Here is a 72,089-nt window from a genome sequence, read left to right on the forward strand (position 1 = left end):
ACGTTTGCTTTCCTGATTACTCATATGGGCAAAAGTTTCTGAAAAGGTATGGATAATAGTGTTAGGTATGATTATGACATCAATATATGTTTGGTTTCAAAACAATTGATGTAGTGCCTGCTGAGAAAAAAAACAAGTAAATGTTCATTGTAAATTTTGCTTCCCCACCCTGTAGATGGGCTAAAAGCACAGACAAAATTTCCCAACAGAGTTAGGAAATCAAGTTAACCTTAACCTTACACATTGTTACAACTCTTGGTGACAAAAGCCATGTCACATCAGGCAAACATTCTGAGAAACAGTGCTACATGACAAAGGTATATGCATTAGTTTTAGTATTTCATTGTAGGCTTACACAATACATATTCTCTGTCAAAAATAAATTATACACACTGATGAACTTGAATTTACAGCGCTTGCAAAAGTTGCTAGTCAGTCCCTTCCAGTGACATTTAGTACAGATGCAAAAGCTGCAGACATCGATTGATTAAGTCAGCATCAGCGATAATACACTTATGTCACTCAACACAATCAGGTTATCAAAAATCTGTAAGTATTTTTGCAGAGATGGCATCTTAGACCGTATTTTATATTTTGAAAACCACCTCACTAAGTCAATAATCCCAGACCAAACCTTTTTTCTCCTAATTTTTCTCTATGTTGTGATCACGTATTGCGAGACTATTCCTTTCCCTATTGGGCAACAAAAACTTTAAACTATGAACAGTCTTTGGTCTGAATAATTCAAAGGTTTACTGTGTGCAGGTACACGACAGCTGGCTAGAAAAACATCACCAGTGTGTGGGGAAAATGTGTGTCAGTGTGAGCGAACATCGTGGGGTAAACAGTGTGAGAGTGGTTTCGCAATATTCAGTTCTTTGTTGCCTGTATTGACTCTGTGGATGAAAGTATTGATTCTCATTGTACTTTTGTGATGGATTCAAGTTCAGTGTGGACAAATGTTTAAATTTAGCAAAGGACACGACTGTAGATTTCAGGAAACAGTTTATTTGATTGAAAGGAAATTATATATGGCAATTTATGCCCTGTTTGCACCAATATATGGCAAACACATCTTCCTTTCTAAAGGGAAACAACAAGACAAAGTGCCAGGTGTCAATAAAATAAAAATGTTTAGGCTCACCTTCTCCTTCAATGGTTTTTATTTCTTGTTGTTGTTAATATTGAAGACACCAAAACTATGAAGGAACATGTAGTTATGCAACAGCAGAATATGTTATATAATTCAGATTCCTTCCAGTAGTTCGATGTTACCTTTGCTGACTCTTAGCATTCTCTCAATCAGAGTCCTGAAGTCAGCATCCAGATTGGTCTTCCAACAGCTGTGATGGAGTTCCCAGAGGTGATGAGCACTTGTTGGCACCTTTGCCTTCACTTATAGTCAGGTCCAGGTCAGGTAATTGCAGAGGCCAGGTCATGATCCATCCCTCTTCTTCTCAAGGTGTGCTTGGGGTCATTGCCTTTTGGAGAACAAATGGTGATTCCAATAAGCACAAACCACATGGCATACTGCTGCGGAATGCTCTGACTGTCATTTTGCTTAAGTGTGCCTTGAATGTTACACAAATTATCAACATTGTTATCAGCAAAGTATAGTACACCACCACCAGAGTTGTATAAAAGTACTGGAAAGTCACACTTGAGTAGAAGTACAGGTACCCTTGTTGAGCCGCATTATGTAATAAATTCCCATTATATATTATAAAAGTAAAATAAATATAAAAAAATATAATATATAAAGGTTCAAAATGTAATAAGAATGTCGCGTCATCTTGTAATAAAGCCGCATTATGTAATAAACTGACGCATTTTGTAATAAACTACCTCAGTGCATTATGTAGTAAATTTCTTCGCATTATGTAGTAAGTTATTACAATTTGAGAAGTTTATTACCTCCGCCAAGGAGGTTATGTTTTTGCCAGGGTTTGTTTGTTTGTTTGTTTGTCTGTTTGTTTGTTTGTTTGTCTGTCCGTTAGTGTGCAACATAACTCAAAAAGTTGTGGACAGATTTGGATGAAATTTTCAGGGTTTGTTGGAAATGGGATAAGGAGGAAATGATTAAATTTTGGTAGTGATCGGGGGTGGGGGGGGCCCACGGGAGGGGGCCACGTTTGTCTGTCCGTTAGTGTGCAACATAACTCAAAAAGTTATGGACAGATTTGGATGAAATTTTCAGGGTTTGTTGGAAATGGGATAAGGAAGAAATGATTAAATTTTGGTGGTGATCGGGGGTGGGGGGGCCCACGGGAGGGGGCCACTGATCAGCCTTGGCGGAGGTCTGCGCTCTCCGAGTGCTTCTAGTTACAAAATGCACTTGACGCATTTTTATTTTCAGGAAAATGTAATGTGCTAAATTAATCTTTAAACTGTGTGGTTAAAGTTCTGATTACATTACCTGTAGCTCCTATGACTAATTTCTTCTCAATTGCTCTGAAATTATATTAATCACCTCCGCCAAGGAGGTTATGTTTTTGCCAGGGTTTGTTTGTTTGTTTGTTTGTTTGTTTGTTTGTCTGTCCGTTAGTGTGCAACATAACTCAAAAAGTTATGGACAGATTTGGATGAAATTTTCAGGGTTTGTTGGAAATGGGATAAGGAAGAAATGATAAAATTTTGATGGTGATCGGGGGTGGGGGGGCCCACGGGGGGGGGGGGGGCGCAGACCAGAAAATTTCATCAAAATCTGTCCATAACTTTTTGAGTTATGTTGCACACTAACGGACAGACAAACAAACAAACAGACAGACAAACAAACCCTGGCAAAAACATAACCTCCTTGGCGTGGGGGGGCCCACGGGGGGGGGGCCACTGATCAGCCTTGGCGGAGGTCTGCGCTCTCCGAGTGCTTCTAGTTACATAATGCGGCTCAACAACTCTACCAAAAAATTACTTTAATTTCAAGTCACCAACTGAAATACTACTCAAGTTAAAGTCTTTAAGTATCTATTTACTTAAGTATATCAAGTAATCAACAATTAAATGTACTCAAGTAATGACAGCAAAAGTACAAGTAAATGTTAATAACAACCAACCAACCAATGCTGCTCATATCAACAGATTGCCGACAGGTTGAGTATGGACTGTTGTTGTCACTTGTGCATTATGCGATTAGGCTCAATAACAAATCAGCTTCCTGACTTTATTGCAGTCACCGGCAATCTCAGCAGTGAAAACATCAAATTTCCATTATATTAATTTTTTGTAACGAGTAATGATACTGTGCATTAAAAATATAAGGCAAGGTAAGGCAAGGCAAGTTTATTTGTATAGCACATTTCAGCAACAAGGCAATTCAAGGTGCTTCACACAGGACATTGAAATACAACGACAGGGAAAAAGAAACACAATTAACACATTATAAAAGAAACATGTAAAAGGCGATTAAAAAGAGCAAGTAAGAAAACAACACATAAAATCCAAAAATATAAAATCATACACATATTAAAGTAAGAGTTGCAGTGCAGAGTTTCGAAAGAGAATATAAAATTTAAAAAGTCAAAAGCCTTTTAGTCAAAGGTAGCAGTGAACAGGTGAGTCTTTAACCTTAACTTAAAAGAACTCAGACTCTCAGCAGACCTGAGATTTTCTGGTAGTTTGTTCCAGATATACGGAGCATAGAAACTGAATGCTGATTCTCCATGTTTAGGTCTGACTTTTGGAACCCAGAGCAGACCTGCACCAGATGACCTGAGTGGTCTGGATGGTTCATTCTGGACTAGAAGGTCTGTGATGTGTTTTGGGCCTAAACCATTCAGTGCTTTATATGCTAGCAAGAGAATTTTAAAGTCTATTCTCTGAGAGACAGGAAGCCAGTGTAGAGACAATGTATCAGAGTTGAAGCATACAATAGAATTAGGAAAAGTAGTGAAGTAAAAGTGAAAGTAAACAAAAGATACTTGAGTACAGTAGTGAAGTATTATTACTACATGTTACTATACAACACTGACCATCACACCTTCTCCAGCATACTTCAGAGATGTAAACGTGGTCATCATTTCACAGAGACATGTCAAGTAGAACCAAAAAAACCTCAGTCCAGATATAAATACTGTAGGTCTGACTTACTCTGTCATTTGTTTGAGAAGCTGCAGGTGCTGAAATGTGGGGAAAAGCCATTTAAGTTGAAAATACTCACCTTCCTTCTGCAGCTCTATCCTAAATATAAACACAGATGACCTGACTCCATTTCATGCCACTATAGAAAAGTAAAACCACTTTTCTGAGCTCCTGTGACAGGTAGAGCGGTTGAGTTGTCTAACCAAATCCTTCCAGCCAATGGTAATTTAAGGTGTCAGTAAAATACTGAACTCCTACTCCTCTCTGAAAACACTTAAGGACCCCAGAAAACAACTGTCATAAGTAGGATTTACTAAAGCTGCAAGTATGGTTTCCATTTCGGAGCACTTGTATTACAGTACAATATGCTGAAAGAGAAATATATAAATATGGAATTTTGATGAATAATGCCAAGAAACTACCACTGCAATTTAAATGTGCATGTAAATTTTATAAACACCTATGTTTTAGTGGGATTAGATTAGATTAGATTAGATAGAACTTTATTGATCCTTTGGGCAGAACCCTCAGGAAATTGAGGTTCCAATAGCACCAAATACATACACAAGAAATAGTACAAGAAAGTAGCAAAACGATAACTCTAAAAAAAAAAAAAACAATGTTGAAAAAAAAAAACAGGCAATTGCACTTTGTAAAGTACTAGTAGAAACAAGTATCAAGGTGGTAATAATAAAATAATAATAATAATTTATGATTTACGTTAATGTATGTATGATAATGATTTATGTTCATATTAAAAGCTTCTAAACAATCCACACTTTGGGTATGTTTTTAAGAATACTGAAGCATACTGAAGGCCTGCAGCACATTTTTGCCATAACCATCAAAAATTAAGTGAATCTAAATATAATCCATGCATTATGTATACACTAGTGGCATTGTACCCGTGGTGCCATTGTATGATAGCGCCCTCCCATGGTGCAACAGTGGCGTTGCACCCATACGCCCTCCCATGCTGCAACATCGGGACAAACATCCAGACACGCGTTGGACACGCATCGGACATGCGTTGGACACAGAACGTCCATTATAGTAGGATTCTTTATAAAAATGTTCCTTGGTTTACCAAATACAGAGACTGTATTGTTGTTATTCTTATTTATTTGTGATGCTTTTACCTTTATTCTTCTATTGTACAGCACTTTGGTTAACTTTGGTTGTTGTAAAGCGCTTTAAAAATAAAAATGAATTGACTGATTGAAATGCATGATACATGTTAGATCACACATTAAAAGCAGATCATGTCATTCATTGTCTCTGGCTTAAAAACATATCATCAGTAAAATCACTGATTTGAGGATATTTATAGTGTTCTGGATGAAGGATTTCATCAGGATGTCTTAAAAGGTTTTTCGTTGCCAGAGGGAACTGTTGCGCCTCCCAGAGTTCAAAAGCTCAGTCTATCTGTCAGGATCAGGTTGGCTTTTTCTTTGTACTCTCTGTAAAATGTTGGGTCAGGGGCATCTGAGGGCTGGCAGGTATTTTACTTCCAGTCACTGAATCCAACAGAGAGGGTTTTTAGACGTAGAAGTTAGATAACCATACCACAGTGAGTAGGGGAAAGGTTAAAACACATATAAACCCACAGTTTTACACACTAGTTCAAAAAAATAATGGTCGACACAGAGGCAAGTGTTTTTAAAGAAGATATAGCCAAGGATGCTCACCTGAGAGTTCAGAACCTTGTGAAGATATTTAAAGTTTCCAACAGTTTTCCAAGTTGTCCATCAAGTCTGACTTTTCAGGTGTCAGACCACTGTTCATCTTCTGTGTTAACCCATAAAGACCCAGTGCTACCTTTATGATAGTTCCTGAATCCATTTTTCTCTCGATTTAACCTTTCTCAAGTGATTAATCGCCATTTATTACAATATTATCGCCTGTATTTTGCATTTTTTTCTGTGAAAATTAAGTATTTTCCCATATTTCATTCACTGACCATGTCGATGTTCATAAAAGCTCAGATTAAAATAGAAGGTTCTTTTATCAGAAACAGAGAAAACTCAAGAAAAAGTGACTTTTTCAGCAAATCAGTGGCGATTTCTCAAATTACTGCAAGGGAAGTTCGGCCTCCCCCAAAATTATGAAAATTAAATGGTCAAATATGTACGGTTGTGTTGACATTTCATTGACTACAAATGCGTTAGAACACGTTCATCTCACAGACAAGTTCGTTCAGAATCAGCTTTATCACAAATCAACAGACTCAATGTTCACTTCTCATACATTCCCATTGCGCTGTTTTCTCATACGATCTCTGCTCAGTGCATTTGCTCGTAGATGCTCAGCGTCCATGCACTTCAATGGGACTGAGTGGAACAGTTTTATTCATTGCCTCAAAACTGGACGGTAATTGGATAAATGCCACGATGTTGTCCCGCCCCCGGACGCTCGGCATTTCTGGGGAACTGTGGGCGGACCTCGGCTGGGCTGGACGCCAGGATTACACGTGCTGATTGGAGGATCAGTCGAAAGGCTGAATCCCATTTGATTGACAGCTAGTTTGAGATCTACTCCTTCACTTGACAGAGTTCAGTTTAATACCATCGCACATTCTGCTGAGAAATGGAGAGAGAAACCATTACAAAATTACTTGTTCATTTCTCGCACTGTAAATAAAACACACTCATTGTACTTCATAGTTTCAATTTAACATAATTTCAACGTTTTCTTGTTTACTTGGTACGATAAGGTCACTGACCATTTTCTTAAAAAGGAACGGAGAGCTGAATTTATGTTTAAATAACTTGACTTTTTTTTTTATGTAAGCTGACAATGAGCTTCCCCTGTCTGAAAGACGAGCAGCGGCCGCTGCAGCAAATATGTCATTAACTGAACATAAACCAAGTGTCTCCATCCATAATCACTGATCCAACTCCATGGGTCTTATGGTGAATCAATGTTGTAGAAGATGACGATATTTCCATGTTCACTATGGAGCCTCTGAACGTCCAAATGGGTCATATCTGATGACCATGAAAAGATGAAAAACTGCATTTTACACCAATTATTTACATGTATTTGATAGGATTAGTGGATCAACAGGCATTAAACAGTTTAGATCAGTGGATGGTTTTGGTCGACGGTGGATGTTTGGGTCTTCACTGATGAAACTTGAAGATACTATTTTCAACTGCATTAGTATGAGTCATACTAGATGACAAAGACAACCATGATATAAGATGAAGGAGTCAAGGACGGTTGGTGAACAGCTGGTTAAACACAGCTCACATCGTTCCTGTCAATAACTACATCTGTTTGCTCCATAATCTACCAATAGTTCTGCTTCTAGAAGTTTCATTTGAAGTCAGACACTAGTCTTTTCTTCTCCAAGGTAACAGAGACCCCCATTTACACCTGATGGTGTGACACTGCCATCAGATTAAGACACTTGTTAGCAACTGAGCCATCACCATGACAACTGATCACTCTCTTGACTGAGATGAGCTGCTAAAAGCTCAGAAAGAAGCTACTAAATGGACTGTAATTTTGAACTTTATTATATCATGTAGTCACAAAGAAGGCAAAACCTGGGGTTAAATGTTTCTGCATATGTAAATTGTATGTAAACACTCAAAGAAACTGGAATCCTGTTTGATTGAGGCGAGACGGCCTGTGCTTGTAGCTGGATCAACATATGCCTGGAGGAAAAATGCTATTTGTGTGTTTATTTACATCTCTAGGTACACTGTTGAAATAGAGCCCATAGAATATGCCAAAGCCTATGGGTGAGCTAATTCTCCTCTCCAAATGGACTTGGGCTTACCACGCTGATTTACAAGAGCAAGAAGTGGCTAATTGTGAGCGAAAGATGGAAAATGCATGAAATTGCGACTAATTCACCCACTCATCTCCTGTACTGCAGCCCCTCACATTCTCTCTTTCTGTCTGTGAATGCATTATAAATACGTTTCTTAGAATTAACAGTACAGTCCCTCTAGTGTGAGAAGTCACAGCTGCCATTTTGTTGGTTTAACAAAGTGTAAGGACATAATCACCATTGCTGGGATCACAGTAGTTTTACTAAAATTAACTTAACATTTAATTGTTGTCCCCCCTTAAAGCCTGTAGAATCATTGGCATTCACTGCAGCACATATGACATGAAGATCTAATTATGTTCCTTCATGTTTGTCGTGAGTCGATTCAGCACGTAACCTTGAGACACATATGCAACACACATGCTTCACCCTGTGGTTGTCTCTCTGGGATCATTATTCTGTCTTGCTGTTTTAAATCTATGCCATGAATGAAACACACTGACACTCTTCATTACAGGACTCTGATCTCTCTGGTGGCTCTTGATGTGTGCCCTACTTACTAAATACATCTGAGGATAAAAAGACTTTGACCTTTATTCTGGAAAGAATCTGCATTTATGTGGGAATGTGACCCTGACATTAATATTATTATTAACAGACACATAGGCTAAGCTTTAAAACAAATACAAAAAAAACTACAACAATATCAAACTATTAATAGCTGTCATATTTCCACTGTATATAGCACAGCATATGGTCATTTCTCAGGCTTTCCACATACATCTGTGGGGGTGGAAGCACTGCAATCTATGCATCTATGACAGGGTAGGCATTCTACCACTGATTCCCTCATTCCAGTCGAAGCCTGTGATTTTCCCACTGGTATTATTCCAAATTCATCCATCTGTTTTAATGATTTTGAACACTGTCCCCTTGTGATAAAACAAGTAGACATAATGGGGATGTTATAACTTGAGAGAGTAATTATTTGCAGTGCTACATGACAGGCTATATTTACTGTGCCACCCTTCTCACTGAACTCAACATTTTTGCTCAGATTTCGTGTGTTTATGTGTGTGATCATGTGGCCAATATCATATTCTACTCCTGAACCGAAGCACAAAATGCACAAAAGCAGTGAAGTTAGAAGGTAGTCTGACACCTTCTAACTCTAGTTTAATAAAATTACAAGTACTTCAGCTCAAAAATTACACCAATGCTAAAGGATCTTAAAGTTGTAATACTGTTGACAGCTGCCAGGGTTGGCTCCAATCTGGCTAAAAAAAGAAGAGGAACCTTGTAAATAAATAAATAAATAAATAAATAAATAAAGCACATGTAGACATCCAACACACACCTCTGTTTTCGATCCATCATGAGTTGAACATACAGCAACACACCACATTAAGCAGACTAGGGGCAGTCAGCTGCAATGTAATGTGCCTAGGGAGCAAATGGGGGGTTAAGTGCCACAGTTGTCCCCTGGCTCCCATACACTTACACTGGACTGCTCTAAAAATACTAAGTTAATGTTGTTGTTTTTTTTTGTTTTTTTTTTAACTTATACTTATTCCTGTCACATCTGTATTTTTTGAAACCTATAATATGTGCAGTAGGTGGTCCATCTTTAGATGTTCCTCTGTTCATCAGATCAGATGGAAATTTTGTCTGCTAAGTTGGGCTTTGATTGACAGATCTGTGTTACAGCTCACTTGCCTGCCAAGTCAGACTTTCAGTGTTTTGGTTTGTTTAATGAAACACATTTTGACAAACAGCTCAGCTGTGGTTGTTTTTAATAGATAACACTATAACAAGACTCCAGAATTACTTTGTTCTGCAATGCATTATCTCACTGTTTATGCCCTCCCATTTTTGGGACCCTGTTTATTGAAATATGGTCACATATGGTCACCTCTGGATCCAAAAATTCTAAATAAAGAAATGGACAATCTATCAGTTTATACAGTCTGTGACTAATGCACACTGTGAAAATACTCCAGTGCAAGTAAAAGTTACTTTTTATCCATATAGACCTGGTAATACTTTTGTGGAAGTTCCCAAATGAATTTTTCTCTATTTTTAACCTTTTTTTAAGTGATTTCTCACCATTTTTTCTAATATTATCATCTGTATTTTGCATTTTTCAGTGTAAATCATATATTTTCCCAGATTTAATTTACTGATCATGTAGATGCTCATAGAAGCTCAGACTGAAGTTAAGGGTTATTTTATCAGAAACAGAGAAAACCGAAGAAAAAAGTGACTTTTTCAATTAAATATATCATTAATTTAACATAAACCATGTGTGTCCATCCACTTTCATTGATCCAACTCCATGGGTTTTACTGGTGAATCAATGTTGTAAAAAATGACAGTGTTTCCACGGTAACTATAGAGCCTCTAAACGTCCAAATGGGTCATATTTGATGACCATGAAAAGATGAAAAACTATTTTACACCAATTATTTACATGTATTGATAGGATTAGTGGATCAACAGGTATTAAACATTTTAGATCAGTAGATGCTTTTTGGCATTGGTGGATGTCTGGGTCTGGTTCTTTATGGGTGAAATCCAAATCATAAGCTGTGTACAAACATGGATGGAGCAATAGTGATGTCAGTTTGTGATTTGCAATGCTGGCTTTTTGGAGCCAGAAGTGACCATACAAGAAAAAGAGACCAACATTTAATGTTGTACTGACCCCTCTGCCCCTTTTAAGAGCTGCCCTACTATCCTCTCACCTCGTCTATGCTAGCTTTACAATCTGCCCCCATGACCATGCACCGATCGAGGAAAGCCTGAAAAATGTAGGTCAACATTGACGTTAAAATTTGATGCATCAATCCTGATTTGTCCTTCAAACTGAATCTGGAGGTCAAGGGTTTTTTTTTTTTAAATTCAAATTTTTATTCAAAACAGTCTCACAACATGGCATGCTGGACATCATGGATACAAAGTACACTGTTCTTTTTTTTGTAAAAGAAAAAAAGGGGTGTCAATATCGCTTACAGAAAGAAAGAGAGAAAAAAAAAAGGTACCTTGTGAATCTTTGTTCATCAATCAATGCTTCTCATGGTCATCCTACTTTTGCAGAACAATAACAAGTAATAGAGATTATATATGTAAATAAACATACTTACATTTACTTACACGCACACAGGTTTACCTACATATGTACATGATTGTGGACGTGTCCGTGATGTACACACATGCAAAAAAGGAGTAATAGAAATGAAGTAAATAAGTAAGAAAATGGATGATAATACTAACAAGCTTGTACATATAGCCAACCACACTTCTAGGATATTAGACAAGGAACATTACATATATATATAAATAAATAAATAAATAAATAAATAAATAAATAAATATATATATACACATATAGTAATATTAATTTAAAAAAAAAAAAAAGTTGAAGGAGCCTGAAGCTCAAGTTTGACATAGAGCTTCCTAAATTGCACCTAAACCGAGATCAGACAGTTTGGTGAATAGTAATCTGACTGATATTGATGGACAGACACACAGATGGACACCGCAGGGTATGACAGGACCAGGAGGGTAAAAAGGGGCAGAACTACAGAAGTGCAGGGGTCAGCGGTGAGTTAATCCTATGCACTAGGTTGCTGACTTGGTAAATGCAAAACTTCATTAAACATTGAATCATTTTACAGTGTTGCACAGTGGTGGAATCTATTAACTACAACTACAGTCACCCTGTCTGTCCTGACAAAATGAGTTTTATTTAAACTGAAACTCCAGAAGTCCAACTCAGTGCGTGAAAGAGCTGTCATACAGACCTGTCAAACAAAGCCCAACATGGCAGACGTCAGAGATTTTATTTGACAGATTTATGAAAGAAAAATCTAAAGATAGCTGCCATTCACTCAATACAGAGTCATCATTTTACATCTGGACTCAAATGTGTGTTCCTTTTACTGCTGAACATGTTGAAGGTTGAACTACTTCATAGCATGTGGATGACTCCTTCCAGTAAAGAACTCTGACAAGTCTCAACCTACAGTAAGCTAAAAGTCTGATTGGATTGTTGATTGCATTGGATCACAGTCAGGACTATGGGGTGTTCCAGATCAGATTCCAAATGATTGGTACTGCTCACACTGTGGAAAAAAAGGATCTAAGTTGCATATGAGTAATAAAATCTGATTTTCATAATTTTCGCCTACAGTGTGAATGTGTCTTTTGGGCTTTTTATACACTTTGACTAATTGAAATTCCAGTCATGAAGAGGAGTTGTTTGAGCTAAATATCAGTTCAAGGATTTTGCCATGAGATGATGAGAAGAAGTGAGCTTCCACCACTGCCCTTTAGCTCAAGTAATAATAATAACAATGGAATAGATTTCGATAGTGCTTTTCAAGATACCCAAAGCGCTTTATTTATTGATCCATTATTCATTCGCTCTCACATTCACACTCTGATGGTGGTAAACTATCTGTAGCCACAGCTGCCCTGGGGCAGGCTGACTGAAGTGTGGCTGCCATTCTGCGCCAAACGGCCCCTTCAACCACCACCGAATAACATAAAACCCCTATAAGTTTTAAGTACAGAATAATCATAGTAGAAAGTAGCATAACAGTGGTGGCCATTAAAATGCATACAAAATATCGACAAAGTCATCCTTATGTTCTATAAACTGTAGGAAAGAGCCATCATAAGGAGTTTTAACCTTCCTCTTGTGTTAGCTTTCTGTTACCATCTCTTATGTCACAGGTGTCAAATATGCGGCCCAGGGGCCAAAACCAGCCCGCCAAAGGTTCCAATCTGGCCCATGGGATGAATTTGCAAAGTGCAGAAGATATTAACAGTCAAGGGCGTCAAACTTGAAAATAACAGCATAATAACCTAGAAATAAGGACTCCAAATTTTCTTCTGGGTTTAATGTGAAAAAAATAATATGACATCACGCCTATAAATAATGACAACACCATTTTTTTCTCTTTGATTCACTGCAAAGAACATTAAATTCTGATTTCCTTTAATAATAAAATGTCAATAACTTGAACAAATATGAACTACTTGAAATGTCCAAAGAAAAATAACTGCAATTTTAACAATATTCTGTCTCTTTTGTGTCTCGGTAGATCAGATCTGTAATGCACAGGCATTAATCATAGGTTGAGGCATAATATTGATCAAATTTTTCTTATTTCTTCTTATTTTTCTTCAGAAATTTCAGTTTTTTCAGGTTATTCACATCTTTTTTGTTTGGATAGTTTGTAAAATGTACGTTTTCATAATTTAATGTTATTTTTTGCATATAAAAAATTTGGAGTTGTCATTATTTCAAGGCTATAATGGTATTATTTGACTGGTCCAGCCCACTGGTGATCAAATTGGGCTGAATGTGACCCCTGAAAGAAAATGAGTTTGACACCCCTGTCTTATGTGAACGGGTCAGTTTTGACCCATCAGCTGTAAAAGACACTAAAAACAATTATCTATCATCCAAGTTGTTTCTCATCTCTTGGTTACCTTGTTAGGCTTCCTTATCCATGAAAATATTGATTTGAATATTTTTAGTGTTTTTTTTTGTCAGTATATCCCTCGATGTGTACTCTGTAAGTCATCAACTCTATATTGAATTGACCTCACATGTGTGGACAAGCCCATCTTTGCTTGTTTTGTTTTTGGGCAGGTAAACTGGATAACAAGGCAAAATGAGAATCCCCAAAAGCTCACATGATTGGTAGAGGAGCTGACTGTCAGTGTGTTGGCTGATAGTTCACTTATGATTTCAGCTTTGCCTCTAATTACTGCTTCATAATCTTATTTTTATAACTGGGTCCAAATCGACCCTAACAACACAAAGGTCATAATTTCAACCAGAGCATTTCATAATTTAGTGAAAAAATCTTTTTGTATTATTTTGTTGAAATAGAGGTTCCCGACAAAGTCAAAAAGCCTTGATGCAATATACAAATTTGATGTGGTTCATTTATGCTTTTCAAACCTAAAATGGGTTGGTGCTGACCGTAACACAAGAGGAAGGTTAAGTCATTATCCAAGCTGGGCCCATTGATTGCCAGTGTCACACAATCATGTTCTTTCACAGATGAATCCAAATTACTTGTATGATCATTGTCGGTTATGATCATGGTAAAATGATGGCAACGCAAGAGTCTGAGAACACAGCTGTGTGGGTGTGTTGTACAAGCCATATCCTGCTCATCAAGGACATATTAAAGTTAAAAGTGGTTAAAAACAGTAGGTGCTCAGAGCAACCATCTGCATGTTTCATGAATGGGAGTGTTTTCAGATCCGTCAGGTGTTCTAATCATTTTGGCCACCACTGTGAGTTAAGTCAAAGTAGTTTTCCAGTTCAAGTGTTTAAGTGATATTAACATACACATGGATGAGCTCTACAGTCTTGAAAATATTCGTTACACAGGTATGACCTGCTAAACATAAGGTGATCAGATCTTCGTCTTCTCTTTGGTCCTGTTCCATCAAACCGACTCCATCACAACGTTCAAAGCAAACTGAAACCACTTGTATTTTACACTATCTTTGTGGTTCATCTTTGAAGTGTTGCTTTGAGTCTGTGTCTGTTTTTTTTTTTTTTTTCCTCAGAGCCTCCAAGTCAACTTTTCTTGATGTTCTTTCTGAATGTTTGTACATTGCAAGACTGAGTAACAGGAGAAGTTCAGGCAATATAATTGCTTTGTTCTGTGGTTAAAGCCAACTATATTGACAGAGGATTGAGTCCTCCAGGCCAAGTATTATATCATCCAGATGGGTAAACATCTCACAGCAGACTTGTGTTGAGTTAAATAACTGAGGACCACAAATGAACATATGTCATATAAGTGGTGGTTTGTGTGCTGGTGCTGCTGATGAATAAAACATGAGGACCTATATGTTGTTTCTTATTACTACTTATGAGAAGCAGTGAGAGAGCAGAGCTAATGAAGGGGTTGCTGATTCTCTCCCCTGAGTGGTCTCTCTTCTTCCATGAAAACACATGAATTTTTTTCCCCCACTTATTCATTTGCAAAGGGTGAAATAAGTTTGTAGGGGATTAAAAAAAATATCTAGCCTGGTTTAAGAGGTTTTCTTTGGAGGATTTTTAGGAGTGATTCACCTGTCAAAGAAGAGGAGCCCTGTGCTTCATAAAGCTGGAAGCGCACGCCTGTCATTTTCCGTGTCAGAGCAGATGAAGAGGAGTGAAAGGCTGCAGTGGAGGAGACGCAAATACCGCGCACTCACAATCCCACAGTGGGTGCACACTATCAGCAGCGATCCGACAGGTAAGGTGTTTTTTTTTTTTTTTTCTTTCTGGAAATTAGTTGCATTTACATTTAATCTCTTTTGTGTCGCGATATGATTTTAATAATAATAATAATAATAATAATAAAAAAACTCAGACATTAAGCAAAACTTGCTCTTAACTGGTATGATTTTAGACTTTATTTCCTTCTTCTAGTTTTTTCTGCTTTTCTACTCAAATGCCTGGGTCTTTTACATCATGCTATAATGTATTTTCTTTTTACTTGAAGTGATTCTGACCTATATGTAACGATGGCCATGTTACAGATGCCATAGCCTACAGCATATCTGAACGCTTGTCGTGCGTAAAACTGGAAAAATAATCGATTTATTTCGTCAGTTTTCACAGTTTAGTTCCAACTGGAGGCGCACATGGAGAAGAGAGACAGAGTCTAGGATCCGGGATTATTTTCTCTTTATTTGTGCTGTCCTCCAGTCGGACTGTGTTCATTATGTTCCATCAGCTGACGGATCAGACTGTGAACGGCAGCTGCCCTGGACCCGCATCCTCCTGCAATAAGAGCGCAGATGGAGACGCGCTCCAGCTGCCCACTTTCTCCACAGCGGCTAAAGTCCGTGTTATTATCACCTTCACTTTATGCGCGGTGTCAGCTGTGTGTAACTTGGTTGTATTATGGGCTGCCAGCAACGGAGGCAAGCGCAAGTCACACGTCAGGATCCTCATAATGAACCTGACCGTGGCGGATCTGCTGGTGACTTTCATCGTGATGCCTGTGGATGCGGTGTGGAACATCACGGTGCAGTGGCAGGCGGGAGACTTCGCTTGTAGGCTGTTGATGTTCATGAAGCTGGTGGCGATGTACTCCTGTGCTTTTGTAACTGTAGTCATTAGCCTGGACAGACAGTCAGCCATCCTCAACCCCCTGGGTATCAGTGAAGCCAAAAGGAAAAGCAAAATCATGTTGACTGTGGCGTGGACCATGAGTGTGGTCCTCTCACTCCCTCAGGTAAGACAGTGTTTACTTTAGAAATTGAATTTCCTCACCATATAATGCCCTGTTCTCATTTGAGAATTATTGCAGTTGGTGCATCCAATACACCAGCGTTTGATCTTTTCCCCCCTTTTTCAATTTTTTTTTTTTTTTTTCCCTTTTAAGGCAGTTATATGAACAAATCTTCAACTATGGTGATTTTGTCTCCTTCTATTAAAGAAGAAATAAATAAAGAAAATAAAGAAATAAAAAATAAAGAAAATAAAACATAAATAAAACATAAATGATCATTCATTCATTCATTCATTCATTTGTTTGTTTATTTCAAACATTTACAGAATACATGCAAATTCAAAATTTAAATACATAAATAAATAAATAAATCATTCATCTATACTCGAAAAGGAGTGGGAAGAAGAAAAAACTTATTTAATTCCACCCCCATTCTCATCATCAAATAACTGAACATAATAACATTTTAAATACTCACTCCTGTCCTTTGACTTCAAGCCAGAACAATGAACAAAATAGAACAAAATAGGGCTATACCAAATTAGAATAAACTCATTTGACAGTATTTACATTGCATAACCAAAATGTTTGTAAAAAAAAAATAGAAACAAAGTACATTCCTGGTGGTGTTACCACAGGTAACAGTTAACCGTCAACTTACATGATGATAATTACATACCAACAAAAAACTGCAATACCACAAGTGGTAAAGCAATAATGGTACAACAGCAATAATTACATACCAACAATGGTAAGAAAGAAAACAAAAAACTACAATGGCAATAATGGTAAAGGGCAGCACATACCAGTGATGGTAAAAATAATACCAGATGGTAATGGACAACACATACCAACTAGATGATCCACTTTATCCACAAAACTAAATCATATGGTTAAGTTATATATATATATATATATATATATATATATATATATATATATATATATATATATATATATATATATATATATATACATATATATATATATATATATATATATATATATATATATATATATATATATATATATATGTATATATATATATATATATATATATATATATATATATATATATATATAGTATTTTATGTACAGTTGTGGAAAAAAATTCTTACACCACCCTTGTTTTCTTCAATTCTTGTTTATTTCAATGCCTGTTACCACTAAAGGTAATTTTTTTGGACAAATATAATGATGACAACAAAAATATCTCATAAGAGTTTAACCCTTTGATGCATGAATTATGAGGACCTTTGTCAAGATTTTTTTTTTCCTGAGTGTTTTTATTCCTCTTTAGGCATGAAAACCATACCATACCATACCATACCATACCATACCATACCATACCATACCATACCATACCATACCACACTGTAAAAAAAATCCTGTTGTTTTTACGGAAAAAAACTGGCAGTTGTGGTTACCAGAACAATACTGTAAAAAACACATCCAGCTGTAAACATGTTTACAGAGTAACATGTAGATTTAACATTTTAAACATGTAGATTTAAATGGTAAATGGACTGCACTTATTTAGCACATTTTCTACACCTTCATGGTGTCCAAAGCACTTTCCAAATCCACCAGATCCAACTGGGAGCAATTCAGGGTTCAGTGTCTTCCATGGACACTTTAACATATGGACAGTCGGAGCCAGGATTTGAACCACCAACCCTTTGGTTATTGGATGAGCTGTTCTACCAACTCTACCAACCTATTAATTTACAAATATAAAGTGTTACATTGTTAAGTGTTTACTTTTTAATAACTTTTATATATATGTATGTATGTATGTATGTATATGTGTATATATATATATATATATATATATATATATGTGTGTGTATATATATATATATGAAGCAAATATGCCGTTTAATATTCAATTTCAATGGCACCACATTGCTTTTCAATTTACAGTTTTATTTTCTAAAAACAATAGAAATACTTCATTTCTACATACAAATCTGGTTTTCTTCACAAATTTTTCCTGTAAAAACTACAGCTATATTTGATTTAATTGTTAACACAAAAATCTTTTCAAATAACCAACTTTGCATTGTATTGTCACTTACAGTTTTTTATGTTGCAATTTTGCAACTTTTTGGTGTTAATTCTACAGTTATTTTTTACAGTGCATACCATACCATACCATACCATACCATACCATACCATACCATACCATACCATACCATACCATACCAACTTTATTTATAAGCACTTTTGGAACTTTACAGCTGGCCAAAGTGCCATACACGATTCATAAAACAAGGAAATAAATAAGTAAATAAGTAAGTGAAAACAGTGGTAACACAGGGTGCAAAGTGGGCTAAGAACAACAAATTACAACCATCATAAAAACAAAGACAAATTAAAATCTGATAAAAACAGCATAGGAAATAAGAAAACAAAACAATATGATTGAATTTTTTTTATGAAACTGTTTTTATGGAGTTACAAAAATGTCCACTCAGCTGGGCAGCATGCAACAAACATGTATTTAAACACAATATCAGAAAGTGATATACTGTCTGAAAACTATGATTTTTTTATGATTTTTTTAAAATGCAGATAATCTGACGTTTTCTCACATTTTAACATACTCTAATTTTAGTTATTACTCACTTCATGACAATAATATACAAAAAACCCCAATTTTTTGTTTAAGAAAACTGTTAATTACAGTCTAATAACAAATAGCAATTGATTTACACTCAAACATGTTACTGCAGATCCGGTTTATCACGAACAGCAAAGTTACAGTACTGGTATAAATTGCAGTATTTGAGATGATGCATAAGCGTCCATTATGTTGGCTGATATGGAACTAAAACAATAAAACCCATGAATCTACAAGAGAACAGCTGTAGAATAACTGTCCACTGTAGTGACCACTGTGCATGAAAGGGTTAATTTCAGAGCTGATATCTAGCCATTTTCCATGGTTTTCTTGAAAATAACCAAAATCCCTTAAGTACTTACATCAATAACTATGGCATTGTACTGACAAAAACAGTGCTTTTAGACATTCCATGTTTTCTTTTCTGTCTGTTTTAGTCACATGATACACACAGGAGTTATTTGATTGCATAACCATTGTTTTTGATGACTTTTGATGGTCTAATAATTTTTTCCGTGACTGTATATTCGTGCTACACTGCCTTTGGCCAGAGACTGAATCATTCAACCTGCTTTATTTGGAATTTAATACCAGTATGATACTAATTTGATCATTTATTTATTCATTCAAAATCGTCTAGTCTTTTTCTTTTTTTTCCTCTTTATTTATTTTAACAACAGCTGTTTACTGTGGTCACTGTAACTTTTGGAAGGAGTTTTTTTTTAATTTATTTATCCAGGTAAGTTCGTTGAGAACTGATTCTCATTTACAATAACGATCTCGCCAAGAGGCAGCACACAAACAGAATGAGAAGCAGCACAGATTGCATGTACAAATGACAAAACAGATTAAATATACAATAAACAAATGAACAGAATGGACAGCAGACCCAATCAAAATGACACATAACAAATAGAAAAGCTAAAAACAGGTGCAGTGGTCCAGAAATGTGTCTCTTCCCCATGTATCTCTTCTACTGACTGATCACTATTGTGACATGTGACAATGGACCACTCAGCTCAATAAAATCATCGTTTTCATGGAGAGACCTTTACTTTTGACATGACATTAACAAAAGGACATTATGATTTTAATTTTTAGTGCCAATGATTGGTTTTCTTGTCATTGTTTCATGTAACAATACGACTGTGGCTCACTTGGTAGAGCCGGCCGTCCAATGACTGAAGGGTTGGCGGTTCGAATCCTGGCTCCGACTGTCCACATGTTGAAGTGTCCTTGGGCAAGACACTGAACCCTAAACTACTCCCAGTAGGGATGGCATGGCAGCAGCCGCTCACTGGTGTGTGTGTGTGAGTGTGAATGGGTGAATGTGAGGAATTGTAAAGTGCTTTAGGCACCATTAAGGTGTAGAAAATGTGCTATATAAGTTCAGTCCATTTACCATAATAGTAGTCTTTATCAGGATGTACTCTTACATTGTCATGTTGGTCAGTCCCTCACTAAAATGGCCTCAACAACTCACCATAACCCATCATCAGTCTATGACATTATCACTGAGAGAACCTAAAAGACAAAAAAAAGGTTATTGTTAATATGTTTATGTTTAATTAATATCCCATTTTCAAACGTGAGAAGATTCCAAAAAATTACAGATATGAAAATATTATAAATAATATAAAATATATAGAAATATAATATAGAAAATATATTTGGCATTTATAAGATAAATGTGACAAAATGTCATCTCCACACCATTGGTCGTGGCTCCTTTAGACCCCTCTACATATCAGGAGTCCCTCAAAAGAGACATGGAGAGATGCCTGGTATACATGATAAAAAAAATAAATAAGGGTGAAACTATTGTCAAGGTCTGAAGATAGTGGAACAGCCAAGAAATGTTGAAAGGGTAGAGCAGAGGAATTGTACAGCACGAACAACCTGCTGCAATTCCCAGAGGAAATAAAGAGTGACCCGGGGGACGTCTTATCTGGTACGTCCTGTAAGACACCTGAAACATCCCATCTGTCTGAACCAGCAGAAAAAAACACAGAGAGTGGAGAAAAAAGCTTGAAAAAGCAGTGGCTGTAGCTCAGGAGATGGAACACATCAGCCACAAACCAGAATGATGGAGGCTTAATTCCCAGTATGTCCATATGCTCCCAGCAGCTGTGAGTGAGAATGATTGATAGCGTAAATGTGAGAATGAGACATGTTGGAAAGTGCCAGTTATACGGAAATGCAAGATCTACATGTGACTAATGGCAAATCTGACATGAGGGAGGTGGAGATATATATAAAAAAAGACAGACTTAATAAGAAAAAAGATAGAGATTATATGTCATAATGGCAGCATTAGGACAGAAACACAAAAAGAAAAGAATATGAATGTTCCTTGGGTCCAATTAATGGTATCACTACACAAGAAGCTGAAAATGGAGCTTCCCGAGGCCAGAGATAAATCCTCGTCATGTAGATGCAAACCTCCAGTTTATGGCAGACTGACTGTTTTATCAAAAAGTGTCTGATAGTTCCCAGACCTAACAGTGACAAGCACGAATGCAGCGAAAGAGTATGTCCATAGGGACTGCAAGGACTTCATAGACAAACTCCAAATATCATCTCATCTTTCAAAAGCAAACTTTGTGGTTTGTATGGAGGAGCAAGACTGGAGAGGGGAAGAAAACTAGAAAACAATAACAAAAGCTAAAAGTTCAGGGCTTGATACTTTTTTTTTTTAGCAACATAGGGCAAAAAAAAAATCCCATAATTGCTGTTCAGCAAATTGTAACCCAACTAGTCTGACATGGCCCCAGACTTAATTTACTCCCAATTATATTTTCTGGCTGTAGAAAATCTACCCTGCGACACAGATTTTGGTTAATCAGGCATTTTGCGACAGGTTGGGAGGTTAAATACATGACTGGCAGCTGTGATTGGTAGTCACTGCCAAAAGAAGGTGTGTATTCTTCAATTCTGCCATTTTTCTCTCCTGATTTTTTGGCTCATGCAGTAAACTATCCAGACAATGCTGGGTGATTTTTCAGACCAGATTAGAAGAATGGCAAGAAAATCCTGAGGATGTTATACAGATGTCTTTTTATGTGTGACCTATGGGACGTTATCTATGAATTCTAAAAATATGAGTGATGGTCAGTGCTGTTTGACAATGACTTTTTGATCCCATCAACTACATGATATTTGTCCATTTTTAAGATAATTTTACAAAGGCTAGAAAAAATGACATCTAGTTTTGTGCAAAACAGCTTAGTGGGTTAGGGTTAGTGTCGTTTCTTATCTCATTTGATAAACATCAACAACATGAAAATGGTTGTATTAAAAATGTAAAAACAGATGCAGTGAAGCTCTAAACAGACTGTGGAAGGACAACGTTTAGGTGATGTCCTGCAACTCCTGGGTGTGTACTCTTCTTGTAGTCTTGTACTTCAACAGTTTTACACCAAACTGCAACTTTCTTGACATGTAAAATTATCTTTTAACTCATAAATACCCAGTGGTACTTTTGTGGTTATTCCCAAATGAATTTTTCCTCTATATTTAACCTTTCTTAAGTTATTTATCATTATTTATTACAATATTATCCTCTGCATTTTGCATGTTTAAATGTAAATCAAGTATTTTTCTATATTTAATTCACTATCCATGTACAGGGGTTGGACAAAATAATGGAAACACCTTAAAAAATCAACAAAATATAATTTAATATGGTGTAGGTCCGCCTTTTGCGGCAATTACAGCCTCAATTCTCCAAGGTATTGATTCATACAACTTGTGAATTGTTTCCAAAGGAATTTTAAGCCATTCTTCAGTTAGAATACCCTCCAACTCTTTTAGAGATGATGGCGGTGGAAATCGACGTCTTACTTGAATCTCTAAAACTGACCATAAATGCACAATAATGTTGAGGTCTGGGGACTGTGCCGGCCATACGAGATGCTCAACTTCATTAGAATGTTCCTCATGCCATTCTTTAACAATTCTAGCTGTATGGATTGGGCCATTATCATCTTGAGGTGAAGGTGTTTCCATTATTTTGTCCAACCCCTGTAGATCAGTGTGTCTCAGCAGGGGTGTTGGAACACCATCAGGGGCGCTTGGAATAAGAAAGCTGAGAGGGGGGTGCTGAGACGGAAATGAGGGGCATAACTCTGCATAAGTACCTATATCAAACAGTATGTCATGTCAATGGTGAATTTCCGTGTCCCCCCACTCTTCAGTGATAAGGCATGTCGCAGCACCCCCTCCCCCTGGTCGTGAGGGGGGCACTATCAATGCAATGTATAAATGTATGTAAGCTCAGTCAGAGTGCTATAACGCAAATTTTTTTTCGGGGGGCAGCAGGAGGCTCATGATGACAGAAAGGGGTGTTTGTTCAAAAAAGGTTGAGAAACACTGATGCAGATTATCATAAAAGCTCAAAGTAAATTCAAAGGTTTTTTTTTTTTCAAAAACAGAGAAAACTGAAGAAAAAGTGACTTTTTCAGCAAAATCTATCATTAACTGAACATAACTCCAGTATCTCCATTCACTGTCATTAATCCGACTCCATGTGTTTTACTGGTGAATCAATATTGTAGAAGATGATGGTGTTTCCACGGTAACCACAGAGCCTCTGAACATCCAAATGGTTCATATCTGATGACCATGAAAAGACGACAAACTGTACTTTACACCAATTATTTACATGTATTGATAGGATTAATGGTTCAGGATGTACACTTTAAAAGCCTTTCGGTCTGTCTGTCCCAGAAGTCACGTAGTTCAGTGTGTGTTTCATCAACTTGCCATGACCCATCATCAGTCTGCGTCTTCATCCCAAAGAACTGAAACCACAATCATCAATGGGCCGACCACACAGAAAAGCTCCTTGAAAAACTTCCTTTCTTTGAGTAAAGACCCCTTTGAGGTAGGATTTGAAAGGCTTACATGGACGTTTGTGGAGGCAGGACATGGCAAAAGCCCAGCTGATGGAATTGGAACGGTTGTGAAACAGCAGTTGACACTGGTAGGAAAAGGCATTGATCTTTCAGAGTTGGAAGGGTGTTGTATGGGCAGCACTCAAAACATCCATTTTTCTGTGAAGTTGATGTATGTTATAAAAAAACAGATTGAGGAAATGAATTGTTGGCTTCCCAGAGGCCTGCAATTTGGGACCGGGAATGGACACATCTTTTTTGTATATTTTGTCAGACACTATATCATGATGAAATCCCTTTTGTCGACGATGTTTTGGCTTCCAGACAGTAGGAAGAAAAGAGCAGAAAGGAAACATGTTTTGATTATTTTCTCTGAAAGCTTGAATTAAACCGTAGAAATTATATGTTATTTATATAATGTCTAGCAGCCAAAATCGAGACCTGTTTGTACAGAGAATGTAGGAAAACTTTTGATAATCATACTCTCTGAAAGCTTGAACATGCTGATTTTTAGAAGTTCTGAATCTACAGAATGGGAGAAAAAATCCAAATTCACGAGCATGCAGTATGTTATATTTAGTTCTATTGTTTCTAAAAACCTTAAAACTTTTCTCAATTTATTTTCTAATATCTTCCAAACCCCAATTGGACATAGTTGAAGGATCAGCCATACATAATGTGAGTGTCTTTCCATTTCAAGAGGCAGCTTGTTGACTTTTGTTGAAAGGAGGGCTGCATTTTAATTAGGCTTCATTATATCTGGAGCCAACATCACAATATGCCATTCTCACAGGGATGGAGTCAGGAGAAAAATGCTAAAATAAATTTTTTTTGCACAACATCTAAACACAGTCCAAATACCTGTTCTTGTAATACTTTCCATAAAAAGTCATGCTCATATTTTAGGACTTTTAGGACTTTAAAATACTACCACAAACCAGGAAAAGTAGGGATGATAGCTTAAACAGAGACATGTGACAGAATCGGATCGGTGACCACATATTTAATCACTGTATAGATTCATACAATAATAAACCTTCTATATCATCACTTCTGACCCCCTCAAAGTGTGTGATGTTATTACTTCACAGATGTAAAACATTGCAGGGTTATTGTTGTGAGTTTGCACAATGTTCCACATATTATTGCAGGCCTGAATGACAGGAATGTGTGAATTAAATGAAGTTAACTGTGTAAAACATGAAATTTTCACCCTGGCAAAAAAAGTCTAGCATTCTAATAAATCATCGGGATGCCTTTAGCTTTTTACTACAAGCATCAAATTGAACCAACCCTAGATTATAACACTGCCCCCACAAGCTTATACTGTAGGCACTAGGCATGATGGGTAATCACTAGTGATGGGGACAAGACTGCCATGTCGAGACCAAGTCAAGGCCGAATCTTGGAGGGTTGAGACCGTGTCGAGACGTTGGTTTTCAAATGCAGTCAAGACCGAGTCAAGACGAAGACCATAAAAACAAGTCAGTTTTCATAACCATGATTTAATATCACCCCAGTTAATAATCAACAGTTAGGCCTACAGACTAAGCTAGACTGGAAATTGTTTATAGGAGCAGTCACCAGTTGCTTTTCCATTGACCCTCAAATTGTGTGAATATAACTTGCACATAAAAATTTGCCTAATGGAAAAATTACAATTTTGCCAAAACTCTTGTTTGCACAGATGCCCAATGGAAAAGCGTCTACTGACACTCACTGAATGCAGAATGTTTGCCTTGCACCATCTGATGTCCTTTTCAAACAATGGCCATCATCCTTCTGTATGGTTTTTTTTTTTTTAATTTTATTTACACTGATGGATAATTGGATTTCTTGTTATCATGAACATAAAAAAAAAAAAAATCTGTTGGTCTTGAGGAGTCGCTCTGAAATTACGAGTCCTTCTCCTCCCACTGTAGTCTGAGACCGAGTCAAGACTGAATCCTTGAAGGGTCAAGACGAGATGAGACCGACAAAGCAGAAAATGGTCTTGAGACCGAGACTAGAGTACTACAACATAAGTAATCACTTCATCCAGCTCTCTTCCTGCTCTGATGCATCCATTACTCTGGAACAGGATCAATCTGGACTCATCAGACCACATGACATTTTCCCATTGAAACACAGTCCAATTTGTACCCTCTGTAGTCAACTGATGGTTGTTGAAGGAATAAGAATCTACTTACAGCATTATTTAGGGTTAAAGAATTTATTGCAGTTAAAACATATTAATCACTGTGGTAATTATTAAAGACTCTCCTAGAAGACTCTTAGCTTTGTGCTTAAGTTGGGGAATTGATTCAATTTGTGGTTACAGTCACTCCATTCAAGTATAAGAAAAAGAAATGTTGAACGCTGTATATAGCATGCTATCTATCTATCTATCTATCTATCTATCTATCTATCTATCTATCTATCTATCTATCTATCTATCTATCTATCTATCTATCTATCTATCTATCTATCTATCTATCTATCTATCTATCTATCTATCTATCTATCTATCTATCTATCTTTCTATCTTTCTATTTTTCTATCCAATTTTATATATAAAATTGTATATATATATTTTTTTGGTGATATTTTGTGAAATATTTTATAGTCTTTTGTGCTAAACAGAACAGAGCTGCTAAACTGATTTTCACTGTTCCTGTGGCTGTGACAGTAAAGATCTATTCTATTCTATTCTATTCTATTCTATTCTATTCTATTCTATTCTATTCTATACACTTAAATATATAAGTGGATACATATCTAAATATACTCTCTTAAAATAAATATAATATTATTTTTCTGATTTGAGGGTTCAAGGATACAACATAAACTCTAAATTGCAAGTGCTGCCTGTAGGAGAGTTAGGACAGTCATCTGGATCTGCTCAGATGCATATTCCCATCATACACCTCACTCTCCTCACATAATTTCCCAGACATACCTTTTAATTTGGCGGCCTATTTAAATTGCAAGATTTTCCCATCTCCGCCTCTAACATGTCAGTACCACTGTGACCTTCCATCACTGCCTGGTCTTTAAGCTCCCTCCACAACATCCACATGGAGACTCTAAGTGGGAAAATTTTATTCATCACTCCCAAAAGTATGGATATGTAAACATACCTGCAGGGACTGATGAGCTGAGGGCCTGACTGACGCCAAACTCTGAATATATTCTGCTGCTGTAATAAAGTATTTGGAATATGAGTTGTTGGACTGTAATATGGATATGGGTTTGGTGTAAACAAGCACAAGATCCTAGTCTAACAACATATTAGAAATTCATAACAGTCCTTGAATTATTCTTAACTGTGGAACATAAACAGGCAGTGGCTGGAAGGAGGTTCCCATGGGATACTTTTACACACTTTTAGTCTCCGGTCAATACATTTGAGTTAATGTGTGAACCTCATGTTTTGTCTTGTAATTTGGTGATTTGAGTAAATTGAGAATGTGTTTAAGTCCCCACCTTCAGGTAGATTACACATAGAAGGTAAGCAAAGAAAGATTCAGACATGTTTTTAGGGGGTGAGAGGAAAAAAAAGTTTTACCATTAAAGTTACATTTGCAGGAAATCCTCTGGAACTGTTAAATTAATAAATACCACACGGTTACCCTTGAAGTTGGAATACAGTATTTTTTTTTTTTTTACCTCTTTTCATGATTTATTCTTGATAGATTAAATCTAAATATTTATTTACTTTATTTATTAGGGACCATACACAATTTTAAGCATAAATGTTGCCATTTGATGCATCATACCAGAGTTAGCTTTTGGTTAAATTACATTTGCAGACTCCTGGCAACTGGGATTCAGTATGTCATCATTGCACTTGGTCAGAGATGCTTACTGATGTAATAAATAGAGGAATGTGTCTGAAAACAAAAATATTCCAACTTTATGGACAACAGTATATATAATTAATATTTTGGTGTGTCATCAGTCTTATGAATATGAGGGTAAATTTCACTTATCATAGCACTGGCATTTACTGTGACAGTGATGGTTAAATCTTGCAGTTCATTATTATATGACATCCAACTGCATGGATTCATTTGTGTCATGTCATAAGTAATGATTCATACCATACGTGCATATATGTCAATGACTCACCCTTTTCTAAATGACTTTAACTGGCTATACATGCACTCAGCATTTCGTAGAAATGAACTGTTTTGATCTTTGTGTGATTCAGACCAGTGTTTTTGTTCCACAAGTGTTTGTCAGTGGGTATTTCAGCCTTGAATGAGCATCGTGCAATTATCAAAAGTGCTCATCCTTGCAGATAAAGTAGATTTATTCATACATGCGTAAAAAGGTAAAAACTCTACCTCAGAACTAAATTTCAAAGTGTGGTGTGAAATGCTGGTATATGCTTAGAATCAGGAAGCAAATCTGTTCTAATATTAATCTATTCTCACATGGAAAATAAACAAGAACAGGTTAACTGGAACAGTTTTCTGGGTTATTTCTTGATTTGAATCCGTCCTTTCATATACATATAATTAATTTTAAAAGCTGATTTTGTCTGAATGCATTCCACATCTGAATTAAACCGAATCATAAACGCTGTTGTCATGAATGAAAATATTTGATCCACATCGTAGGTCTCTGATGTGATGCTGATTCTAGTAATAACTTTCCACTCACAGAGCAATTGTACAAAACTATCATCCTAGCTCGGTTTTGGACACCTGTAGTGCAGTCAGTGTCAGCCAAAATGATACTAAATTTTCCACCCGAATACAGGTTGAATATGTCAAGCTGCCTGTGTCATTATTTTTAGAAAGCTTACAATCAGACAGTCAGTCATTGTTACTTCACTGAGTTTATGTTTTCATTTCCATGAGTTTATCTGTCTGTCAGACAAGTTTGGGCAAGGTTTGAGACTTGGCCAGGAGGAAGAAAAAGAAAGATCCTGAATTTCTCTCACATTAAAAGATATAGCATTTAACCCAGTGGTTCCCAACCTTTTTTGGCTCATGACCCCAATTTAACATCACAAATTTCTGGTGACTCTAGACATTCTAAACGGAGACATGTTTTTGCTAAAATTAATTTGTTTTTGATCATATAATTGTTTGCTATAATATGTTGCAAATAAACATTATTTATAGATGACATTTAGTCTATATAATGTATATTATTATGGACAGAGGCAGAAAAGTCAGGTGTAGATTACTGCACAAAGTAAAAATTTTATTTTCTTTGGTCAGGATATGTACAGTCAATCCAGCTTGGATTTAGAAGGCTGACAATTAATACTGAACGAACAAGAACTCAGACTATGAATTATGAAAGAACTGCAGCATCTGAAACTGACCACAATGAGCATTTGACAGATAAACAGTACCACAGTGCTTCAGTTTCAGTTTCAGCTTCAGTTTGTCATGTCTTTTATGGATTGGGATTGTGTCTTTCAATTCACCATATGTATATATATATATATATATATATATATATATATATATATATATATATATATATATATATATTTTTTTTTTTTTTTTTTTTTTTTTTTTTTTTGTAATTTTTTTGTAATTTTTTTTTTTTTTAATCAATTACTAGATATTTCAGGCGACCCCATTTGAATTCCTGACCCCAAGGTTGAAAAACACTGATTTAACCCTTAAAGACCCAAACAGCCACTGGTGACCAGAATCATCCAATCTAAAATGTTTAATACATTCTGATCCACTAAACCTATAAATACATGTAAATAATTGGTGTAAAATACAGTTTATCATCTTTTCATGGTCATCAGATATGACCCACCTTAGGGAACGCGGAAACACCATCAACTTCTACAACACTGATTCACCAGTAAGAAAAACTGTCATTTATCACCAGTTTGATAAATAAATGATAGTGGATGGAGACACTTGGTTTATGTTCAGTTAGTGATGTCTTTGCTGTTAAAGTCACTTTTTCTTCAGTTTTCTCTTTTGCTGATGTAATAACCCTCAACTTTAATCTGAGCTTTTATGAACATCTACATGATCAGTAAATTAAATATAGTAAAATACCAGATTTATACTTCAACAATGCAAAATACAGAGGATAATATTATAATAAATGGTGATAAAACACTTAAGAAAGGTTAGATAAAGAGAAAATTATTTTTTGTAATTATCACACTGCGTCTTTATGGGTTAATTAAACATGACTGTGAGGCTTAGACAGAGTTCCCCTCTATTTAAAACTAGTGTCATTCATCACTGTATTTTTCCATGTTTAATTTTGACTTGATGAACTGATGAAGAATAGAAGAAGAGGAAAGAAATTAAAATTTAATACACATAAAAAAATACCCAGACCCTGCAACGTCAAGGCTGTGCAGCTGACATTTAGTCATCAGTTCTTGCTGTACCACCATGTCCACCTGAAATGCTGTACAGAATATTAAAAATGGAAAATGACAGCCTCATGTCAAGTTCAATTTACAGTTGAAATAAGGTCATATTAACTCACACTACTTTATGGAGTCCTCAACTTTTTCCGTGCAACTTTTCCATTGTATTGGATTAGATTTATTGGTTGTATTGCTCCTGTCTGTGTAATGAAACCAGTGTCATCAGTGATCTCCCTCTAACTCATGGTTAAGACAGCAGGAGACAACGATCGAACATTTTGTCCCAGACATTCTTAAGAGGAGCGAGTTTCTTGCTGTCCATTTGAAATTGGTCACAGCCTGATTTTCACATTTCAGTCATGTTTGACCTGCCTCAGCTTATGACAATGTTATGGACAAATATTAATATCTAAGGGTCTTTTCACACCTAGAGCCATTGTTGAACAAGTCTTTGGCTCGGTTCAATCAGGCAAATGTGAAAGCAGTATGAGTATGAGTATGAGACGCTGCGATGTCGCAAACATTACTATGAAGCGGAGCAGCTCTGTCGAAAAAGTACCGCTGCTAGACAGTACAGAAAATGGGCTAATGAGCTTAATGAGCTTCAAACCTTTCATCAGCTACTGGATAAGCAAGTGGAGAAAATGAGTCGAGGAGCAGTTTGGAATGCCTCATTGGCATTTGGGAAGATGAGCATAAATTGGAAATGCTCGATAAAACCCACAAAAACTCCGAAGTATTCAAGATTTTCAGTGAGCATGTGAAGGAACATGGCTTCCACCTGTTTACATGGGTGTGGGGGCATGGAGCAGTGTGAACATGAACCGAAACAAGGTGATGCGCAACACTGAAACGCACTGTAGTACATTACTCCCTGAATCAGAATGAAATTCAGGTGTGAAAACACCCTAAGAAGAGGAAGAAATAATAAATACTAGGTATAATGTCAAATAAATGGTGTTAATAAAGTCATTACCTTTAACCCCCAAAAACCTGATCAGTCACTGGCAACCAGAAGCATCATTCATTTATTCTTTCATTCATCTTCCAAACCTGCTTTATCCTCACTAGGGTCAGGAGGGTGCTGGAGCCTAACCCAGCTGCCTATGGGTGAAGGCGGGGTACACCCTGGATAAGTTGCCAGTTCATCACACAGCTGACATAGCTGCTGACAGAGACGAACAACCAATCACTCTCACATTCACACCTATGGGCACTTTTAGGTTGACCAGTTAACCTATCAGTGCATGTCTTTGGAAGGTGGGAGGAAACCAGAGTACCTGGAGAGAACCCACGAAAACACAGGGAAAAAATGCAAACTCCACACAGAAAGGTCCCTGATTGGCCAAAAGCATCAGCTGATCTAAAATATTTAATAAGTTCTGAACCACGAATCCTATCAACACATGTAAATAATTCAGGTAAAAGACAGTTTCTCAGATTTTCATCATTATTTGAACGGTCAGAAACGTAGTAGTAAACGATAGTAAACATGGAAACATCATCTTCCACAACTTTGATTGACTAGTCAAACCCATGTAGTTTGACAAATGACAATGTAGACACTTGTTATCTGTGTACAGTTAATTAATTAATTAATTAATTAATCAATCAATCAATTTAATTTAATCACACTGTAAGCCCGGATGTCAAGCATACTGACAAAAGAATCAATTAGAATGCATTTAAAAATATAAGTTTGATGATATTACCAGAAAATAGTAAGTATAGTCAACTCTTTTTAAGATATAGTCAAATTTGTGAATAAATTTAAGTTAAATGGATTTAAATTAATACATTTTAGTTATGACCACACCTCTTTTTCTTTTGACCAAGTAAATTGTCGCCTGCCCATACATGTCTGGACATGCCAGTCTCAGTGCTTTCAGTCAAAGAGTAGCTTCTATAGGAGTTTCGGTGTTTATCATACAAGACACAACTCAAAAAGTTCTAAGCGGCTGTTAGCTATCGACGATTGTTTTAACCGTGAGGAGGTCCACCAGCTCCATCGACCTGTTCCATGGACTTTTTCTCTTAGCTAGGCGTCCGCTAGCTGACTTACTACAACTCGAAGTTCTAAACAGCTGTCAGCTATCGTCCATTGTTTGTTTTAACGATGAGAAGACTGTTTTGTTTTATTGCCCAAAATGTTGTTCTGTTTTATTGTCCACCAGTTCCATCAACCTGTGCATGGACATTTTCTCTTAGCTAGGTGTCCACTAGCAAAAAGGCTCATTGAGATTAAAAATCACTTTAGTAAGACTGTCCTGGCCAAGACAGCAGCAGCAGAAGCAACAGAAAAGATCAATTTCAGCCATACATCCACAGTGTCACAACGGGGGGAAAAGAGAGGACTCAAATGCACGGTACTGAAAGAAGAAAATACAAATTTATTTAACAAAAATGAAAACCAAACAACGGAAAACACAGAAAACCTAACACAAAAGCTAAATCAGAGTCCATAAAAAAAAACCCACACAAAATCTGAGTCAGAGTCCATAGAGAAGATGGATAAATGTCTGGGTTATGGAGTTGAATGGAGAGAAATGAACCAGTGCTGTATGGCTGCAAACCTAATCCTTAAATAGGCAAGAGAGTAATTGGCTGCAGCCATGCAGCGCCAGCAGGTGAGTCTGATAATGATGAGGAGAGGGAGGAGCCGAGGGTCACACCGGCACAGATCATGACACACAGTAAAAACATACTTAAACTACATACTGCAGTAAAACTCAGTTCTAGAACCATACATAAAACACTACACTAAAAACATACATGTAAAACACCATCAGTTAATTAAAAGGTACTAAAAGTGTACCACAACATTCCTTAAAAGCATCTCAAAGCAGAACCCGATTCAGTCAATTAGAAAAATCTATATCTACATCCAGATTTATCCTTTTCCCAACCCTTTAAAATGATTTTGACCAGTTCCTTGATTTTTTTCTCCTACTGTCGGTGGTTTCAGGCAGTGGGAGCAGAAAATCGAAAAGCTTTCTTTCCCAATTCTGTTCTGACTTTTGGAATACATTAGTGATAAGTTTTGCTATTTTTTTTTCAGTTTTCACTATTTGATAAAAGAACCTTTGAATTTACGCTGAGCTTTTATGAACATGTATGTGATCAATAGATTAAATGCAAAATATGGAGGATGATATTATAATAGATGGCAAGGTTAAATGTGGAGAAAAATTTATTTGAGAATCTCCACAAAAATAACTGTAAGTCTATAAGAGTTAATAATATAAGGGTGAAATTTAGTTTAAAATAAATATCATTTAATATCAATTATCACTGACAACCCATAATTCCATAATAATCTCTTTTTATAATTTGTGATTATTAGAAACCTGTAGCGTTTCCCTCTAATTTTGGCCATGAGAAGTTGAAGAAATGATATGACTGTCAGGAGCAAAGCCTCAGAGAAAATACTTAAATCATAGCTCCAGGACAAAACCTGATTCTGAGGCTAATGCAGATATTTAATGTTTTCCAGCACTAGATCTGAAACATTTCTATGTGTTTTTCCACACACAGTTTAATTCAAGACTGCTTTTTTTGACATTAGTTTCAAATTGTCGTCAGTATCAGATTCAAAAAGACTAAAACGAACAGAAGATAAACAAGTAGCACCTAGTCATAGTGAAGTAAACGGAGCCCACTAAGTCAATGTTTACAGTTTGGGCTCAAGTCGGTGTGCAGTGGAAGCCAGAGAATTTATGAGTGAGGCCAACAAGAATGAAGATGAAGAAAAAGAGGCAAATGTTTTATTGAGTGACACCCAGCAGTGAAGAAGTGAGAAAAATCAATTTAGAAAAATGCTTGAATTTTGATACGACTCTTCAGACTGATGTCTTGTTCAAAAACATCTGATCATCATGGCCCGGTTCAGACGTTAGAACTTTAAACATCTCATTCCAAGTGGCCAACTCTATATGCAATTAAATTATAGCCTAAAACAGTGTAATTCAGTTCAAGTTGAACAAACATGATTTGTAACTTTTTTCCACATCAAACTGAATAAACTGCGCTGCATAGAGGACGCCGTTGGCAGCATTTAAGGGTTTTCTTGCTTGTTATTCACTTTAGGAGTTGATGTTTTGAATGAAATCAGTACACATTAAATATGAATATGATAACTCTGAACATTCTTTTTGTTTTATCATTCATTTTGCTTAAAATACACTTTAGGAATGAATGAATCTTCAAGCACTTTTAACATAGATTTCTACCTGATTATCCCAGGGCCGTTTCTAGCTTCATAGGGGCCCTAAACAAGATGCTGTTAGGGGGGGCACCTAGTTTGTCAAACTACAATGAAGAGATTCCTAAACCCTTTAGATCAGGGGTGTCCAAACTTGGTCCTTGAGGGCTGGTATCCTGCATGTTTTAGATATTTCCCTCTTCCAGCACACCTGGTTCAATTAATGATCTGCTCACCATCAAACTCTGCAGTAGCCTGTTAATGATGTAATGGCTTCCAGGTGTGCTGGAAGAGGGAAACATCTAGGGGCATTTTCACACAGTGTACTCGAGTCTGTATCCGAGTACGCTGGACCCCAAAGTCCACTTATTTTTATCAGTGTGAATGCAAACGTTCCGTGCTCGAGTACCGTACCTGAGTCCAGTTGAGAAGGGAGTCCTGGGTACAGACTGCATGGACTTCAGTACGATGTGTTGTCGTGTGAAAGCGATCACTGCCCGAGACCAGAAATGACCTAACCACCACTCCGCCAGCGGAAGTGGGTTAATCACCACAAAACCATAGACAGCGCTCCTGTTAACTCCTGAAATAACCTCGGACTCATGCGGCACGGGCCAGTCTTATTGACCGAACCACCCGGTGATATATCAGGGACAAGGTCGCTCTTCTTCACTTTGACCTTAAACAGGCTAACAGATAGGTAAGGGTTTGTCTTCTTCTGACTTCCACGTTTGTTGGATAGCGACAGAATTCCTTCCACATCACCACCTACTGCTTCAGCCCTGTAACACCCACTCATATGCGGGTAGGGGCCGTGGTTCGTGCTTGTGAACGCAATATCTGTGGGAAAGATGTGAACGTATGCAAGTATGGTGCGGACTCGGGTACGCAGTGTGAAAGCCCCTAAAACATGCAGGATACCAGCCCTGGACGACCGGGTTTGGACACCTCTGCTTTAGATGGTCTACTAAGATGCCACAATCTGTTATGCTTCATGAGCAAAACAGGCTACAGTTAAAATTAAACATCTTAAGTTGAACCACTCAGGTAAGTTAAAGTGATAAAATACTGTAATTCAAAGAAAACAATAATCCTCTATATGTCAATAAATAAAACAGATTTTAAGTGTTTATAAAAAATGTTTATTTTAACAACCCCTGAGATAAATTCTTTTTGATGCCATTACAGTGTTTGGTTTGTTTAACACTCTCGCTAACGGGAATGATAGGTGGGTAGCTGTCAATCATTCCCATCATACCTGCCACCTGCTATGTCACTAACTGTGTGACAGTGCAGTCCAACGAATATGACCTTACCTCCATAACAATGCCACAACAACACCAGCCACAGATTATCCTTGCAGTTTATTTTATTTATATCCTACATTTATTTTAATTCTCCTCAGATGAGGCTGAACATGCAGCTTTGGGACCCCCTGGTGGTTTGGGGGCCTGAGCATCCGTCTAGTTTGCGAGAAACAGCCCTGGATTATCCAAACCACAGACAAAAAAGTGGTGAAGCATTGTTCAGTTGTGCTCAGGCATCTTATATCAAGTACTCATAATATGTCTTTGTATGAAGCTGTTGCCATAGCACACAGAGGATGTTAACTCGCTCTTTCAGTCTCTCCCAGTATCTCTGTAGGTGATCAATCCTTAATGCATCTGTTGTGTGTTCACACTAGGTATTCAGTTAACACATTTTAAAGCCAGTGAAATCAGAACTGAAAAGGTCAAACTCCATGAGATTTGTGTTGTTCACACTGTGATGGAAAAAACAAGCCAGAGGCACAAGTCACTTTTCCATTGACCTTCAAATTTTTCTAAAAAATTTGCCTAACAGACAAACAACAATTTTGCCAAAACCCTTGTTTTTCAATGAAAAGTTTTCGTGGTGGCAAAAGGTAATTTTTTGAGCATACTGAAACTGGTATATCACGCAAAACTGCAATAGAAAGACCTTTTTCCACAACTAGTGTCACATGAATTTAAAAAAAAATGGATGTTGATGGACATTACAGCAAGCAAAGAAGAAGAGTTTTAAAAGAAACATGGCGCGGTGTATGTGGACACACCAGAAAACCGAATCTTTTTTTTTATTTAGTAAGGGATAGAGGGGTAATATATAATAATAATTAAGCATGCACTGATACCACTTTTTCCAGACCGAGGATGAGTACGAGTACTTACATTTGAGTACTTGCCAATACCGAGTACCAATACGAGTACTTAATAATCCCATTCCAGTTCTTAGTTCCTTTAGTAAATGTGCTTTATTGTCGTTGTCATTAGTCTGACTGGAACAAAGTGCTGCTACTGACATTTAATGTGTTGGAATGAGCGTTTCTCAATTAATCCACCAGGGGGCGCCACTCTGAATTAACCATACTGGACAAATACCGCGAAGAAGAGTAAAGTTTTTTAGAAGAAGAGGAAAGTCAGTAATAACAAACATGGAGACGACAGAGGCAACACTAATGTGATACTAATATTGCAGAGTTTTCACTGGTAAGGTTTAATAGCTTAGCTTCAGCAGGTAGAGAAAAGAGAAATGAGTGATAAGTTTGGTTTTCACTTCCGCTGGCGGCGGTCCACACCGCTCCGTACTCCTGGTGGTATTCTCTGTCTGGGTACGCATCCACCAGCACCTGGAAAACAGATGGAATGTACGCAGAGGACGGACCGAACGCTCCATCTGTATCTGTCTGTGTCTGTAACGTTACTTGCAGTCAGCGTTACTTTTATCACTGTCATTTATTTTGAAAAATCTCCACACTCTTCACACTCCCCACACATTATTCCTCTTCCTCATACCTGTTGCAATGAACTGTGAATGTCACACGGCCGTAAGTGGTATTGGTGCATTTGTATCAGATATCTTTTACGAGTACAAATACAAGTACACACACTGAGTATCGGAGTCGATGCCCAATACTCATATCAGTATCAGTGCATCCCTAAGAATAATGAATATATCTGTAAACCAACATGATATTTACATTTGTCACCATGTTTATGGAATGACTTCTTATGTCATCTCACAATAATAAATACTCAAATCATTGCATTTGTAATTTAATGGAAAAACCAACATTACGCGCTTCTGTTTTGTCGACATTTAGTAAATGTCGGTAAAATTTTGCACAGATGTCCAATGGAAAAGCCACTACATATGAGCAAAGATTTGAGACACTTTTTGCTGCAGTCTGAAGGCAGCCTGAATGAGAAGTGTTTGCAAACAGAAAAAGGGTTAAAGCCCATCAAACATCTGTAAAAGTACCCTCTTGAATGCCCTCCCCGTAGGTTTTAAGGATGAACTCCGGAGTAATGAAGGGTTCATAACCTTAAGGCTGGTTCCTGTGGCAGCTCATTTACATAGAAGGTTTTCCTGTAACTCAATGCCTTTTAAATGAATGCAGTTCAGAAATCTGTTTGGTCATCCTCTGAAATGAGGAGATGCAACTGTGCCTTTTTATTCATTCGCTCCGATTCACAGTTTTTGATTGTAATTTTAGATGCATGATAAATCAACTGATATGTATTCAGCCAAATCCGATGACTCATTGCTTTCATTCTGTCATTTGTTGATTGTTTATCAAAATAGTTTCCACATGAAACATATAAAATCAACAGTCTTATAATAATGCACAAAACCCTACAAATACACAGTAGAAGTACAAACATGCCCTCAAGTGGACATGAAAGCTGACTGACTTCCTGTTTGACTGTCAGTGGCTCAGCTGTTCGCAAGCTCAGTCCTTCTAATCTATTTGTCTTCGTAATATCTGAAGGCTTGAAGCAAACTGCACTAAATGCCTTGATAGAGAGAAATAACCTGGGGCCATGGCGCAGCTTTTTCTATTTTCTCTGCTTAGAGGCTCCGAGCTGCTTTCAAAATTCAACTCATGTTTTAGCCCCAGGGTTTGACTTTGCTCCTCCGTGAAGTCTGTCCAATATACTTTAACTGACACCGTGTCTCTTTTAAAACATTTTAGCACAATCGCACATTAAAAACCTGAGACACCTTAATTTCAAAGACGTACAAGGTGTAGAAATTAAACAATTTGTGGAAAGCAGCCTTGTATATTAGGCTTTAATATAATTTCTGTGCTGCACTGAAATGTTTTGTCTTTTTTTTTTTTTTTTTAATGAAGTGACTCACAGCAGTGGATTATGAAGACCCGTAAAATCACAGGAGATTAAATTATTGGCTGTATGCTGAGTATTTGTGGGGTTTGAAGTCACTTTAATGAGTCAAATTAATTTGTGTGCTCAAACAGAAAACCAAAGCCTTAGGTTTTTCTGTTGGGCGTCTTCATTTGTCAGCAAGAAGTGCAATTCCTGAACTTTATTTTGTTTAATAGTGTGAAATTGACCCCTAGCTTGGTGCAGAATTTCATGAGGATGAATTGCTCATAGGGATTGTGGAATAAATATTGACTTGATTTTTTTTCTCCTGTCCAATAAAAAATATTAAATCAAGCTTTTATTTAGCGACCGCTGGTAGGAGCACGTTGCTCAATTATTGCACTTTATAGCATAGCGCTGGAAATGTTCAGATTCTAAGTGGCCAAAATCAATATATATTGTATTTTCATCATATACTCTTTTTCTGGTTTTCTTTGGTTTGTTCTATCAGCGCCTTTTTTCAGTAGCATTTGCTGCTGAGTATGTATGTATCTCTATTATTTACATATATAAATATTTGGATACACATATGCGCATATGTTAGTATCTGCAAATATTTTTTTCTTTCTTCCTATCTCGCCACCTGTCGTGATGTTGTATAAAACACCTACAGAAGTGATCATACTTGCAAAGGACATAAACCACCCAGCAATCTTCTTCCACTTATCCAGTCCAGGTTGCGGCAGCCTCATCAGAAAACCCTGACATCCCTTTCCCCTGGGGATCCCCTCCAGCTCTTCCAGGGGGTGGAATCTGAGGATTTCCCAGGCCAGCCAAAAGCTATATCCCTTCCAACAAATCCTGGGTTTGCCCCAAGGCCTTCCCCTGGTTGAACGTACCTGAAAATCCTACCAGGGAGGCTTCCAGGAGAAATCCCAACCAGATGCTCCATCACCTCAACTGAATTCCTCATCCTGTCTTTGTGTGAGGGCTCAGTCACCCTGTGGACAAAACCTATTTCCACTTATTATATCTGCAGTTTTGTTCTTTCGGTCACTACCCACATCTTCTCCCCAGAGCAGGAACATAGATCAGCCTGTGAACTGAGATCTTACATAAAGCCTTTGACACAGTAAAAACAAACAAACAAACAAACAAAAAAACAGTGCCAATTTATAACTCTTAGAGAGTTGAATTTAACTCTGTTTCAGACAACGTTTGGTCCAACTCAAAAATAGAGTAAAATTTACTCTATGGCCAGTGTCAAATTTTTCAGAGTTAATTCTACTCAATTCAATGTCAAAATTAACAATGAAATGTGTATGAATGAAATGACTCTATAATGTGTTGATATTTTTTTTCTCTGCAGTGTTATTTTCTTCATAAATTTGTACCCTATGCTGATATTGGATTAATGTAGAATTGCAGGGGTTCCCAAGGTGGGGGTCGTGAAATAATTTTAGAGATTTCTTGAAGTGACTCTTTGGTTTGTATTGGTAGATTAAGTGTATTATTGTTACAGTAACAATTTAAAAAGTGAAAATATGCTCCATGGGTTTCTAACACTCCAGATACTGTTTTTTGAAATATTTTTCTAATTTAGAAAGTTTAAGTCTTAAGTTTAATCACATATTGGTCAGTGGTTAATGATTCAAGATAAATTTCCTTTATTTCACTAGATTTCTTTGACTTACTAGTGAATGGTAACGTTCTTAGGACAATATGGGTCGCATTTTGGTCAATATATCAAATTGACATATGTAAGAACACAAGACATAGCGTGAGCATGTTACCCTGTACAAGTTTAGTCTTGCCTGTTGTAAGTTGACAGTAAGTTTATAGCGACAAACAGGTAACGCATTGTTCTGCCTACAGGTTTGACTAATGGTGTCATATTAATAAAAGATAAAAATAAACATAAAAAGGACAATAAACATTGTAAAACAAACACATTAACCTAAATAAACGTGAACACAAAACCCCCGTTGTACCCCTGCACATAAAATAGAACACAATGAGTAAAATGTCCAGTACCCACAATGCAATGCGGCACTCTGTAGAGTTGAATTTTACACTGCATCTGTGCAGAACTTTACACTGACTTTTAACTCTACTGTTAGAGCTGGTTAACTCTCCATAGAGCTAAAAATACTCTGTCTAGGTTAAAATAGCTTGACTCTGAAAAATTGACACTGCATTTTTTACAGTGTACTTTTTATTTTTATCATAATAGGCCAGTACAGCATCCACATCAATACCAAAGCTACACAGACCCATCCTGGTCAACCCTTCCCTCACTTGTGAACAAGATCCATAGAATGTTTCTTAAAATGAGGCAGTAACCCATCCATGGCCACTCAAATCAGAGATCCAGGCTCAGAGGTGTTGATCCTCATCCCACCTCCTGTTCACTCGGCTTCTAACTGCCCCAGTGCAGGTTTGCACTTTGATGAACCCAGCATGACGACATCATCTCCCAAAGGCTGAGGCAATCCTGAGGCCACTGAACCTGACACATAAAATAAAATATGAACAGAATCGGTGACAAAGGGCAGCTCAGGTGGAGTCTAATCTTCACAAACAGGGACTCTACCGTAAAAATGTACAAGACCTAAAACAGTGATGCTCAAACTGAAGGAAAAACGAGATGAACGTGTGTGCTGTAGCGGCTAGCTGACCTTATGAAACAGAGTCATAGAGGTTGAAAGGTCTAGTGTCCTATTTTATTAAAAGGGTTTATACTGTACAGTAGTTGTACAGACTTTTGACATTTTAGAAAATGTGTTTGTCATGGACCGAGCAGTGAAGATAATGAACACAGTTTTAACCCAAACTGATCTAAAATGTTTAATAACTGTGGCTCAGGAGGTAGAGTGGGTCGTCAAATAACCGAGGGGTAGGCGGTTCAAATCCCGCTCTGTCCTGCTAATGTGCTCTTGCATCCTTGGGTAGGACACTTCACCCTCCTTGCCTCCGGTGCTGCTACTCACACTGGTGTATGAATGCGTATGAATGTTTGGTGGTGGTTGGAGTTGCAGCTGTGGTTACATATGTAGTTTACCACCACCAGAGTGTGAATGAATAATGGCTCCACTGTACGCACTTTGAGTATGCATTCATAGAAAAGCGCTACATAAATCTAATCCATTATTATTATTATTATTTACTCTGAGCTTTTATGAATATCTACATGGTCAGCAAATTAAATACAGGAAAATACATGATTTACAGTTGTGGAAAAAATGATTAGACCACCCCTTGTTTTCTTCAATTTCTTGTTCATTTTAATGCCTGGTGCAACTGAAGGTACATTTGTTTGGACAAATATAATGATAACAACAAAAATAGATCATTTAATTTAAGAGCTGATATCTAGCCATTTTCCATGGTTTTCTTGATAATAACTAAAATCACTTCAGTTCTTACATCAATAGCTATGGCATTGTACTGCCAAAAACAGTGCTTTTAGGCATTCCATGTTTTCTTTTTCTGTCTGTTTTATGTTTATGTTTATGTTTACGCATTTGGCAGACGCTTTTTTCCAAAGCGACTTACAGGGGAAAACCAATTAAATCACTCAATCAATCAAATTTTATTTATTGATTTTAATTTTAGTTTAGTCACATGATACACACAAGAGTTAGTACTTGATTGCATAACCATTGTTTTTGATTACTTTTGATGGTCTAATAATTTTTTCTGCGACTGTACATTGAAAAAATGCAAAATAAGGAAGGTAATATTACAATCAATGGTGGTAAATCACTTTAGAAAATAAAACTGCCACAAAAGTATCAGTGGGTCTTTATGGGTTAAAGTAAAAAAAAAAAAAAAGAAACATCGAAAGAAAGAAAGAAAGAAAGAAAGAAAGAAAGAAAGAAAGAAAGAAAGAAAGAAAGAAAGAAAGATTTACTTGAGGGAAAAAAAAGATTAACAACAAAATTGCAAATAGAGTTTTAGGCCCTTTAAAATAGGTCAAAATAATGTAACTCTAATGAAATTTACTGTCTAAATCAGGGGTCGGTAAACTTAAACACTCAGAGCCATTTGGATGAAACAACAACACTGGGAGTCACAAAACTCTTTTGACAACTAAAATGAATATAAGACTGCATATATCGTTTTTTACCTTAATGCTATGTATAAAACCCTTTTTTTTTTTTAAAACACTTTTTTATTTAAATTTGTATGACTGTTTTTACGTGTACGTGTATGTTTATGTGTATGTTTCATGCTGCTGATAACACTGGGAATTCCCCCATTGTGGGATCAATAAAGGAAAATTTTATCTTATCTTATCTTATCTTATCTTATCTTATCTTATCTTATCTTATCTTATCTTATCTTATCTTATCTTATCTTATCTTATCTTATCATATCTTATCTTATCTTATCTTAAAGAAAACCTACCTCTATTAGGTTCAGCACTGGACAGCGCTATGGTTACCTGTGCCTTTTGAACAGCTTCAGCACTGGACAGCGCCAACACAGCTCTGTTCAGTGCAGTAGACATAATGCAGTAGAGTGAATTTGTGCAGCCTGAAAAGAAAAAAAACTGAGAAAAACATGGCTCCGGCTCCCAGGTAGGAGCCAGCGCCTATCATTCACTTGACAGAGCCGGCTCTAAGAGCTGTTGCGTTCGCGACCAACACATCCCTTATCAGAACACAGGCTTTAACCTCATCAACTAACAATTGGAACTGATGGTTTAAACCTTTTACTATTATTTTACCGAGCGACAAAAAATTAAACACATTTTATTTTAATGTAATAAGATCACCATAATCTTTAAATTTAGAATCACATAAAAAATAAAAATAACAAACTAAAATAAAATTAATTTAAATGAAATACTCATACTCTTTATTCGTGTTCCCAAAGCCACAGAGAACCGCAGGAGGGGGATGAAAGAGCCACATGAGCCCACCCCCGGTCTAAATGAACAAAACCAGCTCAAATAACAGACCTACACAATGACACACAATGAGAACATTTATAGTGACTGATTGGACCATATTTAACACATACCTGAGACCAGGACTTATATTTAACTCAAAATTATTAGTTGTGAACTGTAGGCACCTCCATTTAGAATTGTACTTCACATCACATCATTATTGGTCAATGTAAAGCAGGTAAAGCCCACTACCCATTATGATCGTTAGTGACCATCACTCTCCATATTTCTGCTTTAGATGCAATGCGATGTTATTCATTATTTATTAATGGGTTTTTTTTGTTTTTGTTTTTTTTTTTTTACAGATGTTTATATTTCACAATGTGACCATCACAGTCCCTGAGAATTTCACCCAGTGCACCACCCATGGCAGTTTTGTGCAGCATTGGCAGGAGACCCTCTACAACATGTTCACCTTCGTGTGCCTCTTCCTTCTACCTTTGGCCATCATGATCTTCTGTTACACACGAATCCTCATTGAGATCTCCAGCCGCAGTACGTGTACGTACCATGTATACCTTCAGTCTAAGTAAGGATACTGAGCCACTGTGTGAATTGAGTGTTTTCTTGTCTCCTAGTGCTGTCTAGAGATGTTCATCTACGTCGCTCCCATAACAATATCCCTAAAGCTCGGATGAGGACTCTCAAGATGAGCATTGTCATCGTGACATCATTTATCATTTGCTGGACTCCGTACTACCTGTTAGGCCTGTGGTATTGGTTGTTCCCCGAGAAAATGGAAGAGACAGTCTCTCACTCTCTGACTCACATGTTGTTTATCTTTGGCCTCTTCAACGCATGTCTAGACCCCATCACTTATGGTCTGTTTACCATTCATCTGCACCAGGGTCTCAAAAGATGCTTTCGAATATCAAACACACAGAGTGATCTAGAGAACAACACCTGCCTCATACACATGACCAGTCTGTCATCTCGCAGGCAAAAGGCCTCAGGTAGGCCCAGTGCAAACATAGAGGAGAACAATGTCAACAACAGCACTCCAAGTGGCTCAAGGCCAGTCATCCCAGTAAGCCAGATATAATGGTTTAAAGCACCTCAAAAAGAAAATATCTGCTCTCTATCAGTCTTTTTCTAGATGTGACAGCTGGTTCAGTAGTTTTGCTTTAGAGTATTGAACATCCGTAGAGTCTATGTTCTCTTGCCAAATGAATTTGTTCCCTTTGTTCCACTTGTGTCTCTAATCGATGGTGTATTATGACTCATCCATGGTCTGTTCAATTTCTTACAATTTGTTCGCATAGAATCTGGGATGGCATTGATGAGGATCTGATAAAACACAGCAGGGTGATGCGTGTCATTTCACTTGCACAGTATTTTACCAGGACTGAATAATGCAACACATCGCACAGTATTTAGGTTGAAATTCAGTGCGTGCTATAAATGTACAGAGACATAATCCCACCTGTATTTCCAGTCAACATTATTGTGGGTATAAAGAAGAACTTTGACAAGTTGAAGGCACCAGTTAGAACACATGCAGCTGCTTAATCTACTGTGTTTTAATGGTGTGATAATGATTTTCTGTCATTATTTTCTGTGGCAAAGCAAACTAAATGTGATTACAGACAATAAATTACTCAATAACTGTGATCAAAAAATATCTATACTGATCAGATTTGTCTTTTGTGTTATCTCAGTGCTGTGTGTAGAGGTTTTATTTATTTTTCTCTGATATCTTTTAAAAATTATCGCCGCAGTGTCTTCTGATCATTGCTAATTCAATGAAAACTATTCTAAACTGTAATTTGTAGTGCTTTGTGTGCAGTATAAAAGACTGTGATGTACTTTTATTACAAAAATGAATGTTTTAACATGATTATCAACCATGATGGCCTTTTGAATAATGTTATTTATGATGTACATGAATGTACCTTTGAGCACCATCTCTGTGTTACACAAAGAGTGGAGACAAAGCTGTTGAAAATATATCTTTAATATTTTGTGAATTGTACTGCTTTCTGTGTCTGAGATTATATTTAATACTTAAAACTGTTTAATATTGTACTTGCAAGTTCTCAGTGAAGTGTTTATTCTGTTTATTTATGTTGTAAATCTCCCCATACCTCAGAAAATGTGCTCTATTGTATTTGTTTGCATGTCATTGTTTTTCCTCTTTAAAAAATGATGCAATGTAATTTATTTCCCTCAATAAATAATTTAACCTTTTCACTGCTTTAGTTGATTTTGGGGTAAATATAGTTCAGTAAGATGAGAGTTATTTTAATAATACTATACAATTAGTAGTTTGCGTGTCTTAAAGCCTGATGACTGTTATTAAACAGTCACTGACTAAAATTTGTCTCCATAAGTGTCTTTTAACCCACAAAGACCCAGTGCTACTTTTGTGGCAGTTCCCAAATGGTTTTTCTCCATATTTAATATTTCTTAACTGATTTATCACCATTTATTGTCATATAATGTTCTTTATTTGGTGTTTTTTCAGCAAAAATCAGGCATTTTCTATATTTAAGTTACTGATCATGCAGATGTTTATTAAAGCTCAGATTAAAATTGAGGGTTATTATATCAGAAACAGAAAAAAGTGATTCTTTCTGCAGAATGTATCATTAACTGAACATAAAACAACTGTCTCCATCCACTGTCATTGATCCAACTCCATGGGTTTTACTGCTAAATCAATGTTGTAGAAGATGACAGTGTTTCAATGTTCACTACAAAACCCCTGAACGTCCAAATGGGTCATATCTGATGACCATGAAAAGATGGCAAACTGTATTTTACACCAATATATATATATATTGGATTAGTGGATCAACAAGTATTAAACGTTTAACTGTGTAGATGATTTTGGTCGCCAGTGGATGTTTGGGTCTTTATGGGTTAAAGGAGTTATAAGTAGGTATGATGTTCTAAACTATCAACAGTAGGGACATGCACCAGAGCACTCTTAGAGGTATCACCAATAAATCAACACTACATTCTCCTTCAAATAAGTGGTGCCAGGCACAACAAACCCCGCCCCTCATACATATTGTAGCTTATTTTGGCATCGATCCAGCTGATGCCGTTATGTCTATGCATGTGCTGATGTCAGCATATCAATTACCTCTATATATGTGCCAAGTTTGAAGTAAATTGAAACAAAATTTATGTTTTTGTAGACATTTGAAATTTTGGCCATGATAAGTAAATGGGAAAAAAAAAAAAAGATTTACAAAATTCATAAAAAATTTAGACTTTTATTTACTTTTCCCAAAATGTAACCACATCTGTTCTGGGTCACAGGCAATATATAAACCAAATTTGGTATGAATTCAACCAATAGTTTTGCTGCTACAGATATGTGAAATGTTGGCCATTATAAGTAAATGGGGAAAAAAATAAATAAATAAAAATTAATAAAAATGTTTTACCTTTGACCTACTGTTCCCAAAATGTAACAAGAAAAGCACTCGGAGAGGGCAGACCTCCGCCAAGACAGATCTGCCCCCACCCTCGATCACCACCAAAATTTAATCATTTCTTCCTTGTGCCAGTATCAACATTTCCTGAAAATTTCATGAAAATCCGTTCATAACTTTTTGAGTTCTCTTGCTAACAAACAAACACGCAGGCACACAAAGCAAAGTGATCACAATACCTCCTGACGGAGGTAATCATATCTATTCTGGGTCACTGGTAATCTATAAACCCAATTTGGTATGAATTCACCCAATAGTTTTGCTGCTAGAGTGTTAACATACACACCAAACCAAAAACAGTACCACTTGACTCCCCTCCGGCAGGGCAATAAAAAGCTCACATCCTTAAAACCACAAATCACCTCAGTTTTCTGTGTGGTTTGTGCTGTCAGTAGCTGAACTAAAGATCAATTTGGAATCGTCCAAAAAAGGTCTGAACTGTCCAAGTTAGGTCTGAACCATGGATCAAGAAACGATGAATTCCACAAAGATAATAACATCATATACTAACTTTAAACATTCATAAGCTTCATAGTCAGACTCACGTGTAGAAATCCATTCTTTTCATTTAGAGTTGTGTCCAGTGGTAAAAACAACAACAGCGCTTAAAACTTTCATCACCGAGTCACTTTCTTTGACTCTAAAAGTTGTTTCTCAGTGGTTCCCATCCCATCTGGACATTTTCGGACACTTTGGTCAAAGGGTCTTTGGTGTTAGTTTTTGTCTCCATGTGAGACCGGCAGAGTGACTCACTACTCTTTCTAGTGGTCACATAAATCTGTCACACCATATGAAGAAATGCAGTTCATATGTCTACAGTCCAGTACACTGGCATCTATGGCAGATTCTCAGGACTTCAGGAAGATAATTTGAGGCCATATTTGAGCATTTTAAGGAGGAAATATTACATATAGCGCCTTTAAATTATCCAGATGCATTCAAAGCCAAACAAGTTGATAGAAAAATTCTGTGATACACGCTGAGACAAAAGACGGAGTCGCTGGATTCTGGAATCAGAAGATTTTACCTGCAAGGAGTCAAGTACATATAGCGAGATGCAGCAGCTGACTGACTAACACCAGGAAGTTTAAGATCTTATAAAAGAACATGAATATTACAACCATTGGTCCAAGTGTACAAACATAATGACGTTGATCAAGTTCACCATTGGCTTAGGTATCCAAAACACGGTGATGCATGGGTTCAGTGACCACATTTGTACTCTTCTCCCACCTACCCTATGGCCTGATCTCCCCAAGGACAACAGGCTGCTCTGGTCTCAAACCGGCACCATGAGACAGACAACATGTAGATAGAGAAGAAATGGTAGACATATCCTGGGTGCTTTCTCATGGGATATATCATCATGACCCATCCATGACTTGTGGTCTGGACACCTGGTATTTACAGAGAACAGTCTAATATCATATTTCTCTAACAAAAGTCAGTGCAGCTGAATTTCAGTTATACAATGATAATGGATACAATTACTTAACAAGGATCAATCCAAGAGAAAAAGTTATGTTCATGTTGAGGTGAAAACATCATTGTTGAATTTCAGTTAGGTTTATAGTGATCACTTGTAATCTTACAAAGAGGTGAAGTCCTTAAGGTGTTTTGAAAAAATGAAAATCCATGACATGTCATAATTCATCTGCTAATGGAGATTTTGTTCTGACAAAAAGCTTCAGAAAAGCTCCAGAACCTTGGTCCTGTGGCAGGGTGTTTTTTTTCTGTTCCTGTATTGACATTATTGCACCTTCACTTCACAGGTACTGGTTTGGCATAGATTCAGGTGCAATTTAAAGCCCATAAAATTTGCACAGCAGGCGTTACAGATGACTGGACACCAGAGCAATCCAGGAAATGCCTGTTTTGACAAAGACACGTTTCTCCCTCTGAGCTTTTGCACACCATTTCAGAAACATGATATTTCAGATTTCAGAGGAACTTATTGAAAGTGTGCCATTTTCTGCTGAGAATACAACATTGTGCCTGGGTGAGGCCGTGGAAGTAAAGCAGCTGTATGCCATGTGAAGATTAAACCTCCCATTATAGTCCCAGAAATCGTTCTCTGATTATCCACTGTTATTCAGAGGTTATACAAGGAAATGAAATAGCGCACTGACGATTACAAAATCAAACCAGTGTCTCTCTTTGTGTAATTGGAGACGAAGTTAAATTGAACATTCATCTGATGTGTATTTGTGGAAGTATCATGAGCTCATTCCATATTCTGTGTTCACTGTTTTTCCGTCACGGTTCATCAGATCCACCTCCTTCCTGTCCTCACTTTATGCCACTTGTCAGCTCCTTTTCCCTCCAGTAATCACTTCCTGGCTGTGATTGCTCACCTGTTTCTCATCAGCCACAGCATGCATACCTGCCACGTTCCCATGCTCCACACCAGATTGTTTTATCTTTGGTGTCAAGCGGTTCAGCCAGGCTTCTCCGCGAGTCTAATTGTAATGACCCAACCTGCTACCAGACCTTCACCTGCCGCCTGCCGCCTACCCCCGTTGTTACCCTCTGCTCCATCCCTTACCTCTCTCATCTGTTTTCTACCTCGGCTGTTAGTTTTTGACCCACTTGCCCATTAAAACCATCTCTCTCTGGTCTGTATGTTTCTCATGTCGCCACCGTCTGTCAGTCTGAGCCTCCATCCTCTGTTCATCACTTCTCTACCTCTATTACAAAGCTTTTCTCCTGAACTCAACTTGTGGCTGTGTTATATTTTATAAGAGCGAAATGAGAATAAATTAAGGAATATTGTTATAAGTTAGTGAATTATGTCAAAGTCTCCTGTTCTCATAATTCATCATCTTTTAAATAAGGGTTTGACAGTTATGAAAGTAAAATGAATATTTCAATAAAACAGGTGGAACCACTTGTATTTCAACAGACCCCACATTCATATAACTGTGAGTCCTGCTTCTGAGCAAAACGGATCCTGGTTACATCTTTGTGCCACCATAACAGGACTTTAATTAGTTTTGTTTGTCAAATATGAGTACAAGTATAAATATATGACAGTGAATGTAATTAGACTCCTCTCCTGTTCAGATGAATTAAAATTCTCCAAGTTGATTTTATTGTGGTTGTCTGCGTTGAGCAGAGCATCACTGCTGAACCTGTTAAAGTTGACACAATGTGGATGACAGGTACATGCTTAAAAGATTCACGGAGGAATGCTCATCACTGACCTGGAGCTTATATGCCATGCAACAGTGAATGATGAGGCCTTTAATCTGGGCAGATTCATCTTCAGGGCATTTCATTGCTGAGTGAGTCTATTAAAACACAACCGAGCTGGAGGTACTGAAGCTGTCAGGCCGAGGAATTCACTCTTGCTTTAGTTGTTTAGCTTTTTTACTTTTAGTAAAAAAGCTTTTTTCTTTTTGTATAGTGATGGTTGTAGTAGTAAATGTTATTACAAAGAGATAGAAAATATAATAAGAAAAGCTTTAGGTGCACTTTATGAAAAGAAAAGGGTATATTACTGATGATTATTTCAGATAAATAAATAAACAGATGCAATCTACAAATTAAACATTTGCTCACCTCCTTGTTTTAAATCTATTTGATTACTCCACCCCACCAAAGGGGTGGCAAGGGGCATTGTTTTTGGATCGGTTTGTTTGTTTATTTGTTTGTTTGTTTGTTTGTTAACACTCTCGCAGTAAAACTATTGGTTGAATTCATACCAGATTGCGTTTATAGATTGCCACTGACGCAAAATAGATCTGATTACATTTTGAGAACTGTAGGTCAAACGTAAAATTTTTTATGAATTTTTAAAATCTTTTTTTCCCCATTTACTTATAATGAGTAACATTTCAAATGTCTGTAGCAGCAAAACTATTGGTTGAATTCTTACCAAATTGGGTTTATAGATTGCCAGTGACCCAGAATAGATGTCATTACATTTTGGGAAAAGTAAGTCAAAGTTTCAATTTTTAATGAAGTCTTTAAATCTTTTTTTTTTTTTTCTTTTTACTTATAGTGGGTGACATTTCAAATGTCCATAAAAACGTCAATTTTGTTTCAATTTACTTCAAACTTGGCACATATATAGAAGCAACTGATATACTGACATCAGCACATGCATAGACATGATGAAATCATTTGGATCGATGCCAAAATAAGCTACAATACATGCAGGGGCCGGATTTGTTGTGCTTGAGACCACTTGTTTTATTTATTTTTTTGTATATTTAACAGGGACATTGTACATTAATTCACATTACTGTAAATAATGTGAGTTAGCCTAATGGGTATTTATTACCTGCAGTCCCTGGATAGATGTTAAAATAGTACCCTATAAGGTAGCACAGGGTTCTAAATGTTCGATAAAAAAACCCATATATATATATATATATATATATATATATATATATATATATATATATATATATATATATATATATATATATATACATACACACACACACACACATACATATATATATATATATATATATATATATATATATATATATATATATATATATATATATATATATATATATATATATATATGCAAAAATACCTAAACACAGACAAGTACAAGACAAGTGTTAAAATAAAATAAAAAAAAAACATTACACATCAGACACATTAAGGAAAAGATTGTTAAATTACACATTGGACTTACACATATTAAAAAAAGTACAACAGAGGTAAGCCTAAAAATTTCTAATGTCTAATTTTACTTCAGATTTACAGATGAAACCAAATCACAGACTTCCTATGAGGCAAAATGAGTGAACCACAGGGCAAAAACCTTGCTACAGATGTCGTAGTTGAAGTGGAAAATTTGATTTCTCCAAAATGTGTACCAGCGTGCGGTGCAGAGATGGGAAAGAGCAATACCAAAAATAAACCAGCAGAGAAAAATGTCTCTTTTTGTTTCACTGTTTAGAGCAAGCATAATCCAAAATATGTAATTATCTCAGCGCATCATTCCATAAAGTGGAAAAAGAACATCCTGCTGAGTCAAACCTGCATCAGAGACCCGTGCATTCGACTCAGCAGTCGTAAGGATTCAGCTTTTTAGTTATCGCACATATAAGACAAAGGCAAGGCATGCTTTCTTATCTTTGTCTAAAAGGGAGTTCAACACCCAACCTGCTGTCTTTCATCTTTATCTTTCACGTTGGCTGATAGGATCAAACAAGTGTGCTGATTAGGAACCTCCATCTGTGCATGTTTTACTTAAAGCCCTGATTTAAAAACCTTTGGCCCAAACAGCAGAATATCTGAAAAGAGAGAGAGAAGGTCAGTGCAGTCGCCGGCTATTTTTAACACATCTAAGCTCTGCTCCCCAGTATTAAGGCTTCAGCTGTTTGGGTGAAGAATCCCCATCACACAACCACAAACAGCAAAATGAAACATGATTTAGTTAAAAACACTTTAAAATGCATTACCATAAATAACCAAACTATCTTCTACTATTTATGTCCATGATCAGTGTCTTTTCAGCTTCCAATTTCACACTCCTCTGATCTAAATTCCCTCCATGTGGCTGAAGGGTAAGAGATGTTGCAGAAAGTCAGCTGTGTGTGCATCCCTTTTTCAATCCCATATACAGCTGATAAACATGAGAGTTTCATTTTGGGAACTGGGGCAAGTCTCAGGACTCTGCGGAGGAGGGGGGCGTGACGTGGGCTTTTCAGCTGACTGATGGGAAAGGTGCAGAGGAGAGCGAATGAAGTGTGAGGATGCAGAGGACAAGAATCTCATGAGACAGGACTTGATGACAAACACTGCGCTAAGAGGGATAAAAAAAGAAGTAAAGAAAAAAAAAGCACTACAAACAAGAGAGACTTTCTGAAATAAAATAATGACGGAATGTTAAAAAGAACAATTTCAGCTCCATTTTATAATAACCTCCAAAGCATCTGTTATTATAGATTTAAAAAAAATAAAATAAAAAAAAAAAAACACTTAAGCATGAAATATCTGCACATAATCCTGATATAAGGTTAAATTTAGCAGTGTTTTAACCCTTGTGGACCCCTCTGGATATTTTTCTTTCTTGATTTGACTCATTATGGCTGTGTTACAGTTGTCAGTTACTTTTAGAGGCCTATTATAGACTATACAACCCTCTGGGGACCCTTAAGACAAAAATGCACTCACAAGAAACTGCTAGAAAAGCTGCATATATCAATGTCTTTTGCGTTTTTTTTTTCCTGCATAGATTCTTAAACCACTAAATGTCTGCTCAAAACAACCAAATATTGAAGGATTTTCAGGATTTTGTCTTTTAAATGCCAGTTGGAATATGTGATGCAACTTGTTTTTATTAAAAAGACAACACAAAATATGAGATATTATCCATACAATATGTGGCATTGTTTTATATCACAGTGTCAAAACCATGTCAAAGATTAGCAACAACATTTATTTCATTGTATTAATATTTTTCACATGAGATTAACACGTAAAGATCCAGTGTTACTTTTGTGGCCCTTCCAAAATGATTTTTTCTCTATATTCAACATTTCTCAAGTGATTTATCACCATTTATTAAAGAATATTCCTCCATATTTGGCATTTTTCCAGTGAAAATCAGGTATTTTCCAGTAATTATTTTACTGATCCTATAGATGTTCACAAAAGCTCAGATTAAAGTTAGATAGTTATTGAATCAAAAACAGAGAAAACTTTTAAAAATAAAATCTCTCATTAATTGAATATAAATCCAGTGTGTCCATCCACTGTGACTGATCCAATTCCATGGGTTTTACTGGTGAATCAATGCTGTAGAAGATGACGGTGTTTCCACAGTAACTATGGAGCCTCTGAACATCCAAATGGGTCATATCTGATGACCATGAAAAGATGACAAACTACATTTTAACCAATTATTTACCTGTATTGATAGGATTAGTGGATCAACAGGTATTAAACAGTTTAGTTCAGTAGATAATTTTGGTCGCTGGTGGATGTTTGGGTCTTTATGGGTTCAACAGTGTGGTTTCAATGTAACTCACTCTGGCATTTTTTGTCGTGCAGGTCCTGCACTGCACAAAAGCTACAAATAATTAAAAAAAAAAAAAAAACAGTGCTATTTAGAGTTTGACATGATTTTTCCTTATATAACCGTGACATCATGTTTTCAAATTGGCATTTGAAAGGTTAAAATGGTTGAACTTTGGGTAGTTTTGAGTAGAGCTGAAGTGGTTTGAGAGATGAATGCGGAAACAAAATAGAAAAATATATGTATATATAGGAGTTTTTGTGCGTGGACATTTTTTGCTGAAGAGTCAGATAATGATAATGCACCGGTACTTCCTCCCACTGTCCAAACACATACACATTAATAGGTTAAATGGTCAATCTAAATCACCCGGAGGTGTCAATGTCAGAGGGAGTTACTCTTCATCTGCATATGTCGGTCCAAGGTGTACCCCACCTTTCCTCCAGACCAGCAGAAAAACTGTTGGATAATGTGCCATTGAGCAAGACACTAAAGCCCCCATCTGCTCCCCGGGCACATGACATGGTGTTTCCTGCATGTTCAGCCACTGATGGGTTAAAGGTCAGTGTCAGTGTGTGTTTTATGTCCCCATGTGCAATATTTCTACTGATGAATAAAGATTCTTCTTCTTCTTCTTCTTCTTCCTCTTCTTCTTCTTCTTCTTCTTCTTCTTCTTCTTCTTCTTCTTCTTCTTCTTCTTCTTCTTCTCATCCCTCCTTTTCCTCCTCCTCCTCCTGAAAAATAAATGAATGTAAAAAGAAATAAGAAAGGACTCATTATATTTGTTTGAACCTAAAATATAAGTGCAGTGGTATAAAAATTTTTTGGGATACTCCATGTATTTGTTATAGTCAAAAAAGAAGTCATTGAACTGCCAAGTTTTATTCCATTCTCCAAACCCATGTACTCCATTCTGCACATGCTCTGTTCCATCAAGATCAAAACTGGGTGTTTCAGGAAGATCATATACATATCCAGGACATGACATGTTGAAACAGACTGTCAAGAATTTAGTTTAGGTTTTGTTTTTTGTCAACAATAAACAAGTGTTACCAGGCACAACAAACCCCGTCTCTCACACATATTGTAGCTTATTTTGGCATCGATCCAGCTGATGTCATCATGTCTATGCATGTGCTGATGTCAGCATATCAATTGCCTCTACATATGTACCAAGTTTGAAGTAAATTGAAACAAAATTGGTGTTTTTATAGACATTTGAAATGTCATCCATAATAAGTAAATAGGAAAAAAAAAAAAAAAAGATTTAAAGAATTCATTAAAAATTTAAACTTTGACTTACTTTTCCCAAAATGTAATGACATTTATTCTGGGTCACTGGCTATTTATAAACCCAATCTGGTATGAATTCAACCAATAGTTTTGCTGCTACAGACGTTTGACATTTTGCCCATTATACACAGCAAATTCTGGTCTTTAGAATAAACTCCATGCGAGTTAAAATCAACTCGATTTAAGTGTACATGTGAGACCACTGAAAACACTCTAGAGCAGGGTTAAAGTAACTCTTTTCAGAGAGTTGATCTTTTAACTCTTTTCAGGAGTTAAAATTTAACTCATCTGGGAGTTACAAAAACTAATCTCATGTAGACTAAAACACAACACTCGCCTGGAATTCATTTTATGTGAATTCTGAAACTCTCAAAAAACACAATATAATGACAAGTTGTTTTTTTTTTGTTGTTGTTTTTTTAACCCTTTCATGCATACTGGTCACTACAGTGGACAGCTATTCTACAGCTGTTCTCTTGTGTATTCATGGATTTATTTATTTATTTATTTATTTATTTATTTTTACACATATCTTTATTAAAGTTTTAAGACACTACGTATCTTTTCTGACATGAATTGGTAACCTTGTGTAGATCTCCCTAGAATCACAAGCCCCCCCATAGTTTTCACACAATTTATCAGTAAATACATGTTTCGTTGCTTCATAAAATTAAACGCATGGTGTCCAGCTGATTATTAATTATTTATTTATTTATTTATTTATTTATTTTTTACTTTTTTTTTTTTTTTTTTTAATTTTTTAAAAACTTTTTATTTATTTTATCTGTTTATTTTGTTATAAGAATTTTTTCAATCACATTGTTTTTTTCATGTTTAAAGAGAAATGAAAACACTCAGGGAAAAAATCTTGATTAAGGTTCTCATAATTCGTACATGAAAGGTTTAAAGTGTGCTCAAACACATGCTATATAGATGCTTATACAGTGCTCTTGCATGAAGTGCTTTCCAGGTGTCCAGGTTATGGCTCTGAAGTGAAATGGGATGAACGTCTATGGAGGAATGAAGCAGTGACAGCAGCAGCAGCAATGATCTGGCACCGTACCAGAGCAGAGGAGCCACTTCTAGGGGCTCCTCATGCAGATCTGCTCCAGGTGTGACAGGTGCCAGCAGGTGAAGTTGATAATGAGTCTGTGGGAGGGGTCTGTGGCAACACAGGAGAGCATCATGACAGTTACTATTTGTTCAATAGCTTTGCTCTCAACTCTTGTATGAATTGTATGAATTACTTAAGACTACAATGCAAGAAGCCGCTGAGCTAAAATTAGCATGTTCAACATTCTAAGTTTGCACCAAGAGCTAATTTTAGCAGCTGGTTAGCAAGTTGGTCCGAATAGAAATATACACATTATGATACTGACAGAGCTGACAGAAAAGTTACTTCCAGCCTTGTTTCAGAAGTAAAATGGTACTTATACGATGCCTCATATGACATCCATGAACACACTGGTCTTCTCTGTTGCACTCTCCAGAAATCAGTACCCATTATGGTGTTCTGTCATGCTCCTCAACACCTGGTAAATATACCCCGAAAAATGACACCATCAAAGACACAAGCTGGAGTTAAACTTACAGAATGAACTCCAGAAATTTAACTCTTTCACTCTTTTTTTACCTAACTCCAGATTATTTCACTCCACAAATTTGCTGTGTAAGTAAATGGGAATTTTTTTTTTCCAATTCATACTTTTTTTTTTTTTTTTTTTTGGCCTACTTCCCAATATAAAATGACATTGATTTTGGGTCACTGGGAATCTATAAACCCAATTTGGTATGAATTCACCCAATAGTTTTGCTGCTAGAGTATTAACAAACAAACAAACAAACAAACTGAACCAAAAACAATACCCCTTCCCATCCCTTTGAGGGCTGGGGTAAAAAAATCATTTGCATGTGCTGGTGTCTGTCTGACACATTTTGAAACACAAAATGTTTCCCCAAGTATTCCATGATGACATGTGAGATTGCATAACACATAACGCTTTTTTCCACTATTATATATTAGCTGTAGAATGTTTAAACCACTGGGTTTTTCTGATTTGGTTTTAAGTCACTGACGGCACAGCTTTAAGGAAATGTGGCTGTATTAAACCAAACCATGATGTCTTTGGAACCATGACTATGATACTTTTTCATAAATAGGGATTCAGACTCCTGTCTCTGGTAGTGAAGTTCTGCACTCTGTATCCACTTCCTCACCTTCCCCCTGGCTACTGATTAAAAATAAAAGAGTGGAGGAACCTTCGATGACATTATGTTGAGATTACGCATATCTGTGGTTTGAGAAAAGAATGCTTGATCATTTTCGATTTGTGCATAGAAAGTGTGAGTGCTGGCTTAAAATGTAAAAAACTTGAAATGTTGCAAAAAGTTCCTTATGCTCAGTAAAGGTGGAAAAGTTCAGTAGTATGTATAAAATGAGTGCAGTGGGAACAGATATAGGTAGTAACTGTGAATATCTGCATGGACCTATAAAACAAACTATTTAAGGATTAAGATCCAGATACAGAAGTTTGTTGAAATCCCTCTTATGTTTATGAAATCCTTACTCCATATAGATGTAACAGACAAATTTTGAATCCATGGTAATTATAATGATGATCATGGCTAAGAACCAGCTCTTGCGATTTGCACAACAGTAGTGGATAGAAACGTTTATGGAAATTTTGGATAAAACTTTGGATACTTTTGGATGGAAACCCTTGACTGTTAAATTACATCGAGATTAATTTTATGTACCCATGGTTTGGCTTGGCAAGGACAACATTTTTACTTGTGATTGGGTTGGCAGTTTCAGCATTGGACCGTTTTGCGTCTTTTGCAGTGGTCTGGCAAAATAAACACAGTCTAAAAGAAAAAAAAAAAACAAAAACATACAAACACACAAGCTCAGTGTCACCCAAAATCATTAACCCACAGACTGATCCTGTTATCACAGCTCCCTGCAGAGTGGAGAAATGTGGAGGTTTTAGATGATAACTGAACACGGAGGTTTGGATGAGGCACAAAAGTGTTATAAATGTAGCTGTGTTTTCTGTCTGACTCTTACTCAATGTTTTTTTTTGTTTAATTTTTTTTTTTTTTTTTTTTTAGTAGGTGTGTGATTTTACTTGATGTTTTTTTTTTTTTTTTTTTTTAAATAAACCTGCAACCAGGGATACTCATCAAATACCCATGAAAGAGAAATAAAGAAGTTCATCATTGTATTAAATTATAAAATAAATAGGTACTTTATATATATACAGGGTGGGGAAGCAAAATTTACAATGAACATTTAGTTGTTTTTTCTCAGCAGGCACTACGTCAATTGTTTTGAAACCAAACATATATTGATGTCATAATCATACCTAACACTATTATCCATACCTTTTCAGAAACTTTTGCCCATATGAGTAATCAGGAAAGCAAACGTCAAAGAGTGTGTGATTTGCTGAATGCACTCGTCACACCAAAGGAGATTTCAAAAATAGTTGGAGTGTCCATAAAGACTGTTTATAATGGAAAGAAGAGAATGACTATGAGCAAAACTATTACGAGAAAGTCTGGAAGATACTATTAAAGAAGAATGGGAGAAGTTGTCACCCGAATATTTGAGGAACACTTGCGCAAGTTTCAGGAAGCGTGTGAAGGCAGTTATTGAGAAAGAAGGAGGACACATAGAATAAAAACATTTTCTATTATGTAAATTTTCTTGTGGCAAATAAATTCTCATGACTTTCAATAAACTAATTGGTCAAACACTGTCTTTCAATCCCTGCCTCAACATATTGTAAATTTTGCTTCCCCACCCTGTACACACACACACACATGCACGCACGTACGCAGGCACACACACACACACACACACACACACACACACACACACACACACACACACACACACACACACACATACACACACACACACACACACACACACACACTCACAAACACACACACACACACACACACACACACACACACACACACACACACACACAAAAGTCATCATTTTTTCCCAACAACCACATTCCCTCTCATTTCTACTTTATTTTTGAAGCAGCAACAGATGAAAAGAGAAGCTCAATAAATCAATCATTTCTGGTATTTTACAACAAAAACCAATGATAAATTGGTGTGTAGGTGAATAATACTGACGGGAATGATCCTGACCAAAGTTCACGATGAAGAGGACACTTGAGAACAGATTTTATTTCTATGAAAAAAATTGAAATGCAATGACCGCTCAGTGATTCAACAGGAAAGGTTTGACAATTTAACCCATAAAGACCCAGTGCAGCTTTTGTGGCAGCTTCCAAATAATTGTTCTGTGTTTTTAACCTTTCTTAAGTGATTTATTACCATTTATTCTAATATTCTGCAATGTGTTTTGCACTTTTAAGTGAAAAACAGGTATGTTCCTGTATTTAATTTACTGATTATGTAGGTGTTAATTAAAGCTCTGATTAAAGTTGAGGGTTATTATATCCAAAACAGAGAAAACTGAAGAAAAATATAATTTTTTCTGCGAAAGTTATCATTAACTGAACATAAAACAAATGTTTCCAATCACTGTCATTGATCCAACTCCATGGGTTTTACTGGTGAATCAATGTTGCAGAAGATGATGGTGTTTCCACGTTCACTTCGGAGACACTGAACATCCAAATGGGTCATATCTGAAGACCATGAAAAGATGAGAAACTGTATTTTGCACCCATTATTTACATGCATTGTGGATCAACAGGTATTAAACATTTTACATCAGTGAATGTTTTTGGCGCTGGTGGATGTTTGGGTCTTTATGGGTTAAACAATGCACCTTAGCATTGCAACACTACATTTTTTTTTGTCATTAAGTTAACTATTGAAAAGACAGACCACCGATCAGATGTATAACTTATCACACAATACATATAAGTTACAGTATTCTGATGACCCACTCATAGCCATGCACACAAATATGGGAAATACAGGTAGAAAGGCAAAAAAAGCAACACTTCTTATCTGCAGCTTGTTGTTCATCTGCTCTTCTCTTTGTAAAGAGAGAAGCAGCAAACTACAAATACTTCATTACAGCACTCAAGCAGAGTTTTTATGTGACTATGCAATACGATTTATTAACTATTTATTTTTTGGGACAATTTTTTTTCTTTTACTCCATACATTTTAACCTTCAAACACATTAACAGTTGCATCCAAATGCATCTGCTGATCTAAAATTTTTAATACCTGTTGATCGACTAATCTTATCAATACATGTAAATAATTGGTGTAAAATGCAGTTTGTCATCTTTTCATGGTCATCAGATATGACCCATCTGGACGTTCAGAGGCTCTGTAGTTACCGTGGAAACACCGTCATCTTCCTCAACATTGATTCACCAGTAAAACCCATGGAGTTGGATCAATGACAGTGAATGGACACACTGGGTTTATGTTCAATTAATGAGAGATTTTACTTAAAAAGTTTTCTCTGTTTTTGATGTAATAACCATGAACATCTATATGACCAATAAGTTAATTACTGGAAAATACCTGATTTTCACTGGAAAAATGCCAAATACGGAAGAATATCCTGTAATACATGGTAATAAATCACTTAAGAAATGTTAAATATAGAGAAAAAATTATTTGGGAATGGCCACAAAAATAACACTGGATCTTTATGTGTTAATCTCACACGAAAAATATTAATGGAATGAAATCAGTGTTGTTGCTTATCTTTCAACACTGATCACCAGTAAAACCCATGGAGTTGGATCAGTAACAGTGGATGGAGACAGTTGTTTTAAGTTCAGTTAATGTCATATTTTATTCAAAAAGTCACGTATTCTTTGGTTTTCTCTGTTTCTGATATAATAACCCTCAACTTTAGACTGAGCTTTTATGAACACCTACATAGACTGAGCTTTTATGAACACCTACATTATCAGTGAGCTAAAGATAAGACAATACCTCATTTATACTTAAAAATGTAAAGTACAGAGCATAATATTAGAATAAATGACGATAAATCAGTTAAGAAAGGTTTAAAATGGAGAAAAATTCATCTGGGAACTGGCACAAAAGTAACGCTGGGTCTTTATGGGTTAATTCTGTCAAAACATGTAAGTAATTCAAGTAAAATGCAGTTTCTTTGCTTTTCAGCATCATCAGATATGAACCATTTGGGCATTCAGAGGCTCCATAGTGAATGTGAAAACACCATCATCTTCTGTAATGCTGATTCACAAAGAAAACCCATGTAGTTTGATAAATGATTGTCTGTAGGCATTTGTTTTAACATTTAGAAAGTATGTATTTGGTTGAATTTTCTGCTCTGATACAAAAACCTTCAAATTTACTCTTAAGATTTAATGAACATCTACTTGTATAGAACAATATTATCATAAAGGTATATCACTTAGGAAAGGTAAAATGTCGAGGATTTGCCACAAAAATAGTTGTAGGTCTCAAAGGGTGATCTATCCCTCTATCTTGTTACTTTATGCATTTGATGTTTCAACCATTACATCATAAGAGGTATTTTGTATTTATTTGGGTCCTTCTATGAAACTGGGTACATTTTTGGTACCTGGCACTTTGCCAGCTTTTTTAGACCCAATAATAAAAGAGAAAGTTAGACATATTTCTTCCCAGGATGTACCTAATGACGACTTCAGATAAATGCAAAAAAAAAAAAAAAATCATACTCTTGCTCTGAGCCATCCCAAAATTAATGAATTTTTAATGAAATATTGGAGCCAAAAATAGGACCAAAATTGGGACAGGAAAAGCTACTTATGTGTCAGTGCGTTTTATCTTGAAAACATGGCTTGAAATGATCCTATATACCACTATATATAAAGACACTGTTAAATGTGATGATCTTAGTGGCTTTTCTAATCCAGACGTGCAGGTTTTTCGTGAATCGGCAGTCTCATTCCAGGTTCTGTGTGTAACCCATCGTGTCCACTCACATTACATGCAGAACCAGCCCATTAAACACATATTCTGTCACATATCCTAAGATCATCTCTAGACCTGCTGCTGTGGTCCGGCATCTCTCTACCTTTATCTCTGGACCTGCTGCTGTGGTCCTGCCTCTCTCCACCTTCAGCATCATCACTCACTTATCTATATAATTACGACAGTGTTTATTATACTGTTCTATACATGTTCTAGTTTGGTTATCTGTGCATGTGTCTCCACCTACCTCCACCCTCTCCCCCAGTCTCTCTCTATCTCTATCGCTCTCTCTTTTCTCCTCCTTTACTTTCTCGCTCTAACCCCAACTGGCCAAGGCAGACGGCAATCCTTCAGGAGTCTGGGTCTGCTCGAGGTTTCTGCCTGTTAAAGGGAAGTTTTTCCCGCCACTGTCACCAGTCATAAATGTTTGCTCCTGGAGGATTCTGTTGGGATTCTGTAAATTGGCTTAAAACTTGATTTGATTTATCTCCCCTTTATGTGAAATACTTTGTAACATGTTGTTTTAAAAAGTGCTATATAAATAAAGCTTTACTCACTTACTTACTATATAAATCACAAGTGATTTTGCAACGGGAGTCATTTCATTTGTTGGGCGGCCATGGTTCAGATAGTAGAGTGGGTCATCCAATAACCAGCGGGTTGGTGGTTCGGATCCAGCTCTGTCCTAGTCATGTGCTGTTGTGTCCTTGGGCAAGACACTTCACCATCCTTGCCTCCAGTGCTGCTACTCACACTGGTGTATGAATGCGTCTGAATGTTCAGTGGTGGTCGGAAGGGCGAATTGGCAGCCATGCTTCTGTCAGTCTGCCCCAGGACAGCTGTGACTACAAGTGTAGTTTACCACCACTGTGTGAATATGTGAGTGAATGAAGAATGGATCCACTATACACGCTTTGTGTATGCGTTCATAGAAAAGTGCCATATAAATCTAATCCATTATTATTATTATTATTATTATTATTATTATTATTATTATTATTATTATTATTATTATTATTATTATTATTATTTCTGTGAAACACTCTGCCTTGGATAATTAGTTCAATTCCCAATAAAGAGATATTAGAACAAATGGTAGTGTGCAATTTTTGTGGCCTTTTGACCGTGTTACATGCAGATTTTTGTATTAAATATAATGTAAAATATTATAAAAGTGTGTTTTATCTGAAAAATAGTTTCTCTTTTTTCTCTGTAAGTATTAATTTTTAAAATAGACCCAAAGTGCTTCCAACCTTTCTTCATAATATTAGTCTACAGTCTGAATTTTTAGCCCTGTGTCCTGTTCTTAGGGACCAGTTTCATAGAAGCACCCATTTTTATTTATATGTCTGATCACCACGCGATGCTTCCATTTTTAGAACTGATGAATAAATACAGTAAAAGGAAGTCACGATAAAGCAGTGACAGCGGCTGTTGATTGTAGCGGTAAACCGTTTTTAACCCTGAATGAATTATGAGAACCTTACTTGAGATTTCTTTTCCTGAGTGTTTTTATTCCTCTTTAGACAAGAAAAAAATAATGTGATTGAAATTTTTTATGGACCTTTTTTCATGGTGTTACAAAAATTTCCACTCAGCTGGGCATCATGTATTTAATTTTTGAAGCAAAGAAACATGTATTTAAAACCCATCATCAGAAAGGGATATACTGTGTGAAAACTATGAAATAAAAACATTTTTCATGCACCTAATCTGATGTTTCCTCACATTTTAACATACTCTAAGACTAGTTATTACTCACTTTATGAAGATAATATGCAAACAAACAAACAAACAAAACCTTTAAGAGTAAGAAAACTGTTAATTACAGTCCTAATTGATTTACACTTAAACATGTTACTGCAGATCAGGTTTATCAAGAACAGCAAAGTTGCAGTAATTGTATGAATTACAGTATATAGGATGATGCACATGCCTTCACTGTGTTGGCTGATATGCAAATAAAACAACAAAACCATGAATATACAAGAGAATAGCTGTAGAATAGTTGTCCACTGTAGTGACTACTATACATGAAAGGGTTAATCATGCTGATATTATAAATATGTTTATTTATCATGCTTGAAATGTGCCGGTAACATGTATGTTTTGTTTTTGTAATGTTTCTAAGTATATCATTTAATTGACACATATGTAATAATAAGAATACGTGGTAAGCTGCAATTAAATACACCATCTGGAGTTATTTATTGCATGCTTGGAATATCAACAGTTTACAATAGCAGCCCCTCTGTGGCATTTGAATATGTCAAATAGTCACTGCAATTACTTTTATCAGTACTGTGCATCGTCACGCATCAGCATCAAGAGTCCAGACGGATTTCAGCCTAAATGGAAGAAACAGTAGCACATACCAAAGACTATTCCGTAGTGCATATCCACAGATGCATATCACACATGACAAATATAACAAGACAAAAATGAGGTGAAAAATGTAGCAAGACAAAAGAGGCAAGAAACAGATTGGACCATAGAGACGAGGCATCATAACAGAATATGATGTTCTACTGACAGTGGAAACGGATCTCCATATTTTGGTGGAGTGAATGTTAATTATGTTCCAATTTTTGTTTTTATTTGATTTTTATTTGATTCTGGAATGATTTTATACCATTGAAATCACATTAAAATGACACGAGGCACAGTAAACTTTGCAGATACAACTATTAGAACTACCCTTCAGACTTTAGTTTTAATATTTATACTCTGAGTGTGGACTTTTTTACTTTCCCTTGAGTAAAGAGGTTGAATCAATGCATCTACTTTTACCTCTGACTTTTCTTTATACACAAATATTAGTACTTCTACATCAGTAAAAGGAAAAAATGTGTCCATCTCTTGTCCCCTCTCTCTCTGTCGGGCTTTGCCTTGTTACCGCATTTATTTTTAGCCTATTTACCTCGGATGCTCAGTCAATACCACATGCATACATTTGCATATAAACACCATTGCCAACAGTCCTGCAAAGAACTGATGTAGAATGGTAATCCTTCTAGGATACCAAAACGTAATGGAGTTATTTTCTCAGTGAGTTGATCATAATTTTAATATTAATGACACAGTTCTCTGTTTTCTGCGCTGTCTGAAAAGCCGAAGTATTCATTTCAGTTTTATTGCAGTATGTCACTGTGAAATATTTCCCTCAGTTACACCAAATAGCATCATTAATTGCATAGCCTAAAAACTATTTTGTACCTAATATGCTGATATATAAATACACTGCGTGGAAAATTGCTGCTGGTAATGATGTTGGTAACTGCTGTCAGTCCTGAATTTCAATGGCACCATGAGGCTTTGACTTGTTGCAGTTACTGTTTGTGTGAAGGAAGAATCTTATTAAATCTTTGGGTAAATTTATTTAAATTGTGTGCATTCATGTTAAATTATGAGTTATCTTCTGATCAGCTAATGTGTAATTTAAAACCAGCACTTGGGAATGTAAATTGCTGAAAGCAGAACTATGTATGTGGCTGTGAGATGATGACAAAGTTTTGTTTTGTTTTTTAAATTTACTTTTTATTGAAAAACATAACACAAGTACAAACAATAATAGAACAAACAGCAGGGGGGGAGTCCAACATTCAAGTTGTATTTAGTCCACATGTACATCGATATGCTCATATACCCACATTCATTTTCATCTTTATGGTAAAGTTTGAGGGTATGCCCCCCATAGGGACATGTTGTTATTATACAAAATCAGACCTTACAGTTGAAACATAAATGAGCCCTTTTAACCAATTTTCAGTGAAGATATCAATTTTACATCTCAGTTTAAATGTGATTCTCTCTATAACACATATACCAGAGGCAATTTCTCATAGACTGCAAGGGAAGCTCAGCTTCCCCTAAAATTCCGAAAATTAAATGGTCAAATATGTACGGCTGTGTTGACATTTCATTGACTACAAATGTGTTAGAACACGTTCATCTCACAGACAAGTTTGTTCAGAATCAGCTTTATCACAAATCAACAGACTCGATGTTGTTCACTTCTCATACATCTCTGTTGCGCTGTTTTCTCATACGATCTCTGCTCAGTGCATTTGCCCGTAGATGCTCAGCGTCCATGCACTTCAATGGGACTGAGTGGAACAGTTTTTTTCATTGCCTCAAAACTGGACGGTAATTGGATAAATGCCGCCATGTTGTCCCGCCCCTGGACGCTTGGCGTCTCTGGGGGTGAATGGAGCTGTGGGTGGAGCTCAGCTGGGCTGGACACCGGGCTTCCATGTGCTGATTGGAGGATCAGTCGAAAGGCTGAATCCCATTTGATTGACAGCTGTTTTGAGATCTACTCCTTCACTGACACAGTTCAGTTTAATACCGTCGTACATTCTGCTGTGAAATGGAGAGAGAAACCATTACGAAATTACTTGTTCATTTCTTGCACTGTAAATAAAACACATTCATTGTACTTCCTTGTTTCAATTTAACATGATTTCAATGTTTTCTTGTTTAGTTGGTACGATAAGGTCACTAACCATTTTCTTAAAAAGGAACGGAGAGCTGAATTTATGTTTAAATAACTTGACAATTTTTTTTTTTTTTTTTTTTTTTTGATGTAAGCCGACAATGAGCTTCCCCTCTCTGAAAGACGAGCAGCCGCCACTGATATGTACTGTAGACTGCATTCAGCCATTTTCTGGTCAGGGCCTTCTTACTTGCAACTAAAAGTAATCTCAAAAAATGTTTATCTCTCTTTGCACACTTGAGTTCTTCTGAATCATTGAGGTACATGGTTTTAAAGTCAAAACTAAGTTGAAACTTAAAACTGTCTCCAGCATTTATTTCAAGCAAAAAAATCTGCCAGTGGAACAAGTGAAAATTATCTTGGTAAGATTTCTTGAAATAAGATTTTCAAGAGCTGTTGTCTAAAAATAAGTTCTTATATCTCACTGAAAAGTTACTCTTTCAGTGATTATGCCTTATTTTAGGTGTGTTGAGATATTTTGACTAGAAATGAGAAAAATACACTTGGTAAGATTTTGATTTTTGCAGTGCGGAAGAGATGACGACAAATTTTAACACCTGTGTTTAATATTAACATCTTCAAGTGAACATCGGGTAATTACCATGAGGCAGAAAACAGCTGTGGGTGAGAGGCCAGTTCAGAAAGAATAGTACTGATAATAAATAAAAACTCACTGGATCAATAGAGATATTACATTTGATCTCGACTGGGACACGTACAAGGCAGGTGCTTTTCAAACTCTGATATACAACTCATTTCCTGCCCAGAAATGCCTCGTGAATATATTATTTTAAAGCTGTATGCATGTGCAGAGATTCATTATTTGTCAGAGAGGCCCTTTTCACATTATGCTGTTGAGATAATTGTCTAAACTGTCTTGTTAACAACATGTCGAGACGTCCTTGTCACTTCTCATTCTAATCAGTCACTTAATGGCAGTTCCTCCTCAGCAAGTATAATGATTTTATTTATTTATTTATTTATTTATTTATTTTTGTTACAGTGTTAACTACCAGGTACATAATAATGTCTACAGCCTTGAATGTTTGCACGTTTCTGTGCCACATGAGCACAACTTCATCTTACACAGGCTACAATTACTGGAGTCGTTTGACCTTTGCTTTGCATTGACTCCTTCACTGCATAACAGATGTGCTCTATAGGTCCGACAGCCAACAGTAAATGAAAAATATAAGGGAAAATAGACTGATAGTTCGCAAGCTAGAAGGTAAGCTTTTACAGTAATATGTCTCATACAATGACAGAGCCAAAAGATGATGTGGCTGAGGGATATATAAGAGTGAGAAGATTTATTGAGCAGCCAAAAGCCACTTACATCCTGTATAAACTCCTTTTTGTTCATCGTGATTTACTACAGAAATGTCTCCTGTGATTTTTTTGGGTATTCAAAATCAAATACTGCTCTGCAAACAGTCTCCCCGGTTGATTTATTTAAAAACCAAAATCATGAACATAACTCTTGGCGTACCAGAGCTCCATGAAAAATGTAATGTAATGGTGTATAATTCACAGTGTGAAAACGGAATGATATTCTTGGAGGACAAGGAGGACTTGTGAGGCAATGCAGCAGTTTAAATGCAGTATTCCCCTTGAAAGTAAGAGCAAAGGACATATTCAGTCAAATTAAAACAACACCAGAGGCTGGATTCACATGCACATTCTGAAAAATCCTACCAGGGAGCTCCCAACTCAAAAGGATTCCCAGGAGGAAAAAGAGACAAAAACTTTTACCTTAGTGAGGACGTCTCCTGTTGGTAGGTGACACATCTTTTCCAAAACAGAAGCTATACTTTACAAGTGTTGGAAAACAAAACCCTACTTGCACTTCTCTCTTCTGAGTTATTTGCTTACATTTTGCATTTTAATATTTGATCCATTGGTATTATCAGAAGAAAATAGCCCAGCTTACAGGGTGTCCACAAAGTCACTTTAAAAAAGCAGTTGATGAGATATTAATCAGATTTGCTCTACGTACTCGGTGACAATGGAAGTTTTTTAACCCATATGCAGAAGCTTTATAACTTAATAATGTGAGACCTATTTAAACAAGTTAAGTTTATGTAAGAAAACACTGCAAATACTTTATATAAAAAATTCATGTTGCTTTAACAGATGGTAATTAAATACACTAAAAATAAAAAAAAGTGATGTTGATCTACATAGGCTAATTGAACATACTATACATAAAGAAGTCATGTTGGTTTAACACAGGTTAATTTTGCATACATGACGTAAAATAAAACATTTAAATATATGTAAAAAAAAATTATGTTATTTGAATAAATAAGAATTGAGTATACTTTACCAAAAAATATTTATTTGTGTTAACATAATTTTATTACGTGCAACCAATGAACATATTTTTTTCATGTAAATTGAACAGACTTTATTTTTTCAGTGCATAAGGACCCAGTGTGACTTTTGTGGCAGTTACCTAATTAATTTTTCTCTTTAGTTAACCTTTCCTACTTGATTTATCACGATTTCTTATAATATTATCTTCTGGATTTTGCATTTTTTCCAGTGGAATTCATGTATTTTCCAATGTTTAATTGACTGATCATGCAGGTGTTTGTAAAAGCTCAGAGTAAAGTCAAAGGTTATTATATCCAAACAGAAAAAACTGAAGAAAAAGTGACTTTTTCAGTAAAATATATAATTAACTAAACATGAACCAAGTGTCTCCATCCACTGTCATTGATCCAACTCCATGGGTTTTATTGGTGAATCAATGTTGAAGAAGGTGACAGTGTTTTCACATTCACTATGGAGCCTCTGAACGTCCAAATGGGTCATATCTGATGACCATGAAAAGATGACAAACTGTATTTTACACCCATTATTTACATATATTGATAGGATTAGTGGATCAACAGTTTAGATCAATAGATGCTTTTTGTCATCACTGGATGTTTGGGTCTTTATGGGTTAAATCACATTGCATTTGTATATTTCAGCTTCCCTGTTGATGAAATAGGTTCTGTTAAATAAACCCCTAAAAATGAATTAAGTTCTCCAATTTTTAGAATTAAGGCCTGATATCCCATCATCATAACTTACAAAGTGAGACCATACCCACCCACCCCCTTTTTTATCATTATTTTTAAATGATGTTTGATTATGTATCAGACATACCAAAATGAAAATTGACAAGTATTTAAGTCACTATTAGTTACATTGTCTGTCAATTATTATTTTGTCATTTACTTTCATTGCTGTTTAAAAATTTAGAGGTGGTATATAGCGTGTTAAAAATTCAATAAAGATATGTGTTAAAAAAAAAAAAAAATACAAATAAACCCCTAAAATGGCTACTCCTCAGGAAAAGCATAAAGTGCATCATGGCTTTTTGAAACAAAATCAGATTGAAACTACAAGATTAAGTATAGAGGACATCCACCGTCATGTCTGTCAAGTCAAGGTTGACAGGGACAGTGATGGATAAAGGGAGGAGTGGACGACCAGTCGCTCAGATATCACTCTCCTGGATTTCTTTCTGTGGGATTATATTAAACATATCATGCATCAAACAAAGATACGGGACATCACACTGCACAAAAAGGGTGTCTAAATACACTCTGAAGAAAAAGGTTCTCAAAATAAGTGAAATATCTGCCCATGCAGCAAGATAATTTCACTTGACAAGATTTCTTGAATTAAGATTCTTAAATCTAGAAATAAGCATGTCTACATATGTGTGAAGACTTAAAATAAGAAAATAATTCTTAAAACAAGATCAATTATCTAACACTTCTAAATCTAAGTTGTTTTTTTCATCTTGGCAAGAACCAATTAATTTGCCGTGCAACGACCTGAAACAAAAGATCACTGATGCCATTGATGAGGTTATGTGTGACCCAGGCAACAGCACTTGGCTGTGTCTGTACAAAACCAATTTGTTGGTTCAAGGAAAGCAGGAGATGTGCATTCGGTTTCATGGATTTATAGTTTATTTAAACATAATGGAATTGAGATCACAGGGAGATAGGTTATCTTTATTTTGACGATTCTCAATTCACAGTTAAAATAGTCTCTTTAAAATAAATGCAATATAAAAGAGGCTGAAACAAATCCTAGGCAGGGTACTTACTGCAGGGAGACCCTCGCTAGACACCAACACGTGAGCACCTTGTGAGCAAAAACACTACAAAATGATCACTGCAAACAAACGTGACAAGACACTCACGTAACCACCACCGTGGACCTACAACACATACGACTGGATCCCACGCACCTTCCCCCACAGCGCGTCCTCCTGCCTAGGAGAAGATTAAAAACAATACAAAGTTCAGTTGGTCACGTAACAGTGGTGTTCAGTGTAGAATGGATTACAGTTTAACAGTGAGTTCAGTGTAACGGTGTAGTAGAACAAAATCCTGAATATGGTTCATACAGTGCAAACGCTCACAAAGACAGTACAAACAGCAGAGTAATCCAGCTGATCACACATGTACAATACAGGCCACCAACACAGGTTACACAATATGGATGGACTGTTTCTGGTAAGTAAAGCAGCAGTCTGGCATTTCAGTCTGTATTTAGGGAAAACATGGTGAAAATATTTGAAGTATATATATATATATATATATATATATATATATATATATATATACATATATATATAGGGCTTTCAAAATTAACTCATTAACATGGATTAATCCATCATCATGATTGATCTGATTACAAATTTTAATGCAATTAACCCATCTGCAGCACAGAATGACTCCGAATGTCTCTGCCAACACATTTGTGTCAGTTTGTCCAAGTAGAGTTACCGACACACATGCGCACACATGCATTTGATCCGGTAGTGACAGGCAGCAGAACCAACCAATACAGATGGAAGACACTGAACAGCACACTGGCCCTCTGGATGGAAATATGAGGACAAAAAAACCACGACTGAACAGTTGCTTCAAGTTGTTTTGTTGAAAATGTTGAAGGTTTTGAATAAACATCTAAAGTTCATATATATTCTCTTCTTTCTTCAGTCTGTTTGCTCATGCAAAATGAAACGCGATTAATATGTATTAAAAATGAATGATATTTGATCGAGATTAATTGAAATTAATCCACAGCAGCCATGTGATTAATCTGATTTAAAATTTTCATCCAAAAAAAAAAAAAAAAGAAAGAATTAAAAAAAATTAAAAATAATTTAATCGTTTGACAGCCCTAATAATATAAAATACCTCAGAGGGATTGACTCTCCTACATTAATAAGCCGTTTTTCCTTTAGTTACCTTACTCAGCCTGAGCCTGATTAAAGGGACCCTGGCAGGTCAGCAGATGCCTATTCTGGCTCAACTGGGTCAGGCTACCTTTTTAACACAGGTCTACAGCAGGGATCACACCAACAGCTCCACCACATCTAAACAGCTTCACCACATTGAAATATACAGCTGTCAAATTAAATATCTTTTCCAGCCACCCAAATAGTTTTCCCCAGCGCTCCCTTACCTGCCACACACCTGACAGTCACCCTCTTGACTGGATTCAGGCCAACAGGCTCCACACCTGTCCACACACCTGCCATATAAAGACTGTAAACTACCCAGACAGGGGGCAGGGCTCTCTCCCCTCCACTCTCACATATGCCACAGTGAACATGGCAAGAAATCGAGTACCGTCTTGAT

At 36.4% G+C, this 72,089-nt stretch overlaps 1 protein-coding gene across 3 annotated transcripts; it reads left to right on the plus strand.

Moving 5' to 3' along the window:
- Positions 1 to 15,075: 15,075 nt before the first annotated feature.
- Positions 15,076 to 58,115, plus strand: LOC115421695 (gonadotropin-releasing hormone II receptor-like). 3 transcript variants are annotated; one of them, XM_030137698.1, is made up of 4 exons: positions 15,076 to 15,132; positions 15,492 to 16,119; positions 43,574 to 43,769; positions 43,847 to 45,455. In XM_030137698.1, the coding sequence occupies exons 2-4, from the start codon at positions 15,604 to 15,606 to the stop codon at positions 44,308 to 44,310; spliced, it is 1,176 nt and encodes a 391-aa protein (XP_029993558.1). In that variant the 5' UTR covers positions 15,076 to 15,132; positions 15,492 to 15,603; the 3' UTR covers positions 44,311 to 45,455. The 3 variants fall into 3 exon arrangements, 2 of the variants coding, with proteins under 2 accessions (XP_029993558.1, XP_029993557.1); XR_003935711.1 differs by lacking the exon at positions 15,076 to 15,132 and adding an exon at positions 58,104 to 58,115 and having other exon boundaries at positions 15,500 to 16,119; positions 43,847 to 44,656; XM_030137697.1 differs by lacking the exon at positions 15,076 to 15,132 and having other exon boundaries at positions 15,500 to 16,119; positions 43,574 to 43,763.
- Positions 58,116 to 72,089: the final 13,974 nt, after the last annotated feature.

This window comes from Sphaeramia orbicularis, chromosome 6 (genome assembly GCF_902148855.1).
Source record: "Sphaeramia orbicularis chromosome 6, fSphaOr1.1, whole genome shotgun sequence".
In the NCBI taxonomy this organism is placed as follows: Eukaryota; Metazoa; Chordata; class Actinopteri; order Kurtiformes; family Apogonidae; genus Sphaeramia; species Sphaeramia orbicularis.

Coding starts and splice junctions, on each gene's coding strand:
- LOC115421695 (XM_030137698.1), top strand. CDS start 15,604: ATGTTCCATCAGCTGACGGATCAGACTGTGAACGGCAGCTGCCCTGGA. Junction 16,120..43,573: donor TGGTCCTCTCACTCCCTCAG/GTAAGACAGTGT, acceptor TTTTTTTTACAG/ATGTTTATATTTCACAATGT. Junction 43,770..43,846: donor GATCTCCAGCCGCAGTACGT/GTACGTACCATG, acceptor CTTGTCTCCTAG/TGCTGTCTAGAGATGTTCAT.